The sequence below is a fragment of the Miniopterus schreibersii genome (assembly GCF_964146895.1).
Source record: "Miniopterus schreibersii genome assembly, chromosome: 12".
NCBI lineage: Eukaryota > Metazoa > Chordata > Mammalia > Chiroptera > Miniopteridae > Miniopterus > Miniopterus schreibersii.
The window spans coordinates 55,410,216-55,482,060 of NC_138112.1; the positions used below are offsets into that span (position 1 = coordinate 55,410,216).

At 47.8% G+C, this 71,845-nt stretch overlaps 1 protein-coding gene across 4 annotated transcripts; it reads right to left on the reverse strand.

The window, feature by feature from the left end:
- Nucleotides 1-11,215: 11,215 nt before the first annotated feature.
- Nucleotides 11,216-59,445, reverse strand: WT1 (WT1 transcription factor; the record flags this gene model as incomplete). 4 transcript variants are annotated; one of them, XM_081152596.1, is made up of 10 exons in its annotated part: nucleotides 11,216-12,591; nucleotides 15,044-15,127; nucleotides 15,722-15,811; nucleotides 19,166-19,316; nucleotides 22,249-22,345; nucleotides 40,531-40,581; nucleotides 41,622-41,699; nucleotides 52,159-52,261; nucleotides 52,708-52,830; nucleotides 58,619-59,060. In XM_081152596.1, 10 exons carry the CDS (start codon nucleotides 59,058-59,060, stop codon nucleotides 12,470-12,472), a joined length of 1,341 nt encoding a protein of 446 aa, XP_081008722.1. In that variant the 3' UTR covers nucleotides 11,216-12,469. The 4 variants fall into 4 exon arrangements, with proteins under 4 accessions (XP_081008722.1, XP_081008721.1, XP_081008724.1 ...); XM_081152595.1 differs by having other exon boundaries at nucleotides 15,035-15,127; XM_081152598.1 differs by lacking the exon at nucleotides 40,531-40,581 and having other exon boundaries at nucleotides 58,619-59,445.
- Between the last annotated feature and the right edge of the window lie 12,400 nt (nucleotides 59,446-71,845).

Here is a 71,845-nt window from a genome sequence, read left to right on the forward strand (position 1 = left end):
CCTCGCTACATGAGGTTAAGGCAGGGGCTGGGAGTAGTCAGGGAGGTGGTTAGAGCCCAAGGGGAGAGAAAATAAAATTAAATAATAAAGCCAGGCACTTGATATGCACGGTCTTGTTTAATCCTTAGAGCAACCCTCTGAGGTGAGCTTATTACTCCCATTACATACAGATGAAGGAAATGAGGTTCAGGGAGGTTAAGTCACTTGTACACACTCATCAGTACTGGTCAGCAGCAAAGCCACAATCTGAACATGTTTGTTTGACTCCTTCTGTCACACTGCACTGGGACAACTGTTTGTGCCCAGAGCCACCATACACACATTTATCAAAGCCAAGCCTGTGTCCACTGACAATGAAAATACTGGTCAATTCAGTGGAAAGGAAGAAAAAAATTCATTGAAAAGTGAGTCCTGATAGAAACAAGATGGGGGCGTAGGTAACAGCTGTACCCACCTCCTTCCGCAACCACATCAAAATTACAACTAAAATACAGAACCATCACTCAGAGCCTCCTGAAACCTGGCTGAACAGAAGCCCCACAACCAGGGAGCTGAAGGAGCATCGAGACCGGGAGGAGGGGCGGAGACGCGGGCGGGTCGGGGCTGAATCCCGGAGACTCGGCCTCGGGCCCACACCCGGTGCCGCGGGGTAAACCCGGGAGGGAATCTCGGCGGTGGAGGTTTCCCGGAGGAGCGAGGGGTCCCAGGCCCACAGCAGGCCCCCAGCCCAGGGCTCCAGGGCTGGGAAGGGAAGTCCCCACAACTTCAGGCTGTGAAACCAGCGGGGACTGTCCCTGAGGGTCGCGGAGGCTGCGGGAGCCCCAGCAGCTCCTCTCAAAGGGCCCGGCACGGACTCACTCGGACGCTCCCTCTGAGCCCAGCGCCGGGCAGCAGCCTGAAAGGACCCGGGACACTCGGGGAGGAACTAACCTGCCTGAAATCCGGGTGAGAGGTGGAGGGCGGCTTCCTCCCGGGCAGAAGGGCTGGCGGAGGCCATGGCTCCTGTGGCGAGTCCTCCCCGCACACAGCGGCAGGCAGGTGCCATGTTTGAATCGCCAGCACCTGACTCACGCCTTTGGCCCCGCCCCGAGATTCCTGGAGGCCCCGCCCCCCACCTGCAGCTCATCCGGGCCATTTCCAGGGGCTTTTCTATGCAAGTGGCCTCTCGAGCCCCATGCTCAGGACTTTCCTAAAATCCCTCAAACAAGCAGCAGCCGGCCCCATACGGCTTGATAAGCGGCCCCAGGCCTGGCACTAGCGGCCACATTGGCTCATAGCTTGGCCTCTCCTGGGCACCTCCAAGCCCAGCACAAGGAGCAGCCAACTACGGTTTGCTGTGTAGCTCATGCTGGGTGGCCCTGGGCAAGGCACTGGCAGAGGCTGACTTTGCACCTCCCAGGAGGCCCCAGAGACAATGCACCTGGTGGTCAGACAACCACGCTGGATTACAACCCTACCACATCCACGAGTGACACACTCAAGGAGTGCACCAAAGACCCACTGAAGTAAATCCTGCTCCATAGGGGTGTCTCCAGCACAGCAGCTCTTTGGCTGTAGTTGCAGCTGGTCCTCACAGCTGATTGGCCTGGAGGTCAATTCCTCCCAGTGACGCCAACAGCAACCAAGGCTCAACTACAACAGGACAGTGCACACAGCCCACACAGGGGAGCACCTAGAAGGCCCAGCTCAGGTGACTGGGGAGGCTGAGCCACTGGACCCTACAGGACACCTACTACACAAAGCCACTCTACAAATTCCAGGAGACATAGCAGCTCTACCTAATACATAGAAACAAACACCTGGAAGCAGCCAAAATGTGGAGGCAAAGAAATATGTCACAAAGGAAAGAACAGAAGAAATCTCTAGAAGAGGAACTAAATGAAATAGATCCAAGCAAGCTTATAGATACTGAGTTCAGAATTTTGTTTATAAGGATGTTTAACCTGACTATTAGGAAAATAACTGAGAAAATCAGTAACATAATAAAGTACCAATTTGAAATGAAGGCTACCTGAATTGAAATGAAGAATAATTTACAGGGAATCAACAGTAGAGTAGAGGACGCTTAGAATCAAATCAGCAATTTGGAACATGAGGAAACAAAAAACACCCAACTAGAAGAGCAAAAAGAAAAAAGAATCCAGAAATATGAAGATAGTATAAGGAGCCTCTGGGACAACTTCAAGAGGCCCAACATTCCTATTATTGGGGTGCCAGAAGGAGAGGAAAGAGAGCAAGAAATTAAAAACCTATTTAAAAAAATAATGACAGAAAACTTCCCCTACCTGGGGAAAGAAATAGACATACAAGTCCAGGAAGCAACAGAGGGTCCCAAACAAGAGGAACCCAAAGAGGCCCACAGCAAGACACATAATTTAAATGCCAAAGGTTAAAGACAAAGAAAGAATCTTAAAAGCAGCAAGAGAAAAGCAGTTACCTACAAGGGAGCACTCATATGACTGTCAGCTGATTTCTCAACAGAAACCTTGCAGGCCAGAAGAGAGTGGCAAGAAATATTCAAAGTGATGAAAAACATGGAACTACAACCAAGATTGCTCTACCCAGCAAAGCTATCATTTAGAATTGTAGGTCAGATAAAGAGCTTCTCAGACAAGGAAAAGCTAAAGGAGTTCATCACCACTAGACCAGGACTACAGGAAAAGTTGAAGGGTCTTCTTTAAGAAGTTAATGAACAAAAGAATCTTACGAACTAAATAGATCCAGAGATATTGACGCATGCAACAGACGATCATATTTCAGAGGAAAGAGGGAAGGGGAGTGGAAGGTGGGAAGAGATTAACCAAAGAAGTTATATGCATATATGCATAACCCATGGACACAGTTAATAACGGGATGAAGGCCTGGGGAAGGGGTGGGAGCGAAGTGGAGGGAGTTAATTGGGGGAGCGGGGGGGATGAGACACCTGAATACTCTGAACAATAAAGATAAATTAAAAAAAGAAAAGTGAGTCCTTTCTTGCCATTGGCCAAACTGAGGCCTCCTGAGTCTGAGGCCAAGTCCCTGCCCTGCAGGAGTTCTTTCCAAATAGTGATGTCCCACCCATGAGAGAGGAATCAAGGGCACCAGACTGATATCAGTGGGGACTGGCTTATACGGACCCCAAAGAGGCTTTAGAATAGGCATGTGGGAAGTCAGTCAAGAATATGGTATGATGCAGGGGAAAGTCTGCACAAACCAAGCCATCTTCAAAACAGAAGAAATTTTTTTTCTGTTTCTCTTTGAACCCTGTGTCTGATGCTTAGCCAAGCCTTCCTGGCAGGAGAGAGTAACTGACTCTGAGCACAAAGAGATGTGTTGCCCATTTCCATGTATAAACGCTCTCAATTCAAGCTATTAATGCTTTAACCACTGGCTTGCAAAATGCCTAAATATTTAACAATCGGCTCACAAGCCAGCTGTATAGACCACTGGATAGCCAGCTCTGAGGTACCCCATCCTGAGACGCAGGAGTCTTTTTGGACAATGGCTCCATGTCCTCCTTCCCCACTGTGGCTCCAGGCATAGCCAGGTATTCCCTGCCCTTCCCACCCTTAGTCTATTAGACCGCCTCCAGCCTCTCGAGGCAGAGCTCACTCTTGACCCTTTGCCCATGCCTGTATTATCTGTGTAAGTTTCTGCTTCTGCTCCTGGACTGGGAAGCCCCTGGGGAGAGAGCCATGCTTGCTTCACCTCTGAACTAGAGGCCAGAGCCACAGGAGGCTCACAATTAGATATTTGCTAAATGAAGTTACAAACATATCTCTGATTTCAAGTTAGGCAGTGAATGACATCACTCCTTGACCTAGTTTGAATGTTCATGTCTCCAGAAGGTCCAGAAAAGCAATTCTAACGGGAATAGTTGGGAAACAGTGGCTAATAGGGTGTGTCTCATGCCCCTGTGGGAAGGAGCTGACCACTGCAGGGGACAGAGCCCCTTGTGATCAATCACAGCTCTGAAGGGATGTTCTGGGAAGACCCAGAATCACTACAGTTGGCCTTAAATTTTTGGGTGACCACAAAAAAGGGTGGGGTGGATTTTTAAGACTGGAACTTGATTCTTCTCTGAAGTTCCCCTAACCTATGAGCCTTCCACAGGGATGGACTGCAGGCAGGGAGAGTGTCCTCCAGGATGTCCCCTCAGGACCTGCCATGAGAACCCAGGCATCAGAGGGAAGGGCTAGACCAACTCTCTCAAACTGGGAATTTCCAACCTGCAAGAGGGAATGAAAAGGGGGAGAGTGAGAGAGGCAGGATGGAGAACAGGAATGACTGGAGAGGGTAGTAACGTTCTCTACGTAAACAGGTGATACAGGCTGATCGTAACAAAGACAAAATTAAGAAAATAAAAACACTGCCCTGAAGATAGACCACCGAACACGGAGCTCAATTGGCAATAACTCAGGCTGATAAAGAGCAACAGAGCACCAGCCACATAAACGCCCTGGTCACCTCAATGCTTCCTTCCATGTTATGATGACACTGGTTGGTTGACACCACATGGTCCCCATGACCCCAGGCACCAGGAGTGGTGCCTGACTCACGGGGAGTGGGGTGCAGGGTTGACGCTGACGAGGAGCTTTTTCAGAAAGACACGTTACCCTTGACTGGATGCAGATGGCCCAGTGAAAAATGAAATCTGCCAGCAGAGGCTGCCTTTATCAGCCGGAGAAGTTCAGCAGGGACGAGCCTTCCCCATCCCCACCCGCCTGAGCGAGCCTCGGGTTTCAGCGCCCTATCACAGGCTGTCCTAATGAATTCTCCCGACGGCTGGAGCCTCCGCATATCTGCTTCTAGGAGTGCATCCTGGCGGCCTGGGGCATGGTACCGAACTCGCCCGGGGTTTGCGTCGGCAAGGAATGCTTGCTCAGAGCAGGAAGGGCGGCCAGGCTTGCGTGGCCTAAGCGGGGGTCGTGCTGACACCACCCTGGGCCCCCTCACTGACTTCCAGCTGGGGGGTGGGTGCCCAGGGTGGCCAAGAGGCCCCCTAGAGTATGCCAAGCCTCACACCCAGTGGGTGTCCACAGTGTCAAGGACAAAATGACAAGGACAAGCGCTGCTGCTTATTAACTAGAATTGATGGGCCAAGCACCACACCAAGTACTTTGCCTCATTTAACACATACGACTGTCCTGAGAAGTCACCTTATAGATGAGCCAACTGAGGGTTAAGGAAACCTGTCCAGGGTAATGGGGCTGGTAAGTGGCAGATACAGGGAATGACACCGAGTTTCATGTATCCGCAGAGCCTGTAATCCTAAGGACAAGTGTGGAGAAACAGGCAAAATGACATTACATAGCTGAGGATCTGGCAGTAGATGGTCAGATAAATGGGTGAACTTTTCCGTTTCATCCAGGCTTGGTAGTATCATGGGGACGACCATAACTGGAGAAATGAATTTACCAGTGTGGTTTAAAAAATAAAAACCCACATACTATAAATCCATCTCAGAACCCAGTACCAGAGTTTCTCATCATTGCTGCTTTTGGTTATTTGAGCCACCAATCGGCTCGGGTGGAGACCTTACCAAGAAATGAAGCCAGCAACTTAGGAGGCAAGGTGTCTCCCAGGCCCCGATTTGGCGTGAAAACTGAGATCCACAGACCTTCCGATACCTTGGTACTGTCCCACCTGCCGACCAACTCTGGGTGAAACAGATGTGCCCGTGGCAGCCCTCCGAGTCCTTTCCTCTCCTCTCTTTTGGGATGTTGAAGCCAGCAGGAGGCACTGTGATGGGTCCAGAGAGGACCTTCATAGGCAGACTGCCACGGCACACCTGGAGCGTTGGCCTCGCACCGGGGGGGTCCCAGCAGTGCCCCCTGACCGCAGCCTCCTGTCTAGGAGGTGGGGAAGTGACCCTGTATGCCCAGTCCCTTCAGCCTCCTGATTTGGCGGGTCAGATGAGGAAGACAGAGACAATTGCGTGACAAGAGAAGTCTGGAGTGACTGACTTTGGGCTCCTGCTGGCCTCACCGGGGCAGCCCAGCTCTTCGGTTGCTCTCCTGCAAGGCAAGCCCGTGGTTTGCTAGCGGAGGAGGCCAGGGCCAGCGGAGGCCAGGCGCCGGGGGCAGTCCTTCTTGAATGGATCTGATCTGAGAAACCTGGCTGCCTTTGACTAGCTGTGTGGGCCGAGCACCTGTGGCATCCCCTTTGGGTCCAAGACAACCCCAGGACATAAACAGCGTTGTGATCTGAGATCCTCTGAGGTTCAGCTGTTTCATGCCTCATTGGTGTGAACAGCGAAGCCTGTTCTCAGCCTCCGTATCACACTGCTGAGATGTCCCTGCCTCCAGGAGGACATGTCTCTGGGCCCTTCTAGCTGCTCCTGGCCTAGGTGAACAGGGGGACGGGCCAGGGGCTGGACCAGCAGACAGAACCACGTGTCTCACCACTCGTAGCTGGATATTTCTAGAACTTATGGGTGGGGAGGGTCTTTAACATTCCTATCTCCTCAGCTGCTTCTTCTGGGACCAGGAATCCCTGTCTAAAGACCATCGCAGCTTGTGTCTATGCGGCAGTTATCAGGGATCTTCCTCAGAACAAGCTCTGTCTTGCCCACTGGGTGAATTCAAAGGCATCTTTATCAGGCGGAGCCTACCAGGAGAGGTAAACTCTGCCCACTCAACCCGGCGCTGGACGAAGGCAGATGCTGACCCGGGCAGCCCTCTGGACTTCCACCCCTGAGATCTCCATGAGCCCTCACCAGGGAGCACCATGCCCTGCACTCCTGTAGAAGGGTTGGCTTGGGTTGGGCCTAGAAGGAAGGTGGTGCCTGCATTGAGTGGCAAAGGCCGTGGACATGGGCCGTAAAGAGTTTTAGACCTCAGAAAAATTGGGACAGGAGACATCTGTGATGGGTTCTTGGACTTCTCTGTCTGGCTGGTAAGGACTCAAGCAGAGACATCTTGGAGAAATGAAGGAACATGGCCACATGACTCGCCACCACCGCCCCCCCCCCACTGGAAACCAGCAGCTTCCTCCTCAGCCCTCTCCTTCTGACGTAGAGCTCCTTGGGAAAGCAGGATGCTGCTTTTAAAAAGTACTCATTGACCTTGAACTTTCAAATGTGTTTCTCAATTTTCCCCTTTTATCACTGTCTGGCTAACATTATGTTATGTCATTTCTTCACTTCCGGTATTTAATATAAAATATTGAATGAAAACACATTTTACAAACAGGCTCCACAACTGAACATGTCTATCCTTTCTCTGGGCACTTGACAAACATTCCTAGCATCCAAACAAGCAAGAAGGCGTTGCTGTTGCATTTCCTCAGCACTCCTGCTGCTCCGGCCCACAGGGCCAACATGCCAAGACTAGGGCGGAAAGTACAGTTCACTGTGGACTTTCAGTCAGCCTTGGGTTAGGATCTTAGCCCTGCTGTATGACCCTGTGTGAGGTACTTCTTAGGGCCTCAGTTTCTTCATCTGTAAAATGGGAACATTCTCCACGAGAGGGTGCAGGTAAAAGGGCACTGGCCTGTACATGCGGGTCCAATAAATGGTTCCTGTTATTACCGTCTTCATGCTCGCGACTGAGCATCTCCTATCCGGGACAGCCCTGGGTGTGTTCACAGAGCTGTGTGGGTTCACACGGGGGTCAGGCCCTGTCAGACAGAAGCCCCCTCTTCCTGTCAGACCTCCCTGACATCCGCACTCCATTCCTCATCCGTCTCATGTTTCTTCCCAGAGTTGTCTCCCTCTTTCCACCCTCCTTCCTCTTTCTCCTGGAGCCTCACCGCCTCCTCAGTGGCCCTCGGGATCCCTGCCATGTCAGGCAATCCTTCTCGCTCAGTGTCAACATCGCCAGTGCTCCGGGGATGCCGTGAGGGGGAGAAGCCACTTGTTCCAACCAACCCACCGTCTACATTTATCTCAGCCCCATTCCCCCGGACCATCCTTCAGTCCGCCCCTGCTCCATAAAAATATCTCGGTATCTCTTAAACTCACATTGGCTGACGTGGTCTGCCTTAGCTGCTTACATCTGAGATCTTTCTGTCTGCGGCTCCCACTGATAGCTGGCCGATCTTCAGATCATGCTGAAGGCACTGACTTTGTGGAGTCTCAGTCCTCAGGGGTGTGTTGCCAGCCTCTGAATCCCAGGTCACTCAGGAGGTCCTGACTGCGTAGGGCCATTTGCTGGACGGCCTAATGGACTTCCAGCCCGCTCGAAGGCCGCCCTTCCTATGCTGTCTAGCTCTTCCTTTCCTTCCCAAGGCCAGTCTGAAAACTAACAGAATCGTGATTTTTGCTTGAAAAATGGAGAAAAGCCCCAAGCCCTCCACTGAGGCAGCTGCTTTCTCCTTGGTGCAAGGAATCAGACCAGGTGTGGTCATCACCCTGACCATTTAGATAGATTTATTAAGCTTTGCACAGATTTCAATCCCTTGATAAATAGAGTAGAAGCAAAGACCTGGCTGAAAAGGGCCAATACTTTCATGTTCCTAAGGATTGGTTTCTAAGTGTGGTTCTTATACATTTACCTGTGAGAAATTCCCATAAGCCACTCTGCCTGCCGGGCAGCTAAAGAAAAATGCTCGCAGCTGAGAACCACTGTTCTGCACATACACACCCCCTCCCTACACACCTGCTGGCCCAGGATCAGAGGTGCAAACACCCAGCAGGGAGAACATGCCTCTAGGAGTCACTGCCTTTGCCCTTCAGTACCTGAGAGAGCTAAGCAAGTGGTTCCCAGTAGCAGCAAGACATGGGAATTCCTGCCTACTGGAATCCTCTCCAAAGCCGTGAGATTTCAGGCTGCGGGTGTCAGAGAGGCAGAGTCCTATTGTTGAAACGTGGACTGAATGAGGCACAATGACTGGATATGCAGGTGTGACCATGCACCACACCTTATCTGGATATGCAGGTGTGATATGTTATCCTACCTGGGGAGGTCTCCCCTGCTTGTGGCAAGTCACTGACAAAGAATGGGCAGACTGTGTTTGGAAACAAACCTCCTCCTGGATGAATTCACCCGGGCTAATGCGAAATTCTGACCGTATTCAGCTTGAATGTCCTGAACCACAGCCCATGGACCATCACAGCAGAGCCTGGGCTGTCCTCACTGGCCACTCTGGACAGGTTCAGTGCGGTCTACGGATTGTCAAGTACAAATCCTCCAGTCACCTTTCAGCAAGTATTTACAGGCCCACCTTTTAAGTCCTTGCTAGGTAAAGCGTGGGCCTCAGCCCAGAGGGTGGGAATCGCCTGGGAGCTTGTTAGAAATGCACAACCTCAGGCTCCGCCCCAGGACTTCCAAATCTGAGTCTGCACTTGAACCAATTCCTTGGGAATGTTTATAACTATTAAGGCTGAGAAGTCCTGATGTAACTAACTCAGGAAAGGGAGATCTGCTCCTTCCCTCTAAAGTTCACACTGTGGTTGGGAAGATCTGACTCATAGACATGGGACAATGGAGCAATGCGCAAGTCAAATCGCCAAGCACATTGCAGAAGGAAACTTGAGTGCAGTACACCAAGGCCAATCCTGCCTCAGCCACTCGCTTTCACGGAACCTCAGCTGTCTCAGCTGTAAAGCGGGGAAAATACTTGTCCTGTCTACCTAAAAGTTTGCCCTAGGTGGGAAAGTAATACACCCATATGTGATACAATTTAATGGAGGGCTACAGAGGTTCGGACATGAGATGGTTAGGGGCGACTGGAATGGTCTGGGAAGATCCTTGGGGAATGGGAAGGGGGAGCTAGAGGTAGCCTTTTAAAAATATTGAACCAGGCTCTATACAGAACTCCCACTGACCAACTTTCATCCTGACAATCTGCTAATGGTAAATAGCATGGGTCTCAGAAAAGCACTCAACGCCACTAGGTGTTTTACAAAAGACACAAAGCAAGTGGGTGCAGTCTTTGTGGGGAGGCTGGCAAGAGCCTATTGCTACAAACCTTAACTCTGGTTTGGCGCATATGGAAATGGAGTTGTTATTTTGCAGAGCTGAGCTGTGAAGATGCCTGGACACTGCAAGAGCATGCCTGGGGGAGCGGGAGGTGAAGGAAATCAGCAGGTGGATCATCAGTTTCCTAGGTAGTATTTCTTCAGCCTTTGCTGTGTACTAGATCTTTCCGTGTTTGTTTGTTTTTTCCATTTAATCCTTACTGTGACCCTATCAGGCAGGGGACTCTTTTGTCTCTATATGACAGATGAGAAAACTGGGAATTTAGGATTAGAATCCAGGTTGGTCTGCTTTCCAAAGCCCATGACCTTAACTGCAGGCTAAACTGTCGGGGTAACGTGAGAATTCCTGGTCTTCCTCCTGCAGTTGAAACAATGTGACTGACTCTGCTTTTGTTGTGAAACCTGGCTCCCTTGGACTCCCTGACGTTTGCCATGCTTGTCCTGAGCTTTTCCAGAGAAATGCTGTCTTCTGGCAGGAAAAGATAAAAAGAGCTGATACAGATGAGTCACCGCACTCGCTATAATTAACAGTGATGCAAGAGCCAGATGCAAACTAAGAGGGGCCTCAGGACCTGACTTTTAGGCGGCCAGAACTACGAGTTGCACTTCAATGCAGAAAAGAGTCTGTGGCTGAACTGCCGGCTGCTCAAGGTACATTTTAAAGGAAGAAATGAAACCCAGAATGCATGCAAGCTCCAAGATAATGGAGCTGAGAGGGCAGCACCAAGTTAATCTCCTTATTTACAACTGAAAAACCATACACCAGAACCGGAAAGAGAGTTTATGGTTTATAGATAATGGACATCTTTGCTTTCACACTTGGCCACCCTGGAAAGTCTAAGCGGCTTTCAACCTGCTGAGCTGATTTGCAGCAACTACAGCTGTAAATTCGCTTGTACTAGGTGTTCAGCTTATGCCCTCCTGAATCTAGTGTGTAATTGCGAACTTTTCAAAAAAGACATTATCATTAGCATCTCTCTATTCTCTTTTGCTGACCTGGGAAAAGAAGCGATGCAAGGACAGCCTGATTAAAATGACCCCTAAAACACAATTCCCACCGTGCTGTCCACAGGCCCATTCCACAACGGCTCCAGTGCAGTCCCTTTATGATGCGAACGGAAGACGCTGCTTCTAGGACGGATAACTGCCTCCTGAGTTTCGACGGAGAGAAATAAATAGTGGTCAGGACCTGGACAGGCTCAACTAGTGGTCATCGATGTCAGCGGTATCTTCTTACCTATTTAAAAGAGGCTCAACCGTCCTCAAGATTTGAACTCAATACGGCTGATAGAATCTTGCCACTTTCCTTTTGAATAGACTTTAATCGAGAGCAAAGTGAAAAAAGCAGGTTACATTTTCAGTGTTATCGATACGTCGTAAGATCAACACCAAGGCAGTGATGCATCTAACATTTTTACATTGCCTAACTTTAGTTGTCAAAGAGCAAATCATTATCAGATAGATATATTTACACAATTTCAAGCAACAGTAAATAATAAACTCCCTCCCTTAAAAAAACTAAAAAAAAAATCACACACACCCAATTACCTTTAAACAATGGATTTCCTCACACTAGTAAGCAATCATTTTTTGCATATATACTTGTAGACCCAAAGTTACTTAAGTTACTTAAGAACAGTCTTATCAGTGGAGACCCCGGGTCAGCCCCTATTTCTTTTAGAGTCGCTTTAATTTTTACAACTTGTAGCCACATAACCAGTGTGGCCTGTACACTCGAAGGACTCTAAGGACTCCCCAAGTGATAAAAATGAATCCCACTTCCTTTGTGTGAGGAGATATGTACATCTCTGAAGATTCATATGACTACAACTCAAAAAGTCAAAAATAAACACAAAACCAAAATCTCCGACCTTCAAGCATGGTTTCTTAAGAGCACTGTGCTAATGTTAACATTGAATCAACTGAATGGTAAGATTCTCTTGGATTTCTCTACAGAGTTGCTGGTTAGTTCTGATTCTTTTTTTCAGCTGCTTGAAACATAAGTTTTAGAAGTTGCCAGGCAGTGCGCAGCCCGCCTAACCTCCGCTCTGCACTGTCGGGCAGGACTCACCCCAGGGCCCTGCTCTCTGATTTATTTCTCGCTGTGGCTGTTAGTAAATGGAAACCATGACAAAGTTTACATTAGCAGACACATACACATGCCCTGGCCTATAAATATTCTATGATGGAAAATGGTACAATGACTCCACTCCCAGTGAAAATGAGCGTAAAAGAAGAGGGTGGGGAAACGTGTCAACAATGGCTCTTCTTACACTGGAAAATCCAGACCAAATGGCGATGGGCTCTTAAGGAACCGGACGTCGGCAGCCACCTCTCCAGGGCCTTGGGAGTCAACTACGAGCTGGCAAAGCGGAGGCCACCTTCTCTGGGCAAACCTGGTGGGATCCAGTAGTACACGCATCTTGTCTTGGAAGCTGGAGAGAGGAGACGAACTGCCATTTCCTTCTTAGAGAGGTGAGCGAGGAGGAATTTTAAAGTCAGATGTGAAAGCAGTTCCCACACTGTCCTGCCTGGGACACAGAGCTGTCCCCCGGGTGGGACCCCTCAGAGTGCCAGCTGGAGCTTGGTCATGTTTCTCTGGTGCATGTTGTGATGGCGGACTAATTCGTCTGACCGGGCAAACTTTTTCTGACAACTGGGCCACCGGCAGCTGAAGGGCTTTTCACCTGTTGACACAATTGCCAGTCAGATACTTGCAGCGGAAAAGATGGTGTAAGTTCAACTCTCAAAAGCCCAAGTTACGTCACCACTCCAGATCCCCTCTAGTTCTGTCCCTAAGCTAACACACCCGGCTCACTTCACGGGCAGCCTTGAGATGGCAGCACCTCTGACGCCTTAGGATTAAAATACGGAACAAATTTAAAAATATTACTAGTCAGAAAACTTGGGAAATGGGAGACTGGGAATGGAAATGCCTGGGTAATTCATATTTAATTAAGGGAGAGAAAACATTTGTTGGAACCTAAGGAGGGATTTGAACTTAACTGGCTGCGAGGGCCTCAAGATCGTCACCTTGGATGTTACTGATTAATCACCATCCAGCAGTAGAGTTGTAACTGTAGCTCTCCTATCTCTGTCTGTATAGATGTCCTGGACAGGCTGAGTATTTTTAAATAGGTCACTGATACCAGTGTGCATGCTATTGGCTTTTTTTCTTTAAAGTGTTACTCAGAGCAGAATTCCTGTTACACAGAAATTCTAGTTGAGGCATAGTTTTCATATTTTCAACAAGCTTGCCAAAAAGATTGAGCCTTCTCCATGTAAGGGGCCCTCAGAAGTTCTTTCCAAGGCTCATTCTGTACAGTAAAGACAATTAGCATGTATCGAGCACCTAATATATGCCAAGCCTTGTGCTGGGCATCATATATATATATATATACATATATATATATATATATATATATATATGTATATATATATGCCTTGCCTCATGTACTCCTTAGAACAGCTCTGTAAGGGAAGCGTTGTTACCCCCACTCTACAGATAAGGGTGGACATCTGGGGAGGGCAGACCCAGGGAAGACTCAAATTCCAGTCTAATTTCAAAGCCAATGCACTTTGCTGTATCCCACCTCCTGGGCCCAGCCATAATGCAAATATAACTGTGACTTAATGACAAATACAAATGCCACAGAAGCCAATCCCTTGTACCACACCTTGGGGGGATCTGCTCAGGATATCGCTGATGCCACTTTGCCTTTTCTGAGAACTACCGATCAGGACAAGCACTGAGAAATGTCCCAGGGGAGGTGCTGTCCCAGGGTCAGAACTGGGGGCCAGGCGAGCATAGCATTAAATAGTCTGCTAGTGGCACAGGTCACTTGCACATATGCAGATAAGCACAAGGTAGGGGGCTGGGTTACAAGGAATGGAAACTTTGCACCAAATTATGAGCCCAAGACTAAGACAAAGGAGCAACACCAAAGGCACCTGAGTAGGACAAGTGTGACGCCCACTGCACCAACCCTGAGGAGCAGGTGCCTTGACTCATCTGTAAGTGCAGCCTGTTGGAGTTGAGAATCTGGGACTGCACGTGACATCACGCCTGCCTTCACCTCCCATCCACGCTTCCTCTGCCTGCGTGACCTGGCTCCTGCTCCCCAGCCCCACCCCCAGCCATGCAGCCAAAGTCCTGTCTGGCCCTTTCTCTGGCTGTCTTCATTCTGTCTATTAGTGATATTCAACTCTGCTCACACTGGCTCTCTTCTTCATTCCTTTTCCTCCCTGGGCTGTGAGGGGAACCCCAATCCCCAAAACCTTTCTCCACCAAAGGTGGCAGTGGGATACTGTGGGCTGGGAGCAGCTAAAACGGGGTTTGTTACTTACTGGCTGTGGGCCTTCACACAAGTCATTTAATCACTGGGTGCCTCAGTCCCCTCATCTGTAAAATGGGGATAAAACACACCCGCTCTACTCTTCTTACAAGGATGTTGTGAAGGTAAAGTAAGATAACCGAGGCATTGGCCTTCCTTCCACAGCTGTAAAATAAACAATGAAGGTGGTGCTGTTTTCATTATGAATCACAGCAGCCTTCCGGAGAAGTGAGAGCCTTCAGCAGCCAGTGAATAAATGCCCCAGTCTCCCTCTCTAGCCTAGTACGAAGGAAATAATATCCACACGCTGGTGAGTCCAGCAGAAACCATGACAGCTCCCAGGGCATGAACTTTTAGCAGAGAAAGGATTCAGGTTTCTGAAAATAGTGCCGTGAAATGTGAACTTTCAGAACAAATGTGTAGCTTGCTAGATCTGGGCTTGCTAGAATCTGCTGTTTTTCTGTAAGGTTGATTATCCTATCAAGCCGAGCGATAAAAATGTGGTGCAACAAATTGGGAACAGGAGGGACCTAGTTTATCTCTTCATTTTTATTCTGGACACTCATGAAAGGGGTCCCTTTCACATCTCTCCTCTGCTCTGTATCCACCCCCCACCCCTTTTCAAACAATGTTATTATTTAAAGATAGCCACAGGCTGTTCTCTCTCTCATCTGAGTCTAAACCTATCTAGAACCCTTCTACACTAGACTGCTCCAATCTCTCTCATCATAAACAACTTCATTCAACAGTAGTTTAAAAAATAATGAAAAATAAATGTGAAGAAAAGTTTACGCACTTGTTTTACCTGTATGAGTCCTGGTGTGGGTCTTCAGGTGGTCGGACCGGGAGAACTTTCGCTGACAAGTTTTACACTGGAATGGTTTCACACCTAGACGGACAGAGAAGGTCTAGCCGCAGCCCTAACAACGTGGGTCATAAGGAGGCCCACGAGAGGCCCGCTTCCCGGAGGCTGGGGACACGGGGCACTTCCAGCCACGCCTGCAACATCTGCCTCACCCCAGATTTCCCCAGGCCCGGCATGAACTACCCGATTCTGCGCCTAACCCTGGAAGACCTGCTTCTGGTCTTGGAAACAGTTATTCCTTAACCGCAGACGTCCAGCTTCTGACCACGGTCTCAGCTGGGTCTGAGACTGAAAAAGAGAATCACATGCTCCAGATGGGACTCTAATCTCCAGCACCCATGGTCTTTACTGACGCTCAGTGTATCACCAGCCAGTTGAGAGTGGGAGGGATCTCACTTTTCTGTGGTCTGCACGATAAATGTGGGGTGCTTCATTTTCTTTCCTCTTTTTAACTTTTTTAAGAGAAGGAAAATTCCCGAAATTAGGAAAAAATACTAATTGGAAAAATGAAACAAATGGCTGACCCTCTCACATCCATATGTAACAACAAAGAGAATCACAACATCAACCTTAACGCGAGGGAGCACACTGCCAGCAACGAGAAGTGAACCTACAAACCTGTGTGTCTCCTTTGGTGTCTTTTGAGCTGGTCTGAACGAGAAAACCTTCGCTCACAGTCCTTGAAGTCACACTGGTATGGTTTCTCACCTTGGGGGAAGACACATACTCCATTTGAAAATGACACTGGCAGTGGGGATCTCATTAAAGGCAGCCTTTCCTCTTGGGACTGAAGGGATCCCAAAATGACTAAGGTACTTCGCTGGAGCACGTTAGGGTAGCCTTGCCAACTGCGGTGTGCGGTTAAAGGACCACCTGCACCTGGGCTCCCGGACAGTGGCTGTAGAATTGGGGGGGGGGCACTTGGTGAATGAGGGTGGTCCCTCACCTTCCCAGTTGGACATGAACGGAAACCCAGGTTCTGGAGTCTGGTACTAGGGTCACATCCAGCTCTGGCACTTTAAGTGCTGGGTGAGATGCAATTTTCCTTATTGTGACATGGGGCCAATGATCTGACAGCTTCCAAGGATTTATAAACTGATTAAACCAGACCATCCACATAAAGGGCTTAGCCCAGTACCTTGCACAGAAGCGGTGCTCAAAAATCACTGGCAGAGAACATTGAGACAAATAATAAACTAAAGAAGTCTTAACTCCTAGACGGAGTCTGAGGCAGAATTCTGGGATGGATGTGCCTTGGAGCCGGCCCCATGAAATAAGTGTTTTATATTTTATGGCCTGAAGATTTGGTGTTCTCTGCTACTGACTTCTCATTCCGGAGTCAAGCATAAACAGTTCCATGGTTGTGAGGCGCTCAAGTTAAACCAGAAGCCAACACATTCAGAAAGTTTCTGCTATCCCTTTATCAGAGAGAAGTCGGTAGTGGGATTACACAACCTCCTGTCTCAGCATGGAGGAGCCCCACCCTGTCCTCGCTTGAGAAAGTTCAGCCAAATACTGGGAACTGAGCCCCACAAGTGCACTAAGCGACCTCGGGCCTTTCCACCTTCCTATGAGAACTCTGAGTCACTGGCGTTCTGGGACGGAGGGCAAAGCCATCCCAGGCTCAGCCGGGTCTTTCCATGGCAGGACAGTCCCTCGTTACCTTTCCAGCCCCATAACCTCGTCTATTCCCCCGAGGAATCTGTATTCCTGCCATACCAGAGCTCACCATTCCCGAAATCTGCCTCGCCCTCTGCTCACAATAAATGCCCATGTTCTTTATCTCAACATTCCTACCCAGCAAAAAGTCTGCTGTGTGTTCCTCACAAGTGCCTGTTCCTCTGGGCTGCCTTCCTAGAATCTTCAAGTGCAGACTGAAAGCCCTTCCTTCCCTCAGTACAGAATTCATTACTGAACATCTAATGTGGTGGGCCGTGTCCAGGTCTACCTTCTTCCAAGGCTGGAAAATCCAAGGGCAGGAGCCTGTCCTTAACTGGCTACTTGTACCCAGCCCAGGGACTTCTACAACCTGGAGAGGACAACACCCCTACTCGGTCTCATTTCTTTTCCCTGCCTTTTTGCTTCTACTCCCGTCTTCCTTCCTCGGCCTGACCTTACCAACCCTGATGGTTAGCCCAAGCCCTTCCTCCACCAAGAATCCTTCCTGACCCTATCTCAAATGGATACTCCCTGAACAATTCCTCCCAACTCCTCCAGCCTCCGGCTTAGTACATTATTGTTTACGCTCTTAGTCTCTTTTCATCTGTGTGTATTCTCGCTCTGAAACAGACCATACGCTCTTAGAGCAGGGGGCTTGTGACTTGGGAATTAAAAGGCCTGAGTTTGAGTCCTGCTTCCGCTGTACCCTACTCTCCTGACAATTGATTTAGGTGTGAGGATTAAATGAAATAATGCATGTAGAAAGCCTGGCACATAGAAAGCATTTAATATAAAATTACTTAATATTATAGTCTGCACTACTAGTGTAAATAAAGCTTTTTAAATTGCACTCTTTCAAGAAGGGGGCCACGGGGTTGTTATATACCAGCCTGCCCCCTCCATCTTCTGCAAGAAAGTCTCCTTAGATGCTGCGGCGCGTCTGGTAGTCTTGGCGATCTTGTCTACTGTCTTCCCTTCACACCGACATCTCACCTTCACTGTTTTCTAAGTGTCTCTTTTCCATTAAAACTTTCTACAACTACGTTGTCTTCAGTGTATTCCCCTGCATTTTTCCAGACAGAATTTTACTTCACCGTTTTCCTTCTAACCTTAACATTTACTTTCCAAGTGATCCCACTTAGGGAACTACGTAAAAATAGAACATGCCACTGGTTCTCTCATCTTTAGCCTCAGAGCAAGTGGCCCACTGAGTACAAAGTCAGGTTTACGCAGGAACTGCATCCTGCAGACGCAACGACTTAGCGAAGTCCAATGGTCTAGAGAGAAATCCAAACGCAGATCATTTTCTCCTCCAGCTTCTCAATGCAAAGACAGCAGTGGCAATAAAATAATAATGGTGAGCATCACAAAGAAGCTGTCCTTCAGTTGTGGAAAGAATGTCCTGGCTGGTGTGGCTCAACGGGCTGAAGCACTGAACTGGTTGCGGGTTCGATCCTTGGCCCGGTTCGAGTGCCTGGGGGAGGCAACCGATTGATGTTTCTCTCTCCCTTCCTCTCTTTAAAATAAATAAAATAAAATAAAATAAAATTTAATTTAAAAAATAAAATATAAAATAAAATAATAAAGTAAGTATGGCACCAGCTGCCCCTGTGGGAAAGCCTGCACTTCCCAGTTTCCCTGTAGGGGAAACCTGACCTCGTGCCCATCCAGCACCCACAGGCCCTGTAAAAAAATCAAGTTTCCTTTGACACGTCATCAAAAATCACCATCTTTTTTTTTTTTAAAGATTAAAAACAATCTCATCTGGCTGATTATTATTAACCCAAGCAGTTAAGTTTTACTTTGGACCATCTCTTCCTAATCTTAGGATAGCCTTGCCCATCAAGTTCCCAAAATCGTCTGATTTCCAAACTCCTAGGCCAGCTCCTCTCTCTTTAGAGACGCTAATTACTACTCTAATAGTAACCCTACCATTTATTCAGAGCTTTGACACAGGGTACTGCACTGTGTGCTTCACTCCTCTAACTCCTTTAATTCAATTTAATATTAAAATTTAACCTGATCTCAACAATTGCATAAGCCAGGCATGATTATCTCCATTTTTCATGTGAAGCAAATGAAGTTCAAAGACAGGTTAAGTAACTTCCTCTAGGTCTCGCCATTTGGTAATGGAGCCAGAATTCAAAGACCAGGCTCTTTAATTCTGCGTGGGTCTCTTTCCACAACTCTGTTCTGCCCGTCCTGAAGACAGTTCACTGACTTCCTTACTAAAGGATGGATAATCAGGATGCAAAATGGTCTTGCAGCCTTTCAAAGTAGTGCCTTCTTTCCATCCCAGGAATCACCTGTGTCCTTAGCGGTGTGCGAACCAGGAGCAGGAGCTCCGGAACCATCCCTGCCCAAAGGTCCCCGGAGCCAAGGCTGGACGGTGGACACACTTACCAGTGTGCTTCCGGCTGTGCATCTGTAAGTGGGACAGCTTAAAATATCTCTTATTGCAGCCCGGGTAAGCACACATGAAGGGGCGCTTCTCGCTCGTCTCCGATGCCGACCGGACAAGAGCCGGGGCTACTCCGGGCACACGCCGCACATCCTGCAAGCAGAGCGTAAGAAACGGAGGCTTTAAACCACATGTGAACACACGTGTGGGTCCCAGGGCAAAGCGACCATTGGAATATACCCAAGGAAGGGATGGCAGATACTTGGCCTAAAACCGCTCCCCTCTGCCCACAGCAGACATCGCTAATGGATGACAGATCAGCACATTCTGCAATTCGGTGCTCTAACGACATTGCTACTGATCAGCCAGAACCAGTGCTTGAAGTCTATTTGGGGTCGCTGATCCAGAGTATCTGAAATAAAAATCCTGTCTCTCAGCTTCTCCACTAGACGTGGTGAGGTTTGGAAGCCCAAAGCCCCAGATTCTGTTTCCTTCCCTCCCACTCAGACACGTGGCCACATGACTGGGGCCCCATCTGCAAAGGGTAGGGGATGTCTGTATTAGGGAGACATGAGGGATATGAGATGAGCTCCAAAGTAGCCAGACCTTCCACGTGTGAGTAAGTGACAAGGAAGATCTGAGATCTGGGGGTTTCTGTCTGTGAAGGGGAGCTGAACACACCAGCAGCAACATGTAGCCAGTGTAATCCCTTAATAGTGACATAAGAAAACACTGGGTCTGCCTTCCACCATGCACCATACGTGTCCTTTGCAGGGCATGTTGTTGATCCCCTTTATCTTGTGAGTGTAACTACGGGTACAGTCAGTCCTTCATGAGAAAGAGCTAGAGGGAAACGGCTGAGGCAAGCTCCCCTTCCTGCTCTCAGGATCAGTGAGTCAGAGAGGAGCAGTGCCAGTGCTTGAGGGGCAGCTGAATCCTCCACATCCTCTTACAGATGCACAAGTCAAGGCTTTCAAAGAGCACATCCATGTTTTATGTTAAGATCTGGAACCACTTCTGAGCTTAACCCATTCTCTGCCCTGTGCATTTTCCACACCACCCCTGTGCTTATGTTATACTTTTTATTTCACACTATCCTGCACTGTGAGATCTTCTGTTTTGAAAAAAAAAGTACTGTGGTGACATGGGACTTTGCTGTTGATAGGCCATAGCGTCTTAAGGCAAACGGTGACATAGATTTAAATGGTGAGCCGGCTGTGTTGACTGGTGCACTCCAGGAGAAACTGAGTGGGTGGTGAAACCAGGCTGGAGTCCATCAGAGGCCACAACAGTGAGTCTGACAAACTGGGCCTGGTGGAAAGGAGGCAAAAGGAGCCATTTTCATATCCTGTGCTCATTCTGGGAGCAACGTACACAGCAGCAAGGCAGAAGATAGAGGCGTCAGCGTCAGCCAGGGTCCTGATGGAGGAGTCTGATGGTATTTGTTGGAGGAGAGACTGGATGACTCCGTACTTCCATCAGATTTCCGTATTTCTATAACTCTTGCCTTTACTCCCCCCACTGGACGGTCTGGGATGAGGGAACACACTGTCCCATCACCAGGATGCTCCTGGCAATACGAAGCAGGACATCTCAGAGCTACTCACCCCACACATCACATGGGGACCTGACCCACACACGACTGATTTCTAAGGAACTGACTAGCCTGGGGAAAGTATCACACTTGTACTCATGGTGCAGCCACTGAGTCACATGCAAATCCTTGGTAACTGCGCATGGTTCTGATCGCCCACAAGAGGCTCTGCGGAGGTGGCTTTCACCAAGCTTCCCAATTCTGTGAAAGGTTTACCTTTTTACTTTACTTTCTTTGCTCTCCTTGGAGACTCCCTCCTCCCCCAAACTGTTCACAGCCTCCCTATGAGATGGTTAAAAACAGGGTTTGTGGAATCAGACAAGACGAGTTGGAAGTCTCTGCTCCACCTCTTACCAGCTACGCAGTTTTGGACAAGTCACTCATCTTCTCCAGACTTCAGTTTCCTTATCTATAAAATGGAGCTAATAACAGTACCTCCTTCATAAAGGCATGCCAGGGATTAAATGGGGGGAGGGGGGCAATGTATAGACAAGGAAGGAGCTTAAATGCATATTACTAAGTGAAAGGAGCTGCTCTGAAAAGGCTACATAGTGTGCGATTCCAACTCGGCAACACTCTGGAAAAAGGCAAAATCATAGAGACAGCAGAAAGGTCAGTGGTTGTGGGGCAGGGGAAGGGGATGGGGGGAGGGAGGGAGCAACAGGAAGAGCCTAGGGCATTTTCAGGCAGTGAGGCTGTTCTGTATGATATTGTAATGGCAGACACATGGCATTATGCATTTAACAAAATCCAAAGAACCGCACAACACAAAAAGTGACCGCTAATGTAAACTATGGACTTTGGTTAACAATAATGTGTCACTATTGGCTCATCCATTGTAACAAATGCACCAGACTGAAGCAAGATGTTCATAATCCGAGAGGCTGTGTTGGGGGAGAAGGGGGCAGAGGGAAGATATGGGCACTCTCTGTACTTCCTGCACAGTTTTTCCTTGAACCTAACAGTGCTGGAAAAAAACTGTCAAATTTTCAAATAGTCCATATATAAAACCTAGCACAATGCCTGGCATACAGAAAGTGTCCAGCCATAGAGATGCTCTTACTGATGTCATTGTTGTCATTTGCAACACTTGGCAAGACAGAGTCTAGCTTTGGGCACTTTACAATGCAGGCCAAGTCTTCTCAGAAGTCAAAGGCAGGTTATTAATTCAAGCCCATTTAGCCCCAAATATAAGAGCTTTGCAGCCCACCATGGAGAAGGCGAATCAAACCGTGGAAAGGGAAAGGATGGGATTCTGCAGGAAGCATCTTGGCCTGAGCCAGGGAGGCAGCCCCCTTCTGGAGAGGAGGCGGCTGCCTTATCTGCCCCGGAGGAAGAGGAGGGGTCCCTGCTGTCACAGGAGCATACAGTTAGGAACAGACTTGCTAGGGTCAAATGGCCATGAGCAAGGAAGTGAGAGGGCATTGAGAAGGGAAAGAGGCTGTGAACCCCACTTCCAGCCAGGGCCCTGAATACTCAACACTCACTCACCTGAATGCCCCTGAAGACGCCGTGGGTGTGTATTCTGTACTGGGCGCCACAGAGGATGGGCGTGGTGTGGTTATCGCTCTCATACCCGGTGCCGTGGCTGCAAACACAAGGAGAGAACAAAGCTCAGGTGGGTCCCCAGGCGCCATCTGGAAATGTGCATTTGCAGCAGAAGGAATGGTTTTAAAAGCTCACAGGACAACAGCTGGTTTCTGCCTCCCTCCACTGGGGCTAGTTTGGAAGCAGGGTTTTGTGAAGGGCGGGGCTGCTCAATCCTGGTGTCACCACCACGCAGCTCTGCCTTATGCTCAGATCCTCCCAGACACAGTGCACCGTCTGGGTCTCTGCCTCTCTCAGACAAGCCGGGAAAGTCACAGTGGCGGGAGTTCATCCCCAGCAAGTTGTTGACCCTCTAGATGGCAGGGCTGACAGCCGCAAATATCTCAGGAATGAGCAGACGCCTCAAGTTCATGTCAAGTGCAAGTGTTTGTCGGCACTTCATGACTCAAGTTTTTACCAGATAGCACCAAGAAAGTGATGACACAAGAAGAGATGTCACATCCTCAGAACTGAGGGTTACACGTCTGTGGACCTGCTCCACTTAACCTACAGATCAGTTTTCCAGATCAACTTAACTCTTTGCAGCCAGCCCGTGCCAAAGGTGGACACCGGATAATCTTCCTCCGGCGTTAGGCTGACTAGTGCCCTAGTCGACGTTCAGGTTAGCCTTGGACTAGTGAGAGCTGAGGGACATGAAATGTTGAAAAGAAGCACTTGGAAGGGTGGATAAAAGTATTCTCTCCTTTAGGAAAAGGCAGAGTAAGGGTTCTTATCCACACAGATGGCACACTGTAATCACATCTCGAATCATCATGGACAGCTTTTATGAAATACCTCTGGCAAATGGTGCAGCAGCCTTGGGAAATGCCTGGCAGGTCCTCAAAAGGTTAGACATAGCCTGGCTGGCATGGCTCAGTGGTTGAGCATTGACCTATGATCCAGGAGATTGCAGTTCAATTCCCGGTCAGGGCACATGCCCGGGGTGCAGGCTCGATCCCCAGTGGAGGGCGTGCAGGAAGCAGCTGATCAATGACGACTCTCATCATTGATGTTTCTCTCTCTCTCTCCCTGTTCCTTCCTCTCTCTGAAATCAATAAAGACTTTTTTTTTAAAAAAAAAAAAGGTTAGACATAAAAGCACCCAACAATTCCATGTCTAGGTGTTTTCCCAGGAGAAATGAATCATATGTCTACACAAAACCCTGTGCATACTGTTTATGAGCAGCATTTATTCATCCTGGCCAAAAACTGGAATCAACCCAAATGTCCATGACCTGATGGGTGGGTTCACAAAATGTAGTATGTTCATAAAATGGAATATTATTTGGCAATAAAAAAGGAATGAAATATTGATCTAGGATAATGTACACAACCTTGAAAACATACTAAGTGAAAGGGGTCATTCACAAAGGACCACTATTGTGTGATTCCATTTATACGAAGTGAACAGAATAGAAAAAACTATGGACACTGGAAGTAGATTGGCCATGAGCTGCCTAGGGCTGGGAAAGGGGGAGAGAACTGGAGACCGACTGCTAAAATGTCCTAAAACTGTGGTAATAGTCATACAACTCTGAATATACTAGAACTATTGAACTGTGCAGTCTAAATAAGTGAACGGTATGCTATAAAGCTGCTTATAAAAAATTTACTTCTGTGGAGTAAGGTCCATGCATCAGTATTTTTTTAAGCCTCCAGGTGCAATGTAACTGGCTGTCAGGGCTGAGAACCTCCACCCTCTGACTTACTCTGGAGATGTCAGGGGTCCCGGGGTGGGAGGCAGGTAGCTTGGCTGATGAGCCCACCCCATCTAAAGGTGCTGGCTCAACTCTCTCACCCAGGGAAAAGAATTCCTGGAAGGGAAGAGGGTCTGCCAGGACAACTGACATGTCCACACAGCCTGCGGCCACAGCAGCTGTGGGCTTTCACGTGTCGTTCTGGCAGAGAGCTCTTGAGAAAGGATTGCCTGTCTCCTTTGCACAGAGCAATGACAGCCATCTGGGGAGGTGGGTGGCAGTGTGCACCCCCTAACCTACCACATACACCTTGTTTCTACATCTTTCAGGTGGTTTTTGACATATCTGGAGAGAAATGTCCCAAAGAGCTAAACTGGGTTCAAACACGTAAAAATTGGAAAGACATGCCAAATCCAGATCGTATCTGCCTTTCTGAACCTTAGAATGTGCCTGCCAAGAAAAAGAGGCCGTGTCTGCGTTCCTTACAACTACGCAGACAGCTGGGAAGTGAGAGCTGATGACGATGGTGACGGGGTAGCAGAGAGAGGACAGGACAAGAAGCCTGCTGCCAGAACATTCTGCCTCAAAGGCTGTGAAGAGATGCTGTCTCTGCCGGTTTAGCCTTCTGCCTGCAGCCAAAACGTGACTTGCACGTTTTCTAGGGCTGAGGGATCTCTAGGGACACAGCAATAGAAATATAAATTATTTTAAAATTCTGCCATCAAAGGGGAAGAATTGGGAATCTCCTGTCTTGGCAGCTGATCCTTGGATGTTTCTGGGTTCCTGGAGGGTGGAGCACCCAGGGACTAGACAGTGCTCAAGGTACCTGTCCCAGGAAATGAAGTGCTGTGCCACTCAGGGGGAATGACATGATCTTCACAGCCAGACGCAAGCCCGCAGACAAAAGCAGCAGCCAGCCACAAGACTGTACCTGCCAAATACGCCACTAGGTTCTTCTACCAGGTCCATGAATTAGGAAGAAATCTGGGCCCTGCCTATTGGCTCTTGTGTCTACAGCAGACACACACACAGTGCAATTCCACACTGTAGAAACTCTGCAACCCAACGCTCTCCCCAGTGTGGTCTGCCCAGGACACCGAGTACAACCCGTGGGCTCAGTGAAAACTCTCTAGATAGGTAAAGGAGAGCAAGTCAGTGGTCTGGGAACCATATACTAGTAGATGGAGAAAAAGTCATCTACTCCAACCCCCATTCAAAGCTCCTCTAGCTCATCCTCAACAGTTGAACAATAGGACTAGTGACAAGTTTTCAAGACAGCCCATTCCATTTGGGGAAAGTTTTTATTGTGAGGAAAAGCCTTTATACACCAAGCTGAAATCGGCCTCCTTGTTTCTGTCTTTTGAAGAACCCACAGAGTGAGTGAGTCTTACTATTTTACAGCCATCTCTGTGTATCTCCTCTGCTCTATGGTAAACTCGGCCTTGAGGACAACTGGCTCGTCTCTGGATCCTCTCAACTTAGTGACTGAAGTAAGGCATGTGGTCCACAAATGTCCCACAAGATGGACTGAAACTCCTTTTCCACATGAAGGTTCTGCAGGATTTGAAGACAGCTCTGTGGGCTACAGATCCGTCACTCTATCAACTATTGCAACATGAACTGGTATCTAATTTCTTTACTACTTGGATCCCTCTCTTCCTGATCCCCTTCAATTTGCTAAGTGTCTCTCAGAGTGTGGGCTTAGGATGGATCCCTGTGCCCCAGAAGAGGACTTCCATAAAGGAGTGGGGAGAAAGAAACATCCACACACACAAGTCTTTAGAAACAGGGAAGGAACATCAGTGCCTCAGACTGGAGAGTACATGCCTCACCCAAAGGGGTTCCATTCCAAATTTTTCAGAATCAATATGCTAGTCAAACACAACACAATGCATTAGGCCCATAGGCTGCCAGGGCTCAATTCCTAGGCAAAGGGCCCAACCTGATCAGAGCAGCGCTATTTACACACCTGAGAGCACATCACTTCTGAGCACTCAGGTCACAGCGGTCTTCCTCAGTCAAGTACAATCTCCAACCACAGCCCCCACCTAGTATGAACCGCAAGTAAGGCAGGTATCTCCAACCTTGAGCCTGAAGATACGATTTTTTTTTTAAGCTGCAATTCAGGACTACAATGATATCCTTCAAATTCCTTTCCATTTCTTTTAGTGAGTCATTCATTCCCAACTGTTGAAATCTTTTGGACTCTCGATTTGGCTTCCAAACATCTGCTTTCATTCCTGTTTCATCTTACCTCTACATATGAAAAGCAGCTTTTCTGTGTTTTCATGAGAGGAAAGGATCTTCCCCACTGTTGGTGGGAACTATTGTGTTTAGAATAGGTATACCTGTTCTCTGGTATTCAGGAAGCTAGAGGATTCTAGAAGGTTTCTCCAGGGGCAACTGGAGGGAAGACATCATAGAGAACCTAGTCATTTGTATGGGGTCCAGTCCAACAGAGCATAAGTCATCAGCAGGAGTTAACCTGAGTCAGGCTCAGGAGGGTGGTGGCTGCCACTGGAACAAGAGCCACTGCTAGAACCAGCTGTTTGCTTCGATGGCCAAGTGAAGCTGAGCTTTACCTCAAGAGAGACCAACCTTGAAAACTTCCAGCTACTATCCTGTGGATGAAGCAATAAGGGTGGGATTTCTAGAGGTCTGGAGCCATAAGGCCTCCCAAAAAGGGTGAGGAGCTACCAGCCTAATGAAGAGAGTTCTGGAGCCAAACATGTACTTTCTAAATTAAGGAATCACAGAACCCTGACAGCTGTGGGGTAAAAATGCATCTTGACCCAGAGACAAGGGAGTTGTCATTCATGGAGCTGATACCAGAAAGAAGGTTCTAGAGCACAGTGTGAATCCCACTGGCCAAGCAACTGAGAGACCCAAGTCTCCCTTAGGGTAGAAATGCACGTAGTGGGCTTGACCCACCTTTACATCCAGACAATGAGAAGCAAAGTGAAGGAACTCTGGCGCTAAGCACAAGGCACGCAACCCAAGCCTGAGTAAGGCGGGACTTTCTTAGGAGAAGAAATTGGTGCTTTATAAAGTGTTTTCCTGGTTTTCTGTTTTGTTGCCTAATAAGCTTCTCTTTGACAGGTAAGATACTTGACCAGCTGAATGAGAGGGAAAAGGGATTTGGTGACCCCTTGGCCAAGATCATCAGGGAGATCACAGGGATTTACAGTGAGGTGGAATGAGGGCGGCTGTGGTTCAGAGAAGAGCCGGTGGGTCAGGTGAGGTCTGGCGCAGAAGGAGGTTCCAAGTACTGTGACCGCTTCTCCCTTCCTGCCACAGAGCACTGTACTAGGAATCACTTCCCAGCTTGATAAATATGCTTAAGACAGCCCCTTTGGTTTTGTTGTTCAGTTAGGCACAAATCATTCATTCAAGTATTTAGCCCATAATTCCTATCTTGCCCACAAGGACATCAAAAGTAACTCTCAAATGTCTTTTTGCAGTAAAGACCCATTTTACTAGTGGCCTTCCACTGTGAGACGAGTAATTCTACCACAAAACAGACCTGAGCATCGCCTTGTACGTGGTTAACATACTTCAGTTCCTAATGATCGTTTTCTTTCCTACATGCTCCCAAAGATCTGGCTTAATAACTTTCCCAAGAATTCAAGCTAACCTCTCTGCTCAATTCACTGTTGTTGCTTTTTCCTACTTGAAAACTAAGACATTTAACTGCCTGAACTCTGTCACCTCTTTTAATCTCCATGAATTTCCAGATTATTAGCCAAGGGGCATAATCATTTTATGTTTTTGTTAAACTAATTAGAATATGAATTTGGCTCTTTTTTCTTTAAAGCAGAGCCACAAACTCAATGAGCCTACAAGGACCAAGTAAGTGAGGAAAATAAATGAGGAAGGTCTTGGAGGGCAAGATGGCACTGCACCGACAGGGAAGGCCACCCTGGCGACCCCACTTCCAATCCAATGGAAATAACAAGGACTCCACTCTCCCAGCCCAGTACTGTCAATAATTATGAACCCCGCATTTTCAGATCTTTCCATTCTCCAAGAAAAGTCAGAAATCTGGATTTTTATATGCAATCGCCTGAGTTTTAAATTCCGGCAAATAATTGAAAATTTATAGAATCATTGTCAGGTCATATAAAATATCCTTTCGCCTAAGGACCACCAGTTTGCAACCTCTGCTTTAAAGGTTGAGCAGTGAAGTTTAAGCTGCATACTGGAAAATTCCATCTTGATTCTGCTGTCTCCTCCCACATGGCAACAAAGTAGAGGTGTGGGTGCCCCTGACTCTTTGAAAACTGACTATTCGAACCTTCCCACCCCTAGAAAGCTTGAAAGGATGCTATACTTGTGCAGGAGGAATGGCCTATTAGAGCAAAATCCAGAAGTTACCATCTATAGGTGTCAGTGGCTTACCTTTAAGTTTCTTTGGCCCACTTAGGTTTAAGCATTGAAGTTACAGACAGAGAAGCCTATTTCGCTACGCAGCTAATTCAAGTGTGGTAGTTTCCTTCAGCTACTGTAACAAATTACTGCAAATTTGGTGGCTTAAAACAGCACAAATGTATTCTCTTACAGTTCTGGAGATGAGAAGTCTAAAATCAGCCTCACATGTTAAAGTCAAGGTGTTGGCAGGCCTGCAGTCTTCTGGAGTCTGAGGGGAGAATCTCTTTCTTTGCTTTCTTCAGCTTCTAGAACTCACCTACATTCCTTGGCCCCTTGTCTGCGTCATTCTGACCTCTGGCTTCCTTCATCATATCTCCTACTACTCTTCTGTGATCGTATCTCCCCCTGCCTTCCTCTTATAAAGACACATTACATTTAGGGCCCTCCAGGATGATCTCCCCGTCTCAAGATCCTTAACTCAATCACACATGCAAAGTCCCTTTTGCCATATAAGGCAAGATTCACAGGTTCTAGGGATTAGGCCCTGGATGTCGTTATTCGACCCACCATACTAAGGGAACTGGATTTATTCTTACAGACACATTTGAAAGAGCTAAATTAACCTGGATCCTTTATCTCCAGACTAATGTGAAAGACTATTCCAAGAGAACATGGGTTCCTCGCCCGAAGGCCCGTGTTCCCGGCCCACTTCCATTTGCTCTGTGGTCACGGGTGAAATCATCTACACCTCTCATCATCTGGAAAATGAAGCTAATAACCTATTTCATAGATCTCCTTGAAAATCAAAGACAGAAGCTATATGGGGAAGTAAAAGTTTAATATCTCTCAGCAATCTTATCCCAACAAAATGTTTAGGTCAATGATTATATGTAATAGGTGACCAACAATCACAAAATTATTTCTTGTATGCTTCTCAAATGCCTGATGATTGAGATCTATAAAACTTATAGTTTTTAATCCTCAGCATAACCCTAGGAGCCATTAAGGTATATCACCTGAGGCAAATGACTTAACTACCCCTGGCTTCAGCTTCATGTGAAATTAGAAAACGGCCTCTCCCACCCATCCCCATCAGACTCTTACAGGATCAAATGAAATGAGGTAAGTAAAGCACGATGCTCGGTACCTGGCATGCCCTCAATGAATGTTAACCACTACTTATTAGTATTATCCCCATTTTACAGCAAAGAATACTGAGGTTTAAAGAGAGACTGAGCTATTTGCCCAAAGTCACACACATGGCAAGTGGCAGAGAAGGGGTTTGAGTGCAGGTCAGCTCAGTTCTTCTTCCTTCAAAACTGGGGAGCAATTCTGGTGATGTAACCCATCCTGGGCTCATGTCTACCATCATGACATAGGAATGTTTCCCAGCTCTTTTCTCCAGGTGTGAATGAAAATAAGATCACTGAAGTTCTTAAAAATGTAGTGGAAATGGAATAAGAGTGGGAGCAATGAGGAAGGGCAAGTTCAAAATTTTCACTTTTCAGTATACTTCATCTTCTGTTCTGAAGCACAATATTTATCTGGTATAAAGCAAGTGCGAGGCACACTGATGGAAATGTGTGACAGAGCAGTCAAAACTGAGCACAGCCTTGGCTGGGTAGCTCAGCTGGTTAGAGCGCTATCCCGATATACCAAGGTTGTGAGTTCAATCCCCAGCCAGGGTACATATAAGAAGCAACCAATGACTGCACCATTAAGTGAAACAACAAATTGATGTTTTTTCTCTTTCTCTCTCTAAAAGCAATAAATAAAGAAAATTTTTAAAACTGAGCACAATTTTTATTAAAAGGAATCTTTCCGCTTAACTGGGACAATAGGCTAAGCAGAAGCATACCCTTTGTGACTCCATTTCTGGCGGTAGGTGTGGACTGTACATTTTCCTAAACAGCTTTAAAATGCATAAAAATGTATCCTGAGAAAGTGTGCTTTTCCTAGACAGCTTTAAAATACATAACCACTTGTCCTTAGAAAGTCTGCAAAAAGAGAAAAATGTTCCTCATATAACACAAATTATGAGCTTTCTTCATGCTAAAAATTTGTACATTGAAGTTTGGCCCAGAAAAAACTTAACATTTGAAGAGTAGCTTCTTTAGAAATGATTAATTTTGATATTCCACAGGCACAAGAAGATTAATAAAAAGGAATTGAGGTTTTACAGATGAGGAAAACCAGAGCTGCCCTGAAATCCCTTATCAACAGAAGGGGGAGGAGGGGAAAAAAGCATTTTGAAGAAAATTAGCATTTGATATGAATATTCAAAAAGGGAAAACCCTGGCCTGGGATTTCTCTCTTCACCCCTTGTCACTGGCCAGGTGGGCAACCCCCCCATCGTCACCTCTGTCTTCTCACCTCTGCAGAGTTTATCAGACTGAAGGAAAGCACCTGGGAGAACTTCAAGCTCTTGTGACTCAAAAAAATGGAATTTACCCATCAACCCCTCTTCTCTCTCTGTTCTTGATACTGAGGCTTATAGATGAGACTGATTCCTTTTGGTGTGGAAAAGACACTTTGCTGCAAGCCTGGAGAACTGTCACACCTGTCTCATGTGCTGCTTTTGAGGGACATGAGCAAACAAAAATAGTAAGAAAGTGTGCTTCAAGATGAGGCCAAACACACCACCACTCCTCAATTGTACTTGCCCCTCCCCGAAAAAGGAACCCAAATCTAATCAAGCCTCCAAATCTAAATACCCATATATAGGAAACACAAGAGATAGGTGGAGGCCCAACATCAAAAGACTGTAAGAGGAAGCAACCTGCCAAATCTAGACTCTGGGATATTCTACTGGCCAACTGACCTGCTATCTCCAACAAATCAAGAGATGACAGCACAGAGGGGTTGAGGGTGGGGCCCAAAGAGCCAGGAACTTCCTCTAGGAAGCCTCGGTGGTCACCCCAGAATGCTTAGGTTTAAAGCTTTAGTGAGTGAAAATATAATTTCCCTTTGGCCAGAGCAATTTCAAAACTCACTTTCATATTCATTTGTAAGATCCAGCTTGGAGAAAGGAATAGGTAATGGAGTGTCCTTTCCCACATACTCAGGGCCTGTGGCCACCTAGCACAGCTACCTCTAGAGTTCAACATGAACGTTATTCTTCGCCTGAGTGGGATAGGCTAAGGGCAATATTCGAATAAAATTCACAATTCTGCACAAATTACCAGCAAGGCCATCTACCAACTGACCTTTCTTCTTTTATTTCACACTCAGAGCAGAGCTAAGAGATATTTTAAACCCAGTCATTCTCTTTTCTTTTTCTTTGTCCATGTAATTTGATCTTTTAAATTGGGATTCTTTTATAGTGGAAATATAATAAATCAATGATATATTAAAAACCAAAAGATTATTCTGCCTCTGAGAATATAAAGGGAAAGGGCAAAAGATGAAGTTTCTCTCCCTAATCTAACACAGAAAGTAGAGCCTAAAAATAAAACTACCATCTTAAATTTGGGTAGGTTTAAAAAAAACCCATAAGAAATGCCTACAATTTTGATAATGTATAGATATAAAAGTTCCCCAGAAGTGCAATCTACAGAAAAAACTCCTATATTTTTTCTTACTTAAAAAATTTACCTTTCTCCTGCCCTCAGGTGTTTTATTTCATTCAGACCTCAAAAAAACTGTGCATTTTTTACTTTGATGAAAACGATACATTCTGTTTCAATCTTAATTTAAAATTGCATGATGGTGATTATCCTATTGTACGAACACTTTTCCCAAGGGCATTGGAAAGAAGGCTTTCCCCTCACTCCATCCTTCATTTGTTTTCCATGCAGGTCTCACACATCTCTGTGGCATTCACCTCCACATCGTATCTGGAGGAAAAGAAGACTCGCCCCACGTTCACTAACTGACTTGTTAAATTATTGAGTATCTCTTGCTTTGACCACTCCACATCCATCCCACTTCCTCTGATAATACAACCCTCTTTTCCTTTCAGGGAACCACTGCTCTCCAATTCCACCCTCAGGCTCCAGGACTGAGTATATGCCTAGGGCCTGGCCAATCAGATCGCTGCATGCTCTAGCCACATGACCCAACCCAGGCCAATCAGAGCCTTCCCTGGGTCTTTTGCTGGAGAAGAACCACCAGAAAAGCATTTTCCTTGAGCTATTTTTGCAGCAAAAGAGACAGCCTGCCTGAGAGGACAGCCAGCACAGAGAAGAGCAGAGACAGGAGACTATGAAAGTGTTCTAATGACACTGTCCGAACCCTCGAATTCAGACATGGGGTTTTTAAATACAATATGCTGCTAAATTCCTCTTTTAACCCATGCCAGTTACAACTGGGGCTCTGCCAACTTTTATAGCAAAAGTCCTGATTAATATGTAATCTAACAGTTATCTAAAGGTAACTGGGTTTATTTTTTTCAGCAAATATATCAAAACATGATACCTGTAAATGAGTACTGGTCCCTTCAAGGTACTGCCTTTTCGAAGATGCCCACTTGTTCCAACCATGCTATTATTACTAAAACCTTGTTTGTGTTCCTCTTCTGAAAGTTTTTTTTTATAGTCACAGCTCATATGTCTCCACGTCCCATGCATCTTAGTCACTGGCCACTATTTAATAGGGGACACATGTTGAATGGTTAATGGTTTGACAAAAATGCTTGTATAAATCAGTCCTTATGAACCCTCAAGATTTCCTCACCATTCAAATGGTACATAAACGTCCTCCAAATGACCTTTTTCCTCTTATTTCACACTCAGAAATATTTTAAATCCTCACAACAGTTTGGGGAAATCACAATCCAAAAAAAATCCACAATGTCTACTGGCCCCTACTATTCGGGAGAATATTTTTAGGCATGACTTTCCTTCCTACTTCAACACATGCACACGTAGGAATTCACATTCTCACAGACCACCTCATCAGACCATATAAGAAATAACTGGATCTCCGCTTACACATGGTCTGACATTGAGGTGCTAGTTCTTCAAAATTCCAATGTTGCCTACCTCAGTGCTTTGCTCTATGGCCAGAGATGGCTGCTAAGCTCCACCCTCAAAATGAGTGTTCCAAATACACATGATAGATGAACCCCGCATTTCACACAGCAAAGATGGAACAGGATCTTTTCATCCTGGGTTCCCAAAGGCTCCCACCCAGCCTGATCGCACATTCTTGAATCAGAAAAATGTACTCAACTGTGCTCAATTATATTAAAAAGTGTCCTTCCTAAAACCCCAGCGTCAAGCACAGAGCTCTTAAGACTAAGAGCTCTTCTGCTTCTCCAGTTGAAATGGAGGGTTAATAGGTATGAAGGCTGTGTGCATAATCATCTTTCTGCAGGCCCCTCTCCTCCAAACTGACGTTAGTAACACAATAAAGTAATTCAAGGTGAAGAAACAAAGAAAAACCCATAGTATATCCAAAGGAATCACACTCTCAAAGAGACTTGGAGGCGTGAGGCATTACTGTTAAAAGGGACATCTGACATAGAACAAAACTTGAAAAAAATGTTGAGCCATAACATGTTCTTGAAGGATTAAAATTTTTTTCAAAAGTCAATGTTCTCCAAAATTAATTTTTAAACCTGATGTAATTCATTCAAAATTCTAATTAACACTTTAAAAATAAACTTGTTATTTCAGAATGATTTTAGATTTAAAGAAAATTTTCTAAGATAATACAGATGGTTCCCATATACCCCACACCCAGTTTCCTCTATCATTAACATCTCACATTACTATGGTGCTTTTGTCACAATTAATAAATCAATATTGACAAAGGTTTTCTTTGAAATTAACAAAATAAACCTAAAGTTCACTTTAGAATAAACAAGAGATAATAGCAAGAAATAGTCTGAAAAAAATAAAGTGTAATGCTAGGGAACTATCAGATATTTAAACAGACTACAAAATTATTCCAGAAAAAACAGTCTGATACTTGGCAACAAGAGCCAGACTGATCAAAAGACGAAAAGAGAGTCAAGAAATGGATCCAAGGAATTTGATGGGATCCAAGTATTGATAGAGATCAATGAGAAAAATTTATTCAAAATAGTTTGAGGATATTTGATAGTCATCTAGAGACAAATCAAGTTAAAATACAACTGTCAAATAAATACAGGATGAATTAAATATTTAAATGTAAAAAACAAATTAAAAATATACCAATTAATAAGTAAATTTTTTTTTAATCTTGGGATGGGAAAAATCTTTCTAGGCATGATATAAAAGCCAAAAACTTGAAACTATAAAACATAAACTCTACTCAGCCATTATTGCTCAAAAGCAACTATAGAAAATACATAATACAATTACCTATTTGTGTGTGTGTGTGTGTGGTGTGTATGTACGTGTGGTGAGAACACTTAAGCTTTACTCTTTACTCTCTTAGCAACTTTCAGGTATATAATACACTATTGTTAACTACAGTCACCATTCTGTGCATTAAATGAAGTGACAGAGGTATTAACTAGCCACTATTGTGGCAATCATTTTACAAACCACTACTGTCATAATCATTTTGCAACATATGTGTTATGTGTGTTTCAAATAATCACACTACATCTTAAACTCACCTAATGTTATATGTCAGCTGAATCTCAATAAAGGTGAAAATATGCATAACAAAGAAACACATGAACTGATAATATTTACTACATAAATAAAAATTTCTGACAGAAAAAAAACATTAACAGAGTCAAAACACAAAACCAGAGAAAAGACTTGCAATAAATATAAGCAGCAAGGGGTTACTATCCTTTTAAACAAAGAACTCTTGTAAATCAATATTGTTACTAGATGAACTATCCCAGTTCCTAGCCAACTAGGAACCCGCACTTGCTCACAGAGCCTCTCCTCTCTCAAGGACATTGTTCCATCAATTCTATCCCCTCCATCGTCATTGTTTTTTGTTTTGTTTTTGTCTTTTTTTAACCTCTTCCTGATCATTCTCATCAAAAAACAAATGTGGGTACTCCTTTCTAAATATTAATTAATTAATTAAAGCAAAACCACCTTCTCCTGACCCTCTATCCCCACTGAACTAGAACCCCATTTCTTTGCTCCCTTTTGCAGCAAAACTCCATGAAAGTGTTGTCCAGTTTATCTGCTGTTAAGATCTCTTTTACCCAGTTCTATCAGGCTTTTTCTCTCTAATCTCGCCAGAGGCAACTACAGTTAATAGATTTGGTAAATATTTCCAGAATTTTTTCTCTGCAGATAAAAACATACTCCAATTTGTTTTAAAATGTTATCTCTGGGTGGTGAGATAACAGATTCTTTTCTCCTTTATAATGTTTTGGTACTGTCTGAATTTTTGAAATATAATACGCCTGTGTTACTTTAATAATCAAAAGGAAAAAGTAGTTTTCATTTTCAATAAAGTCACCATCTTACTCTTAAAAACACTACATCTGTGACTTTGCCTTTAAAATGAAGAGTTATGAATAAATAAAGCCAGAATAAATGAACTTGTTGCTTTTAAAAAGGAAACAAAACCTACTAAAATATACAGTAGCCCTTGCTTCAGAGAAACATTTATTTCAATGACTTTTTATGAGTGTAGCTTCTATATCAATGTTTTTCTAGCTAGAAGTGATGGTATTTTTCTTGGGTAGATGACAGAGAGAAAGATAAATGGTGAATAGAAGGTCTCAGAAGGGACTGGGTTGGGATCACAGACATGAGAGGTTCAAAAACTCCTTTAGTTCATGCAAGATACCCTCCACTCATCTGCTGTACCCTCTCCCCCTCCAACGCCTCTCCCCCCCCACACACACACCTTCTATCGACAGGCTGGAGTCCTCATCAACCCTGCCTCCCCTCCCTGAGCCCAGTCCTCTATGCTCCTCATTTCCAGGGGGGCCCCTTCCTCACCACCTTCCCCTTCTATCTTTCCTTCTTAGCTTCCCTCTTCTCCTAATCTGAACAAACCTGTCATTTTTCCTCACCTTTACAAGAACAAAATAATTCCTTGCTTTAAAATAAAAGTGAAGAACCTAGAGTGGAGCCAGTAAGTCTATAAAGCCTAAAATATTTTCTAAGTGAAGTATCATTTAAGAGGTGAGGTTGACAATATTTTCGAAAAGTCGATGCTCTCATGAAGGTCAGGGGAGAATGCAGCAGTAGGCAAGTGAGAAGCGAAGGCAAAGAAGCCACTGAACTGGTCCACTCTGAGAGCGACAGGGGACTCGGCTCTAAGTCAGTCTCCATCTCCCTCCTGCAAGCCCCGGAGTCCCACGCTCTGTTCTGTTCTATGGCTGACAGACCCTAGCCAGGGCCAATGCAAGGCACAGAACTGTCGGCTTCCGAGGCATCAGTGTAACCATTTATTTAATAGGAGAGCTTTGGGGTGGAGGGGAAGGAGTGCACTCGAGAATGCTGACACTGCCCTGGTCAGTGTGGCTCGGTTGGTTGGTTGGGTGTCATCCCGTCTACTGAAAGGTTGCAGGTTCAATTCTCAGTCAGGACACATGCCCAAGTTTTGGGTTGTGGGCTTGATCCCCAATAGGGGGATTGCATGAGGCAAAAAAAATAAAAAATAAAAAATGCTGATATTCACAGAGCTGTTACTCTCCACCTTTGCTTTTGCATCTCAAGCTCCGGGAGTCACTTAAAAGCAAGCTATGTATTTTCCAGAAGTAAATCTCTTAGACGAGTACCTTATGTTCACGAGCTGGAGAGGGAAGGTGCCGGGCTGTGTATTGGAACTCCCAGCCAGAGAGACAGCTATCTCTTTTGGCACCGGTTCTCAGGGATGAGACCACGTCTAGCGGGGATTTTCTCCAGATTCGACAGCCTTGGCCCTACCAGGCCGCGCAGCTTTGTTTGCACCATACATCACTCGTCATGAGTCTTTCGTTTCTCTTTTCAAGCATCCACAGGTCAAATACTGTGTGTTCCCAACAGTCTGTGAACTTCTTGGACCAGCAAAGGGACATTCATTTTGCTCAGCACTCCTTTAACATTTCTATTGTGTTCGATTTCCCACTCCCCCTACCCATGTCCCCAGGGAAGAACTTCTTCCTTGTTTTAAAAACTTGGACCACAGTCAAGGTTGATGTGTTTCTCCATTTTGCAGGATATTTTTTTCAGGAGAGACAAAACAGAGGCTAACAGAGTAGCCAAGGCTTGTGAGCAGCCTTAAAAAAATCAGCAGCCATTAAGAACACACAGAAAGTCTTTTTCAAGAACTAAAATGCAGACAGCACAAGGCACCATAAGCAGAATTATTCCCGAAGGCGGACTGAGACTTAGAAAGGGTCCCTGACAATGTTTTCTCTTAGGGACCTGCCTTAAAAATGTAATTTCATGCGTTTGTGGGTGAGGTCAAGGGTCAGAATTAAAAGAGTGGTTTCATGAAGTATCTTCTCTTTGACTTAAAATCAAAATACAATATTCTCCCGTTTGAGGTCATAAAACTAATTCTGGTCCCCATGGGCATGTGGAGACTGGAAAATGAGAAAGGGAGGAGACAAGAGTAAATCAGTGGCAAGAGCACCCTCCCCTCCCCATTCTATCGAGTTGTCACCCTGTCTTCTCCATGCTCTCCCTCAAATCCCAGCCCCGCCCACTAGACTATCACCCCCTCCCCACATCTAATGAAGGATGTCTCCGTGGACCTGTTAGGAAATGAGGAAACAAGCCTATTCTTTTTTGTATAAAAGTAACATTTTCAAGGCAAGAAGACATGAACAAATATTTAGTGGGGGTTAGTCTGAAGTACATGATCTTTTAATAAAAAATTGATAATGCCTCATTTTTATGAACAACATGGGAATCCTATCTTTCGTCTCCAAAACATAAGTCAAACCTCCAGTCTTCCTGCTATATATCTACCTTGTCACCATGGTTTTTCTTACCACTGATTTCAAATAGTGTCAAGACACTAGTGACGGATTAAAGAAAAAGTTATTTCTCTTTACTTTTCTTTATGAAATACCCTTTCTCAAATATATTTTCTGTATTAACGATGGTTTCATATGATGGCAAAAGAAAGTCAATCTGGTATCACAGAGCAAAATGACACCCCCCCGGGTTATGTTCCCCGCTGGGGAAAAGCCAAGCTTTCTACTGGAATCACAGATTCTGCTGAGTCCAGTTCTCGGCTGTTCATGGCTTGGAGGAAAGAGCTAAGGAGTCATTCTCTTTAAGAGCTATACGAAGGGCAACCTGTGGGCCATGACACGTCAGTGGTTTGTAAAATTAATCTACACGTCACTACCAGCATTTTAAAAAATGATAAGGAATAGAGTAGAAAATATCAGTATGCATAGCACAGAGTAAGGGTAAGTATTATTTTGTGAAAAGTTGTATCGTATGTGAACACATGGGGGTATATTGGATCTCAATGTAAAAGGTATTTCTACTGTGGCCACAATCTAAAAAACTTAAACTTTAATCTAGGGCCCAGAATCTGCAGTCAGACAGAAGGGGGTTCCAGCATGGCTCTGCCGTTTACTCCCTACGTGAACTTGGGTAGGTGGCTTAATCCTTTCAGACTCCTCATCTGAAAGATGGACCTGACCATAAACCTAGGATTGTCATGAGATCAAAAGAGGAAACATGTAAAGGGCCCAAAATGTTAACATCCATCCTTAGACCCAAGTTCAGTTCACAGATGGAAGCAGACACGAGCCGACTTACACTATGTTCCAGAAGAACAAATCCAGTGGGAGAGAAGACATTAGTCCATTAGCCAACTGCACACCTTTCTGCTCTCCGAAGAGTTGCTCTTCCGTAGAACTATCTATTGGAGCCATTCGATCTTTTTGATACAGCTTTCTGAAGGAATATTAGTATTCTAAGAATATATTTCGATTTCAGAAATCCTTTTTCAAAATGTAAGCACCAGACCAATAAAAAAACTCTTCCAGCTTTTTTTTCTTATGCGGACTTGAGTAAAACAAATTACTCACACTTTGTGCTTCATCCTCACAATATACCTTCTGACTCTCCGGCAAGTGACTAATATCACGTGTCTAAAGACCTTAAAAGATATCAAAATTACCTCAACTATGGAAAGACCCAGATTCAAAAAGATGCCAAGATTCCTTATCTATATTTTTGTAATTAAGCAAAAAAACCCAAAAACCCACAAAACCACAAATAAACCCTGTACCCCAACATAAAGATATTTTTAAAACTGCAACATACACACTTCACAATCAAGTTCTTCCTAATCTTGGCATTTAGTTGGAGGAGAGTTACTGAAGTCTGAGTGGAGAAGGGAGAAGAAAAGGGAAAGATCCAGCAAGAAAGAGTGGGACCAAGACATTCAGAAATACAAGACAAGTTGAGAGTCGGTAGAAAGCTGGACTGCTGAAACTGTCAGCAGCCCCTTGGATGGAAGCGGGGAAAGAAAAATTCCAATCAATAGGAGGTTTCCTATTCTGGGGTCTAGAGAAAGGAAGTGGAGATTTGGATAAAAAAGAAAAATTGGGGGTGAGGGTAGAGAGAACCATCTAACGGTTGACGAAAAATGACTCTGCTGATTACTGAAGGGTGATCCGAAAATCAGGACAATGAAAAACAACTCTGCTGATGATTGAAGGGTGATCCGAAAATCAGGACTGAGCCAACGAGAGAGAGGAGAGAAGAGGGAGGCTGGTCCTGGTGCTGAAGCAGAGAAAATGAAATCAAAAGAAATAGTCACAGAATTGTCCCAGGGTGCAGGCTGCAGGGCTGGGGAAGGCACAGATGTTTGGGAATGAAAAATTCTTTGCAGAAAGCCTGGCCATAGACCTGGGGTAAAAATTAACTTCTCCCTTAGAGACTTAAAAGTAAATGGAGAAAATACAAGTGAAGTATGACTGAAAGATTTGGTTGATCTAACAGGACTATGTGTAATGCCACGAATATAGTATTTTACGGAACAGTCACAAGGAAATGAGCAAGGTTCCTAGGGCATCATTCTAAAAATGGTTTTCCAGGAGCGTGTTGATGAGAAATGTCACCACCTCCATTTTTCGTCCACAGCATGTTCTCAATAAATAAGAAGAGGCAGGAAGTGAGAGATGGATCGATTTTTCCCATCCCAGTGCACGGCCAGCTGCCCTGGTTACCCATTGTCAGTCCTAATTCCTGCATCGCCCCCAGGCACCATCAACGAGACCTACGTCATTTGCCATCATTGCATTTTCCACTCACTTGCTCTGCCCTTCTGTCCATTTCACTGAGCTGGAGCTCCCAGCAGCAACTCTAGAAGAGAAGAAGAGGTGGGGGGTGGGGAACGGAGCACGGGTGGCTCTAAAAGGCCCCCGGAACCCAGAATCCAATGAGAAACCACTAAGTACAAAGAGATGTGAAGCTAGCTGTCTAGTCAAGAGTGCTGAACTACGTCCCCGGTCCCACTGGAGCCGATGGTGGGGTGAAAGGCCCCACAGGGAGGCTGGAAAGGGCCTGGGCTTTTGGAATCAGACTTGGGTTTGGAGTCTGAGCTCTACCACTTCATACAATGTGAACTTGGGAACTTACTTAACTCTGAGCTTGATTTACTTCTTTGGAAAACAGGGTAACTGTACCTAGGCCTCATGATGTTGCTAGGAAGTTTAGATGAGGTGACCTAAAGGACCACCTGATACATCACGGGAGCTTCATGAGTGTCATCTCCGACTGCCTATCATCGCAGACTTGCTAGAAAACTGAAAACAAGTTCTTTGACTGTTGAAAGCAAGTCCTACCTGCTTTCTTTTGTTCATTTTCAGGTGCCCTACTTATGTTTAATAACTGTGTTCACCCCGCTGTGGTTGTCTATCAAGTGTGAAGAAACCTGTCGGTGCAACCAGGTTTGAGAACATTTGAGTCTGGACTGTCCAAATCATCAACTCTCAAATATAGGTTTAGATCCTGAACTTTGTCAACGCAAAGCATTTCTTGACAAGATAATATAATAGTTAACATCTGTGACATCACTAGCAAAACATCAACATTAAACGAGGTTGAATGGACATAACTTTGAAGAACTCTAAAAAACTCAGTAAGTAAAGGCCATAGTAAGTTTCCCCAATACTCTCAACTCCCTTGTTCCATTAAAAAAAAATCCCCTATTTATATGCCTGAAAATTTAGTACTTGAACACAAACCACCAACTGGGGGTGGGAGGAAAACATCTTGGTTCTACAAAGAGCCTTGCCTATTCTTCTAAAACTGTACTCTTGTCATAAGTTACAAGCACCTTTAAAATGGTTCAAACAGGTGTAAGTTACCGTTTAAGGGCAATGGAATAGAGATGGCCTTACCCCTTTAATGTGGCTCCTAAGTTCATCTGATTCCAGGTCATGCATTCAAGCTGGGAGGTCATCTGGTATAAATTGTCACTGTTAGAAAAACAGCCAGAGTTAGAAACACATAACTACAAAAAAATAAATGTGCAACTGTCTCTTCAAAAAGCAGCGGATTTTTAACTTTCCTTTACGGCGAAAGCCTCCACGTTTCCCGGAATGACAGAACACGCATCTGAAATAATTTTCACTTCCTCCCCCGATCTCTGCACAGTTATTCCTTTCACACACAGCAGAAAAGACAGGAGAGTAACTTGGGGGCCTTTAAAAATCCTTAGTACAGCAAACACTGGAGTTCCTAAGGAGGTATTGAACCTTTGAAGGAAACAGGCTAAAGGGAGTGAAACTTTGAAAGGCAACACAGGCTGGATAACTCAACATTAAAGTTAAAAGCCTAGAGCTGAAAGTAAAAAGACAGCAGATTAATTATTCGTGAAAAGGCCATTAAGTTGTTTTAATCAAAAGGATAAGTGTCATGTGGATTATGAGGGCCTGAAAAGTCAGAGTGATGGGTGATGGATGGTCTAACACTCGAGGATGTGACAAGCAAAAGAGAGTAAGTTCTATGCACAATGCAAGGAATCATTTTCTATACATTTTATAATCCTGGCACAGGTCAAATGGAGCTTTTTCCTGAGAGCCCCCAACCCAGTTCTATAAAAGCTGGAGGAGGGAAAACAACGGCCGACCGTTTAGATTAAGACCCCAGAGGAGAAATACACTAAGAGGCAAACCAGTCAAAGGTTGTTTTCTCCTGTTTACTTTGCACGTCCGACTCTTACAAACATCTCTATTACATGTGTTTTTAAATATTACTCTAAATGCATTATAGAAGAGCTGTCACACCCGTGCCCTGAAACGGCACCCCTCTCAAACCATCCCACGTGTGCGATCTCTGAAACACCTTTACTATGTTTCTTAATTTTTATTAATTCATTCATTTCCTATTTATCTCATTCCTAGAAAACTAGCACATAAATCAATCCTCAGAGTCCAAATGGCCGAGCTCTGTTCGTCAGGAATGAATCTAGTCCTGAACTGAAATGGTTAATTATGAAATGTGAAACCCAAGAGATGAATGGTTTGTTTGGGAACCCTCGGTCTAAACATATTACCGAAGGTTTTCACTCCACCTTCGTGGCAGACGTGAACAAAGGGTAAGACGCTTTCACTATCTGACGTGCGATACCAGATTGCAGATTCTGGACAATCTCCGTCTCGTCATGACACTCCGTTGGGCTGCTTCATCCATCGGGCCGAGGCAACACCAACGTTTAATTAAGAGAAGGTAACTGGGAAATTACAGCAACTCGGAATAAATGGATACTGCGCTCCCCCTTGGCAGAGCCTGATAAATCAAGGTAGGGCCCATCTGCCTCTCATATAATCATTCTGAAAATTATTTGGAACTCTTCGGTGGCAGGCACGGAGGATAAAAAGAAATCAGATTCCAGAAGTGAATTTTACATATGAAATGAGAAGTGACTTCAATCTCAAAGTATGTGTAGTTTCATTAGTCAGTGTATATCTGGACCCCATCACTCATCCCCATGTCTGACCGGCTATTATGCTACTACAATATCTTACATATCAATGGGAAAAAATTATTAGTTTCTCCTGCAGCTTCCCGCTTTGCAGCAGCGGCCGGTGCTGGTCTGTGCCACTACGTTTCTCAATTCCAGAAATTCTTGCTGTAAGGCCAGTGTAATTAATTCCTGAAGGACCCCAATTTTTATTAGAAGTGCCAGCCTGTTGCATTTAACACAGGAGAGTTTCTTGAACTTTCTTTGGGTTGACAGTTCATTAATAAGCAGCCTCCTCCACAATCTCTACTGGTTTTTGTTCTCCTGCGCCTTTTCATCAAGCAATCCATTTATTAATCTTGCCATTAATCTCAGCCAACAGGCATTGTATTCCCCAGGCAGCTCTATATTTTTGTCACTAATTTTTTAAAAATTGTTCACCAGCTAAAATCACTCAGCTCCGGCTGACAATTTTCCTAGGCCCTATGGGATGTGGGATCTTTCTGAAATTATTTCATCCTTGCATAAGACTAAGAAAATCCTAATTTCTGAGAGGGCTGAGAAACAACATGAGTGACAAAAGTTTACACATATGGGTTAATGAGTCCTAAATATGATTTAGGAGTTTTCTCACAGATTTAAAGAACAGTTCAATAGATTCCTAACGGTCTCTATAAGGAAGTACTCCCAAGAGAAAATACTTTAAGGACATTTTCTTGGCCCCCAATACCTCAAATACAAGATACAAGATGTCTTGCATATAGGTATCTTCCTAGTAAGTGCTTAATAAGTCCTCTATACGGCCCTGTCCAATAACGTAGCCACTAGTCACATGTGGCTATTGAGCACCTGAAACATTGCAAGTGCCACATGTTGAAATAAAATGTTACTACATTAGGTTACATAGAATACCCCAAAATTAATTTCACTGTTTCTTTTTTCTATGTGGTTACTAGCAAATTCCAAATTATGTACATGGCTTACATTATGTTTCTGCTGGACAGTGCTATTTTGTAAGCTTTACGATCTTGAGCAAATTGAGCAAATCAACTCAGCTCTCTGCACCTCAGTTTTCTCACCTGCCAAATGGGAATGTTAATCTCAATCAGTCTAACTTTACAGAGATGCTTTAAAGCTCTAATAATGGCCCTCTGAGGACTGTACACATATTTTATTTTTTCTGATCTATCAAATCTGGCACAGCACTTTCACACATCTCCATAGTCTTCACAACAACTTTGTGAGGCTGGTATCGTTATGATCCCCACTTATCGGAGGAAGACCTGGTCTCTGAGAGGTGCCCAGTGCTGACTTGACCGATGCCCCTACCCCCACCCCTCCCTGCCCCTTTGAAGGCTACAGGTATCCTTTGGCCTCCGAACATCCTCCTCTCACTACCATTTAAATAACAGTAATAATAATATAATAATAATACAGACAAGAGCCTGGAAGTGAAAGAACATACAAAAGGAAGTATCATAACCTACTTTGTCTCCAGAAAGTTACAAGATGCAGGATGCCCAGCACACCCTCTTGAGCTAACTAAGGACGGTGCGCTAAGATCCCAGTAGGAGCCCCACTTCTTGATTTCAGCGGTCTTGATAGCTCAGCTTGTAAATCCTCAGAAGGGGAGAAAAGGTGGGATGGGAAGAAGGACTTTCAGAAAATCCCCAAGCTACTAATAGGTTTCCTGACGCCAGTGATAGGATCAGAGCACAATTTTGACCACATCCTGCCTTCTGTTGGCTGGGAGTCTTCAGCCACTCAGTCGGCTTGGCTGGCACAATCTTTCGCCTGGAAGTCAATGACAGCAATGACAATAACTGCTGCTGGGGAGAGAACCAAATGTGAGCTCGAGCTAAAAATACTGGGCCCGAGCATGCTCAGGCTCTGATCTCTCTGGGCAATCATTCAACACCCAGCTCTCGTCATGAAAACACATGGAAAGAGGCAGCACTGGTCAAAGAATATATGGCCTCTGACAAATAAAGCGTCTAATTATTAAATAACCACCGTAGGTGTAAACCACCTCATTCCCGGAGGAGATCAGATAAGCAGGTGGTTTGGCTCAGAGTGACCACAGTGGTCACGTAGGCATTTCAGCTCCCCGTCTAACTCTGTCTGTTCGGAAGTGATCTCTGAAACTGCAGGCTGCCAAAATATATTCTGAAAGTCCTGGTGTCCTTTATATTTTTGTAAGTAGGTCTTTAAAAAAAAGATGTTTGAAGTTGCAGGCAAGAGAGGAAAGAAACTTCTATAACTGGGATTAATGCAAGCTGGAGTAAAATAAAAGGAAGTCAGTCCTAGCAAAAAGGGGAACTTAAAAGGAAATCAGTAGTAGATCATATAGAGTTTGTTTTGGCCTGGGCTGCAGAATTACTGAGTTCTCGACCTCCACACAAAAAGAAAGGAAGAAGAAACCCTTGGCTATTATCTGGACAAGAACTCCTCCACTCCTCAAATGCATGCGTAACTCAAGGACATTTTTATCTTTAAGTGTGTTTACTACATTCAGCAGAACAAGGTAGAAAAGTTCGTATCACCCCTGGAATGGAACCATTGGGTTGAGATTGGAGTTACTTCTGCCAGATGGTTGCTAGTTGGCAAAGAAACTTTTTCCCCCCCAATTCCAGTTTACATTCAATGTTCTTCTATATTAGTTTCAGGTACAAAGTGGTCCCTCTGATATTTCCAGTGCCCACCTGGCACCACGCACAGTTATTACAGTATTGCTGACTATATTCCCCGTGCTGTGCTTCACATTCCTGTGACTGTCCCGTAACTATACCAATTTGTCAATTTGAACTTCTTAAGCCCTTCACCGTTTTGACGCAGCCCCTTAATCTCCCCATAAAGAAACATCTTGGTAGAAGAAAAGAGTTTCCCCGTGGGATGATTTTTTAAAAAGCCAAACAAGAAAAAGGCAACTATAACTGGCACCGGTGATCAGAATCCACGATGGTTCCAGCGTCTGCTGTGGTAGCTCTGCCCACGCTAACCAAGCGGCCTCTGTGGGTTCACCTGTACCTGGCAACCAAGGCTCGTGGACTACGGTGGCTGCAGCCGGACTTCCCCGCCGCCCTTTTCCTGCGTTCTCCCCTCTGAGGCGCCTTGGAGGCTGCTTGTTGAGAAATTTCTGCCCAGCAGGCCATGGTGAATAATTATTTTACAGTCAATCTCTTGGTATTGTCATTTCTCTCAAGCTCACCAGCTAACCAAAGAAAAACCCACTGGGGATTCAATTTCTATTAATAAACACTTGGTCAGCACAAAAGTTAAAGGAATATTTGAAACTAGATTTTTCCCCCCTCCCTGGAGACAAGTCCCATGCAAGCCTTTGGCTTTGGTAACACTGCCGACCGACCACCCTGGAAACCAGACTCTCCGCCTTCACGCCTACCTGTGTGGGAAACATATACCAGTGTTGTCTTCGGTGAAATTTGGACACTGCGTAGCGTGTACTTGGATACACAAGTGAAAAGAGGCAGCATTGATTATGGTTTTATTTCTTTGGGCACAATCTGTCCTCTGATTTATATCTAAGTCAAAAACTAACCTCAATGGTGGACTGTGAACTTCCCACGGGCCTGAATTCCCCAGAAAACTCTATGGCGGCTAAGAAAGTTTCTCTCCCATGAAAGACAATCTACTGGTAAAGGCTCCACCGTCCACTTCACCACTTGTGAATCATCAACATTCAACTAAAAATGGTCAAACCAGCAATGACTGCTTTCTGAATTGCTAAGGGGCAAAAGGAAACATTCTCATCTATATTAGTAGCACAGTTGCCAAAGAAGGCTATGCAAACCACATAAAAGTAAAATGAAAGAGAAACAACTAGAATGTCTTTAAAAAATCGTGTGCATGGGAATATTTTTTCAAACACAGTACCCAGGACTTTTCAAAGTTGAGAATCAAGCTGGGCAGTGGGCACAGTCAGGGGCTGGGGGCCGCAAGGGGGTCAGCAACCAGAGGAGGCAGGGGGGGCTTGCAGAACAGGACTCAGGGACGTGAGCGAGGAAAGTCCAGCTAGCTGCCTGCTCTAGGCAGAAATCACGGGGAACATTATAGCATAGTTAACAAGGGTGTACTTTACTACTCTCTCCCCTCAGGAGAGCGTGGGGTCCAGCATTCCCGGGGACCTTGCCTCTGAGCAAGTAGAAAGCTGGGTGGCCCTGGGAGCAGACATTCCTCCTGAGCCGATGGGAGGGGAGAAAGTTCTCTGCCCGGGGTTTCTTTAGGTGCCTGGAACTGAACTTCGCCAATAGTTCAAGTCCAGTGGTAAAGGCAAAGCTAGAGGAGTCTGCGGTTTGAAAGACATGACTGTTTTGTTAGTTAGGACTTGAGGAGAGAGTTCAAGTTGGCTCCAACAGTACTCACCAGGGGAAAATACTGCGCCCAATCCACTAAGCGCTTACTACTGAAAGGTATGGGTAAAACTAATGGATAACGGGTTTCTTTCACAACCGTGGGAAACAGAGACCTTTCTCCAGCGAGACCCAGGGCAGATGCTACCTTTGGAGAGAGGGTGGCGTTCCCGTATCAGGAGAGGCAGCAGGGAGGGTGCAGTGGGTAGGAGCATGGATTCCGAAACCTCACTGCCTGAATCTGAACACCAGCTCTGTCCCTTACTGTGTCACACTGGGCAGATTCGCCTCCCAGGGCCTCAGTTTCCTCCTCTATGAAGTGGGCGTGATAACCGCAAAGGAATGATACCCTCAAAGAGCTGTCATGTGATTAGGTAAGTCAGTCATTGCAAAGTGCTTAGAATGGTGTCTGGGAGAAGTAAATCTATGTAAGCATTTGCTATGACTACTTATTAGCAGAAGCATGGACTGTCCAAGGGGAATATTCCAGGTGGAATGGCCTGGTATTCCTCGGTGATTCAGAGCACAGGTGGGCTTTGAAGTCAGAGATACTGAGAATCAAATCCTGGTTCTGATTCTCACTCACTGCGTGACCCTGGGCAAGTTACTTCGAGTCTCTAAACCCATTTCCTTCTCAGTAGAGTGGAGTGTAGAGAACCTACCTCAGAGTAATCAGAAGAATTGAGTGAATGAGTGAAGCACTTAGCACAATGCCCAGCAGTACATAGTCAGCATGAAATAATAAATCCTAGTTACTGTGTTACAGGGACTCATGCTTTCCCCCAGCTGTAATCACTGGCCTCTAGTTTCATAAGCCTTAGTGACCTTTGAAAAAACTTTACCCATCTTCAATGGTGGGGGACAGGGAAGATAGAGAAACCATCTTCTATCACGTCCCCTAAGTTGGTTGGGGGCATTTTCTACTCACTACTGCTTACACCTACACACAAATGTGTAGAGTTCTAACTCCTCAGATCTGTTACCTGGGACAGAGGAGAGAACTTACAATGTTTCTTTTGTTGTAAAGTTTTCTCCTAACAAGTAGATAATTCTGAGAATTTCCTCAAAGCAAATTCATATTGTGTGCTGCTTATTTAATGTCCTTTTATGTACCATTACCTTTACTTCATGCCGGGAAGGGAGACAACCCAAGATTGGGGAGGCAGAGCTTTGGGAAGAGGGTGGGGAAGGAGCTGGGCAGGCTGCCTGAAGGGTCAAGTGCAATGAGGCAAACAAAACCCAAGCCAGCCTTTCCCAGGAGGTCCCAATTTTTGACAGAAAAGCACCACTGAATATCAAAAATCCAAAAGTTAAGTTATTAAGTGATTGAAGTTTAATCCTATTTTCTATGCTTTTTTCAAACACTGTTGTTCCCAAAAGCATTTAAATACCCTTTCAAACTTGCTTTAGGAGTAGGAAAGAAGAAAATTACATAACTGCAGAAACGTCCACACACAGACCCAGTTTTAAAATATCCTTACACCTGTCCATTCATTATTACTTCAGGGGAAGTACCTGATTTTTTTTTTTTAATTAAGCAAAACTAATCCAATTTATTTTGTCCGTTTAAGTTTATAAAAACGCTGATAGAAATTTCTCCATAATTAGTCTTGAGACACCATTGTTACTCCAATCTTTTAAAAAAGCAATTTGTTTAAATGACATGTCAGATGCCTATAGAGCGCTCTTCCCAAGCGATCCATCCCAGAGAATTGGGGAAAAGGCAGGGAACGCTTCACATGAAGCACCCATCAGAGTGTTTCTGTGAAAAGGGCCCACTAAGCAAACACAGTGACGGCCCAAGGAGAAAGACTTCACCTCTTTCTAGAAGAACGGCCAAAAGAAACCCAACTCTTAGGGAGAAGATACAGCCTTGGTTGTAGTACCAATAAACCTTCTAATAAAAACAACACCAATAACTAACATTTATTAAGCACGCACTATATATCAGGCAATACTAAACCTTGAAGGCTTCTTTTCCTGATGCCTAATTATCAACTAAATTTCTGACTTATTACTTCAGTACCTGGAGAGTCCCTTGATCAATGACTGTTTTAAGAGGTGGATGGAAATGAGTTACTGAGAACACGTGGAACACCTGTTTATACAGCTGTTTAAACAGTGCACATGATCACCTGTCCTTCGGCTCCAAGTACCTGATCTTTGAAAAGTGATTCGAAATGTGACTTTGGGGTGGGTGGAGCTTCAGAGACTCAGTAAAAACTTCAAGGGAACAAGCCCTTTTCCTTCTGGGGTCACAAATTCTTTTTTAGGAGATGTTACTGCTTAGGACATTTTCTGTAACAGGAGAAAATGGTATTTTTATGACATTCATATAAAAATGAGAAGCAAAAAGTTGTAACTATGTAGAGAGAGAAAAAAAGAGATAAGTGGATACTTCCCAAAGATAAACCTGACAAAACTGCTTTATACAGTGGCCAATTAGAAACTGGGTTTTTAAAATGTGAAAATTTTATGTATAAAATGCAATTCAAGCGACTTCCGTAATAACCACAAATTTAGCCCTAAGTCAAAACCCATCCCAGGGACTCGGTTTGGAGAATTGTTATTAAACCAGTGGTTGTGATCACTTTATATCTGACTCCTTTTCTTTGTGGGTGGTTCAGTCCCTCTGATGGACCCTAGTGTCCCATAAGGTGGGTTTGTACTTAAGAGAAAGGAGAGTAGGAAGTGTCTGTAAGGCCCTGGCCGGGGAGCTCCAGGGATGGTTGGAGAGTCATCCTGATGAGCCGAGGTGGTGAGGTGGGGCGTTCAATCCCTGGTCAGCGCACATGCAAGAATCAACCAGTAAAAGCATAAATCAGTGGAACAAAAAACTGATGTCTCTCTCTCTCTCAAATCAATAAATAAAAATTTAAAATGGAAGAAAGAAATGTGTGTAAGCTGGGTGTCACTACCCGGTGGAATCCTGGCCCATCTAAACAGCACCCACTCAGGAATCAGGGTCTTCCTCTCCACCTGGGGTGAGGCACTAAGCAGGGGGCAAGGAGAGAGGCGCAGGCCAAGGCCATCCCATAGGGAACCATTCCAACTGCACCCCAGATGCGTACTAGACTAATAGCAATAGGCGCTCTGGCCATGGGCAAGAGCAGCTCCCCGTGAAGGGGGGGAATGGCACCCCCCCCCCGGTTTTGCTAAGAGAAGAGGGTCCAACAGAGAACGGCTGAGGGTTCTGCATCCACGCCGGCGACCTGACCCACGGCGGGGAGGCGCGGAGACGGCGCTTGGGGCCTGCGGTGCTGAAGCGCGCAGCTGGGCTGAGTTCAGGAGAAAAGCGGGGCGAGGAGTTGTGACCTTTCCACCTTTATCTGTGCAACCCGCGTGCATTTCTTTGCTCCCTCTCTCAAAAAAGAGAGAAGTAAAAATTTTAAAAGTGATCTGAAATCCAAGATCTGATTAGATACGCCGCATTTTCCGCTTAGAAGGTTCCCCAAGGCGGCGCACGGACGCGGGAGGGCTCGTCCCCGGGCAGCGCACCGAGGCCGGCACCAGGCCCCGGCTGAGAAGCGCGCCTGGGCTTCGGGAGGAGCCACGGCCGCTCGGGAGCGAAGGCTCCGTCCCCTCCTCCGCCTGTGGGGCTGGGGGCCCCCGGCGCGCGGCCGCCCCCCACCCAGTCCCCCGGGGCGGCCGCTTTCCTTCCTTCATTACCTCACTACCTCCTTCCCTTGACGTCAGCCGCGGGTCCTGCAGCGGAGGTGGGGGCGGGCGGAGATGAGCCGGGGGCGGTCGGTGTCAGGCGCGCGGGCGCGGGGGCGGGGGTAGGGGTGCCGTGTGAGGTCGCGCGCGCCCAATCCCCGGGCAGCCGCCGCCCTCCCCCCGCCGCACCTCCCCGCCTGGTGCGCGCCGGTGTGAGCGCCAGTTACTAGGCAACCCTATCGGAGACGCGGGATGCCGGCCAAGTTCACCCAAAGTTGAAGAATAAATTTGGGGGAGAGTAGGTGGAGGGTGGAGCGAGAGCCGAAGGAAGGCGCGAGGGACCGGAAAACGCTTCGAAGGGAGAGAGGCTGCCTCCCGCCGCCCGAGAGCAGGAAGGCGGGCGGGCGGGCGGGCGCGCGACGCCGCCGCGACCCGTCCACGGTCCCCCACAGTCCCGGGCCCCGCCCCAGCGCGTGGCCCGACGCCGCCAACACCCACGAGGCGCAGCCGCCTTGCAGGCCTGGGGGGGGGGAGCTGTTGCCTGGGGTACGCGCCCTCGAACAGCCCCAGAGCAGGCGGGCCGAACAGAGGCTTCAGGAGAGCCGCGTGGCGTGGACTTCGTGTGTAATCTTTGGTCCTGAGGATGCTAAAGCCCTCCCGGCGAAGAGCCCTTAAAAAAATAACTTTCCAAAGCGCCTCTCTCTCTTTTCCAGTTCCACGCTGGACCCGCTCTCGTTTATATTCAGAATAGAACTCGGAAACGAGGAAAACTACTCCTCTGATCGGAGCCTGGAGATCTGCTTTAACTCGCTCTTAAGTGGGTGGGAGGGATTAAAGGAGTCGTTCTCGCCCGCACCCTGCACGCCCAGAGGCCCCGCGGCCCCGCCTCGGCCGTTCCCGCGCCCTCCGGCTCCGGGGACCCAGGCGCGGTGCCACGCGCCTTCCTACCTGCTGTAGGGCGTCCTCAGCAGCAGGGCCTGGCTGCCGGTGCAGCTGTCGGTGGGGGTGTGGCAGCCATAGACGGGGGGCGGCACCGAGTACTGCTGCTCGCCTGCGGAGAGCCGGGGAGAGCGGAGTGAGCGCGCCCCGAGGGATCCGGGGGTGCGGGACCGCGGGCAGGGGCAGGGGAAGTGAGCGTCGTGAGCGGGGCTTCCAGGCTAAGCTGGGGGCGTGCAGAGAGGGGGCGTCCGGACGGAAGGAGCTAAGCTCCCCACTTTACACTCTCTTCGAAGTCACTGCCTCGTACACCTCAAAGACCCTCGGGCCATCCTTGGACTTGGCTGAGTGGAGTGAACCCAACATACTTACGGGGTCGGAATCGATCTATTTCTTTTACTTTGAGTGAGACTGGGCTAATTATTTCTAAAAATCCCTTTTGGAAGTCCTCTCCTCCCTCCCCAATGTGCTGTGGGATGGAAATTCATTGGGAGGGAGGGGACGGGGAGGGGGCGCGTGGAATTAGGCGGAAAGGACCCCGCGTCGCTCCCGCCTGCTTACCCAGCGCGCCCTGCTGGCCCATGGGGTCCTCGTGCTTGAAGGAGTGGTTGGGGAACTGCGCCGCGTGGTGCGAGGGCGTGTGGCCGTAGTTGGGCGTTCCGTCGAAGGTGACCGTGCTGTACCCTGCGGGCGCGGCGGAGAGAAGCACAGCGTCAACCTGGGGACCCGGGGGCGGCTCTGAACCGGGCCCCCGCGGAGGAGCGCGGGCGCGACATCGGGATCCCCAGCCGGAGGGTTACGCGGACCCGCCCGGGACTTCCAGCGGGAAGAGAGGCCCAAGCCCCGAGGTGGGATCTGGGGGCCCGCTCTGCGCCTTGTCCCAAGTAAAATTCGGATCGCCCCGCAGCTTCGCAATTTATTTACGCCCTTGCCTTTCCACCGTGTCTGCCGCTTCTGGGCCGAACCACCCCGCAAAGAAGTATGAAAACCGCCAGCCACTCGGTGGAGAAACTTGCTCCCCCCCCAAAACCAGACGCCGCGGCCCTCGCGCAGGGGCTGCGCGGGCGAGCGAAATGAATCTGCTCCGCTGACCCCGCGCGGACTCGGAGCCGTAAATCAGGGGCCCGCGCACCAACTTTCATTAATTACTCGGAGCCAGTTAAACGGCACGGGCTTTAAATGCGGAGAGTAATTACCGAGTAATGTTATCTGTCTGAGGCTGAGCGACCCGACCCCGTGACACCTAAGGCCCTCGGGGAAGACTAGTGAGGGGGAAAAGTAGGGTCCTTCCAGCTGGGCCCGCGGGCCTTGACCCCGCGGCCCTCCTTCCCCTCTGCAGGGACCCCCTTGTGCTCGGTGGGTCCGACTCTGACCACCACCGCGGGGACCAGCTCCCTCGTGCCCCGGGCCAGGAAGCCTGTTTCTTTTAAGAGGGACCCGGCACTGTACCTCAACTTCAAGGCAGTGCACGGGTCCTCTGCCTCAGTTTCTCTGCCAAGAAATGGAAGGTAATACCGCCCCGTGTTCTTGCCCAACTCTCCCAAGGTGAGAATTAAAATAATGTGGTGTCTCAGTTGAAAAATGTAGCCTCCTGCTATGATTATTGTTATTAAATTGCCTTAAACATATGCCCCCACCAACTTCTGGAAAAACTGTTGCCTCTCTGGGGAAAAAGTATCCTATAGCTAAAAAAAAGAACCAGTCCTGGGGCTCTGAACCCAATGGTAGGGTCCCCTCCTATGTCGGCTGGGAGTCTCTGGCCTGAGGTCCAGACCAAGTGACCAATGAGATTGGCCCAGACACTCACATCGGTTCCCTGTAGGTCCACCACTGGTCCCAGCCGCCCCCCCCCCCCAACCCCAGACAAGTGCTGGGTCTCCAAACCCCACTCAAAGCTTGGGAGTGAGGTGAGTCAAACGGTCCCCATTACCCCACTCTTGTCCCGGGCATGATCTCTCTGCAACAAGTGTCCCAGAAGACAAGTTGGACAGCGAAAGGAGACCATTACCCCCATCTTTGAAACACAGTCCCCCAAACGAGCTCCCACGGGCCCACTCCGGGGAACGCGGTGGAAGGGCGGGGTGGGGCAGGTCTTAATCACCGGATTGCACGGGGCAGGCCAGATCTCCCGGACCAATGGGCTCCACGGGTCTACAATTTAAGAAGCCACCAGATTCTATAATTTACATGACCCCAGAGGCCTCCATTTCTCGCCTGCTAAGTGGGCAAAGATAACCCCCGCCCGCCGGCTGTCAGGCGCGGCGAGCACGCCCGGGCTCCCAGGGCCCTTCCTTCTGCGAGCGGAGGCCAGGCCCTGCTAGAGGCCTGCAGATCAGCTTACAAACGAAATTTGGCTCTGAGCACCCACTTTTGCAGAGGGAACGCCGAACTTTGGAAGGAAATTTTTTTTTTTTTTTTTAAAGTAAAGGAGAAACAGAATTGGCAAAGCAATTGCCTCTGGACGAACCCTTCTCCATTCCTGAGCCGAAGAGTAAGCAGCGGCCCCGGGCACCGTGCTGTCCTCGGAGTCGGGCTCCGCGACCGTCGAGCGGCGAGGGCCGAGGGCCGCGGGCGGCAGCGTCGCCTCCACGCCCCGCGAGACTCCGCAGAGCCCCTCCCAGGCAGGACGCGCACACCCTGGTGGACGGGGGCGGCCTCCAACCCCTTCCTTTAGATCCCCGGGGAGAGGCAGTGGTGAAAGCTCGGGCCGAGGGGAGGGCGGGCCCTTTCAGTTACAATAGGAGCTTATCGCACCGGGGCTGATTAGAGCGCGCTGTCCCGCAGCCCCGCGCGGGCCGGGGCGCAGAGCGCGGGGGCGGGGGCCGCGGGAGGGACAGCTGCGGGCGGAAAGGGGCAGCGTGTTCAAAGGCTCCTTGTACAGCTCAGACAGGCCTTAGGGGAAAGGATTCCAGATCCCAAGGTAGCGCCTTTCCCACGGTTAGCGTCGGCCCGGAAGAGCGCAACCTTGACCGCGCCGAGAGGCTGGACGCCTCTGCGCCTCCCACAGCCGCCGACGGCAGCGGCCGAGGGCGGGAAACCACCTGGCCCGGGAGCGCCCCCTCCCCCCAAAGTTGAGGGCTGCGGTGGTCAGCTCGCAGTCAGGAAGGTGGTCCCGGGGCTGCTACTGAGGGCTCCGCAGCTGCTGCAGGAAACGGGAAAATCTGTCCCACAACGAAATACCCTTTCCAACACGACCCAAAGAGGGAGCCCTTGGCCCTTGGGCAAGCTGGTCTCCCCAGTGACCCCTGGGTGGCTGGTGATGCCAAGGCCGCCTCCTGCGCTATAGTTCGGTGCTCCAGTGGGGCTTGGGGAATCGGCTGACTGATAAGCAGGCTTTTTTTCCTCTCCCCCAAAACCCCTGCCCTTAATCTGGGGCTACCCAAATCCTCACCCCACTTCTGCCCTGGCAACCCCCCAACCCTCACACACACTGACTACAGTGGATTCCATGCCTATCCAGCAGGACAGAGGAAACTCATGTGGATCAAGATCCCTGAAAAAAAGAGGTAGACAATAGCCTAGAATGGTCTGGGTTTGAGTCCCAGCTCTGCCACAAACTGAGAGACCTCTTGCACATCTAATCACTTAGAACCCAAATTTCCTTACTCAAAAATAAGGGGCTCCTCCAATGTCAGGCTTTCAGTTTCTGGGAAAGGTTGAGGCACATGGTTTTAATACACAATTTCCAGTGCCTGACACTGAGTAGGTGCTCAATGTTTGCTGAATTGTTTAGAAGTAAGGTTAAGATGTCAGCTACAAATGTTTTTAAGAAATAGGAAAAACGTATTTAAGAAATAGAAGAAAAGCCCAGCCAGTGTTGCTCAGTGGTTGAGTGTTGGCCCAGGAACCAGGAGGTCAGGGGTTCGATTACAGTCAGGGCACATGCCAGGGTTTCGGGGCCTGCAGGAGACAGCCAATCAATGACTCTCTCAACATTGATGTTTCTCTCTCTCCCTCTCCCTTCCTCTCTCTGAAATCAATAAAAACATATTTTTAAAGGAAGAAAGAAAGAAATAGGAGGAAAAAAACAAGGTTTGATGCCTGAGGTGGGGAGCAGTTGAGAGGGTGCCAGCAATTAATTGTCCTCTCTTGTGGACCATGGTTAGGCTGCCCTGTTGGGGGACAGGGATCCAGACCTTTACTCCTCTCCGCTGGAGTTTGTCCTGGGCTTGCTGATAGCCATTCCTACGCTTTGTGGAAGGAACCCATGCCCTTGCTTCCCTCAGCCCAAGCCTCCCACCAAGCCTTACGTTTCTGGGAGAGCCACAGAAACCCCAGAAGTCAAGAAAATAAATCTGGAATCTCCAGGCCTCAGGGCCCATCCAGGGCCAACATCAGGGCTGAAGCAGAAACAGCTTCTGATATCCCACCCCAGCTCCCAGCTGCCAAATGAGTCCCAAGAGCTGAGCCAGTGGCCCATTTACATTTTCACTGCAAGAGAAAACCTAAGCCCAAGGACAGAACCAGACTTACAGGCTGTGGCCTGGGTCTGAGGTCAACTCTCCACTGGGCTTTTCCTCAGGGTGGGAAGGGGGAACTCCTTTGGCAGCCGGCCTACCTACTAGAATAGTGCCCACTGGATAGTAGTGCCCAAAGTTGGCCTCCCCACCCATGCTGAGTTGATGACATCTCCGGCAACAGACCTGCCCTGCAGAATGCTGGACACAGGGACCCAACAAGTGGCAGAGCCCAGATTCCAAAAATCCTCACAGTACCTAGATGGATTCAAATAATGGCGCAATAGTATTTTGCCCGTGGGAGACTTAAATCAATGGCTTCTCAGGCCTCTCCACACAGCACACATTTACACAGAAACTCACATCACACACCTGCCTGCCAGTCTTGGCCAGAAGGGACCAGTCAAGTTTAGATGGGCTGCTCTACCTTCTGTATTGAGAACCCGAAGCCCAGGGAAAGTGGGGCTTCTGCATCGATATCAGGCCAGACCCAATACCTAAGTTGTCCATCTCAACTCCCTTCTTACATATTGGGAAACTGAGACCTGGAGATTTCCCAAAGGTAACACAAGCCTGCTAATTAGAGGTGGCACTGTCAGGGGATAGGAGCCTCTAAGAAGGACACTGAGCTGTTCCAACACCCCCTGAGCCTGAAACACTCATTTCATTTCCGAAATATCTAGAGTGGAGGGACCCCCAAGAAACACGGACCCCAGATTCCCTGGAAGAGAGAAGGGCAGTTTCGCTTTTGCCAGGGCTTCTTGTGGGCCAGGTGCCCCTGGCTGGGCTACGTGGGGACAGACCACCTGGAGATACGGTATAGAAAGTGACCGCTACCGGGAGAAGAACAGAGCCCTTCTTCTGCACCTTGGGAGCCCCAGCACCTCCTGCAAACAGTACACACTCTGCTTCTACCACCCCACTCGGTCCAGAAACATCCCAGTCTCTAGGCCCGCGAGAAATTTTGCTGCAGTAAAAGCATTGGGCGTTGCGTTCTAAAAGTATTTTGTAAAATATGGAATCAGCCCGAATCGGTTTTGGTTCTCAACAGTGGGGGGCGGGGGGCCAAGTTTAAAATAAATTTAGAAACCAAACTACAGGGGCCCGGCCCGATTGGTTCCGTGCTGGTCCAGGAGAAAGACTTGTGCGGGACGAGACAACTACCGTCTGTGCCCCTCGATGCACAGTGACTGGAAATCGTTCCAACCCTCAAGTCCTGCAAAAACCTCCCCAGCTGAGCCCCGCGCTCGGTGACGAGGCGGCGCCTGAAGCTCGGGCCTCACTTCATCGCCTGCGGTAGGCCCGGGTCCCGCACAGCTTGGAATCGGACCAGCGGGCCCTCTTCCTGCCCTGGAGCCGTGGCCGCCGCCTGAGCTGGGACGGAGGAGATCCGCTTCCACACTGGCAGGCGCGGGCGCCACGCGCGGACACGGACTTTGTCCCAGGGAAGCCACTGATTAGTCGCTAGCTCTTTCCCCTCCTCATCTTCAAGCCCGTGCTCCATGATACCCACGGTGCGCCCAATGTGCCAACACCGTGCTGAGGCCTAGAGCAGCTCCTGGGCATCTCGGTGAGGCGGAGACAAGCACGGGCCGCTCATCCTGTGCTGGTCCCATTCCGGATCCAGCCCAAATGCGTGAAAATGCCAGGTGACAGTCTGGTGGTGCCTTGAGCAACAAAACCTCTCCCGTGGCACAGCCAGACACTGCACCCCCTTCCCGCTGCCAAGGGGGCTCGCGGCCCCGGAATCTCCAGGGATCCGAGGGGCCCCATACGACCTCCCCGGTCATGCGAACAGCCCGGTTCCCGAGGACGTCCGTCAGGAGCCCAAGCCGCGCGTCCTCCCTCTCCTGGGCCTCCGCTTCCCCGGCTGCCGCTTCCGCTACCCTCACAGTCCTTGGGGAGGCAGCTGCTGAGAGCTGTGGTCAGGGAAGGTTTGGACGGAGGAGCACCCCGCGCGCGACGGCCGCCCGCGCCCCCGCCCCGGCGTAGGGGGCGCGCCCCGGCCTGCTTACCCTGGTTGCGAATAGCGGGCTGGCTCTCGAGGCAGCTGGGCAGGTAGGGAGCGTTGGGGAACATCCTGGCCTGGCCGGAGGACGCCTGGCTGGGCGGAGGAGGGCCGAAGGGTCCGTAGCGACAGGCTCCAGCCGTGCCGGTGAACTGGCCGGAGAAGTGCACGGTGAAGGCGCTCAGGCACTGCTCCTCGTGCGGCTCCGCGCCGCCCCAGCTGGGCTCCTGCTTGATGAAGGAGTGAGGCGGCGGCGGCGGCGGGGGCGGCGGCGCGGGCGGCGGGGCAGGGCCGCCCAGCGAGCTGTACGCCGAGGCGCCCGGCGGCGCGAAGTCCAGCACCGGCGCCCACTGCGCGGCGCCGCTCACGGGCAGGGCGCAGCCGCCGCCGCCGCCCAGCGAGGGCACCGCGGGCAGCAGGGCGTTCAGGTCCCGCAAGTCGGAGCCCATCTGCTGCAGCTCTGCGCCGGGCGCCCCGCGGCTCCTGCGGTCCTGCAGACGTTCGGAGCCGGGCTCGGCCACGCCTAACTTGGCCCAGAGGCCACCCGGGCCCCGGGTCCCCGACTGCTCAGGCTGCTGCAGACACCCCGGCCCGGAGCGGAGCGCGTGCGAAGGCGCCGGCTCCGGGACACACGTGGAAGCCGGCTCCGGTGGCAGGAGGAAGTCCAGGGTCGCGGCGAGGGGGCGGCGGGGCCCTGGTGTGTGGGCTGCAGCCCCGGCTCCGGGCGGGCGGGTGCGAGGGCGGGCGGGAAGGGGGGCGCGGGCGGGCGGTCGGGTTTCGGAGGACCCCCGGGTGTGGGCGCTGCCTTGAACTCCTTATCCAAGCTGCCTGGCTGCCCCCGGCTTCCCAAAGCTCAAATAAGAGGGGCCGGCGGCGCGGGAGGGGGAGGAGCCAAGAATCCGCCGCTCCATTCACTCCGCGGTCCGAGCCCGTCCAGGGCGAGCGGCGGCTCCTGCGCGGCGCCCCAGCCTTGAGGGCGGGGGCGGGCCCGAGGGAGCGCCCCTCTCGGAGACACCCTCCTCTCCTACCGCCGAGCTCTCCCAGCCGGCCCGCGGACGCGGCCCTCCCCCACACACCGCCCCGTCTCGGCCTCCGCGAGTGTGGGCGCCTCGGGGCGCTGGGCGCATCCAGGTGAGCGGTGAACGTCCCCTCTGGGCTACGCGCGACGGGGTAGGGAGGTGGGGGTGTTAATCTAGGAGGGCGGGTGGAGGGAGGGGCGGGGGGCTCCGCGAGGGCGGGAACTTCAGGAAAGCGCAGGGAACTTTCCCGGACTCCAAAGAGGCGGGTTCTCCCGCTCCGCGCGCGAGGGTCGGGCTCTCGCTGTTAGAGCCGTGGGGCTGGAGTGGGGGCCATACTCTCGGGGGCACCGGGGAGGAGAGGGGCCCCTTGGGGGTTCCGGAGGTCAGACTCAAGGCAAACGTGGGTGACCTGGAGGGGCTGCTTCCGTCGTGATAAACGGAGCGTATTTCGGTCGTCTGGTAATTGGTTCCGTGGTGAGGCTGCCGTCTGCCTAAAGTCGGCGTCGGCGGCGTTTAACTCCCTCTTCCAGTCAGGAGTATCCAACTCTTCTACGGCGAAGCCGGGAAAACAACGGCATTGGGGGAAGGAAGAAAACTCTTAGGGAAACGTCCAGAACCTGCATATATTCCAACCGGACAACCCCGGCGCCCAATTTGGAGACGGGGGTGGGGAATGGGCAGGGTTCGAGTGCGAAGCCCTCGGGGGCGGTTGGTCTCCGGAGCCGCTCCCGCCCCGCTAGGCTGCCACCCGCCGTCCGGGTACCATTCCGGATTCGCAGTAACTGACCTGGGAGCGCAAGCCAGTTAGGCGGACCGAGGAGGGGAACCTCCGGAGACCCCACGGTCCAAGGCCGCGTTCAGACCGCGCGGGGCTCCGAGAGCCTCGTAGCATCGCCAGACCAGACTCCCCCCTCCACCTAGTCACTGTTTGGGAGACCCGTGCCTCAGAGCAGGTGTTAGAGGTTTTGTATTGTTTTGTTTGCAAAACCAGTCAGCATCCATCGGGGAACTGATGCTAGGCAAGGAGATGCGCCGGGAACCCCGGTTGGAGTGGGTTTCAGGGGCGCCTGGAAACGCCCAGGAGAGCCAGGAGGCGGCGGGGCGGCGCGCGGCTCCGCGCGGGAAGCGGTCGGCCGCCGCCAGGCCGCCTTACACCCGGCTGGTCGGGGATGGGGCCCGCAGCTTTCCAGCCGATCCCACGTGAAGCAACAGTCAGGGCAGTGGGAGTTTTACAAAGCAACCGAGCATTTTAAAAGCCTCGACTTCCTCTCCATGTCTGACACTTCGGTTTCAGTTCATTTGCGCTGAGCAAACGAAGCAGCCGCGGGGTCCGGCTCGGGACCTACCCGCCAAGTGCAGTTTCCTCCTCTTGGGGTCGCTGGTCCCGGAGGCGCGGAGACCGTAAGGGCAAAGGTCAGGAACACGCGCTGCCCGTTGCTCCCCCGGCCACCACCGCGGGCGTGGACACCTCTCCGCAGCACTTCAGCGCGTGGCTTTGGCTCCGTAGGCCGGCTCCTTCGCCCCCCTGCGCTCCGTAAGCCCCCAGCTCCTCTCCCGCACCCCGTCTCTCAGCCTGCGGCGGGGATGGAGGGCTGGCCAGAGGGCAAGCGCGTTTGGTCTTTTTTGGTGGAGAAAGGCCCGGCGAGACCAAAGTTATGAAACCAAGTTGCCCCTAGAACGCCCCAGACCCCTTTCTCACCCCCATCCCCCCTTCTACTTCCAGGTCGTTTTTCCTAAGTAGGGCTCACTCAAGCGCTGCAAGGAAGGGACGGCGGACCCTTTAAGAAAAGCCAGGGATTTCGATTTCCCAACGAAAAGGGCAGATTGTTTCTCTTTTATTATCCTTTGCAAATTCGGGGGCAGTGTTTTGAAGGGGATAGCCCGAGTGTGAGCTTTTGTGTTTCTGAATCACAGCTAGGGCAAAGGCACTTCACTCTCTGCCTTTACATTAAAAAACAAAATTTTGTGCAGAGGAACCGGGGTGGGGTGGGGTGGGGTGGGGCGAGAGGAAAGGGGAGTTGATCCAACTGTGGTGTGATTCCATTTCAACCTTGGGGTGCCCCCTCGCCCCGACCTCATAGTCCGAAGTGGTGGGGCTGAAAAGTGCTGCGCGTCGGGAGTCGGAGCGCCCCACGCGAGAGGAAGCCTCTGAGTGCCGCATCCCATCCCCATGCTCGGGAGCCCAGGCGCCCCAGGGCCAACGCAGGGGAACCCGCAAACTACTGCTGTTGCAGGGCGCCCACGCTCCCCTCTTCTGCCACCCCTGGGTAACGTTCTCTGCGGGAGCCCTGCGCCCACCAAGCTGCCCACGACGCCCTGAGCTGGGCGAAAGGGCAGGTAGTATGGCCGGGAGGAAGGTCCGCCCTCCGCCAGCCCCGCAGGTAGGCGCCGGGCCGCACCTCCTGCGGCTCGAGGCCTGTCCAGGTCCCGGGAAATGAAACCCTGCGGAGACCTGGTCCCTCCCTTCTGTCACCCCCCTTTCCACCCCCGCCAGCGCCGAGACCTGTAGCGCAGAGAATCTTGTTTGCGTCGCCGATTGGCACAGAAGGAAACTCCTCATTTCGCAGAGAAGGAAACTGAGGCCCAGACGGAAGGAGGAAAGGCAGCTATAGAGAGCGATGCTTCAGAGCAAGGGGTTGGTAGCCAGAGACTGGAATCAGCTCTGCCAGGTAACCGACAGCTGTGTAACCCTAAACGATTTTCTTAGCGTCTCTGAGCCTCAGTTTCCTAATCGGCCAAAGGGATGATGTGATGCTCGCGCCTGCCTCGTGGGGTCGTGAGGAGCAGGCGGGATGGTGTTGGCCTTTGTACACAGTAAACGTTACAATTTTTGTAACAATTGTTCGAGGACACGTAGCAAGTCAGCGGTAAAGCCAAGCTGAAACCCAGGTCTCTGGACCTCCAGCTCTGGGCTTTGCGCACAGGCACACACACACACACACACACACACGCACACACACACACTGCCGCCATCCCCTCTGCCTTTCTAGAGCTAATGGTCTGGGGAATAAAAAAAAGGAACGAGAAGAGAGAGAGAAGCTGGAAGCCCATGTGGCTTTGGACAATTGGTAAAGCACACCTGGGCCTGAAAGGTGCTTAATTATTGCAAGATCAAAAAATTGTGCCTCAGTGGGAGGGGCGGTGAGGACCTAGCAACCCTCCTCTTTGCCCCTGGCGCTGTCAACTGCAGCAGACCAAGCCCTGAGCCCGGCCCTGCCTGCAGCCGAGGCTCCAGAGACCCGCGCGTACTCCGGGGCTGCGCTCCGGGCGTCACCCCGCGGCTGCGGACAACTGAATTAACACCCCGAAGCACTGCGATCTGTCCGGGGCTGGGGTCGCCTGCCCGCGCCGAAGGAACAAGGGCTCTGTGGCCGCGGTGCGGAGGGGCCAGCACCCCGACTTCCACGCGCAGCGTCGGCAGCGTGACCGCTGATGGTCTCCGCCCCGCCGACTCCAGCTCTTAGGAATCTGCCTGCCCCGGGCCGCGGGGCAGGCTTTTAGGCTGCTTTCCAACCCCATGCATGCGGTAGAAATCACACTTCGTTAAATTGAAAACAATAATAATAAACTAAGGGAGGGACTTTTGTTACAGTCCACCCCCAGCTCCCCACCCCGCACGCCCTCTGTTAATTTGAAAATTAACTCGATTTTTTTTCATCAACTCCCCCATCGACATTTAAAATTCAGTTCTCAGACCCGGTTTGGGGGCACTGGATCTGCACACACTGCTGGGTGCGCAGTGCACAATTTCCTCCCCACCCCGGCTCGCGGTGTTACCCGCCTGTTCTGATGCCACCGCGAGATGGTCGGACCCTGAGCTCCCCGAGAGTCCCCAGTGAAAAGATTCAGCAGCGCTGCCTCTATTCTTATACCGTAAATCTTTTTAAATTCTGGAACTAATTATATAGAGGATATGTCTCAATTTGTTCTGCATTAATGCCACAGTGGGGATGGAGGCCCGGCCGTGGCCAGAGCAGATACGTAGGCCCATGAAATTGATGAACTGAGAGCTGCTTCCAGTCCTGAGCGCACCATCTGGAATTCCAGTCTGAGGTTACAATTAGAACTCCTGACCCCAGATTCAACTTTGCAAACAACAGGGGAAAAAATAGGAAAAAGAAAACCAAGAGGAAAAAAAATAAACTACCCAGCTTATTCTGCACCTGTAAAAAAAAAAAAAAATCCCCACACAATCTTCAAATCTTTTCATCTTAGGAAACTCTTTCCAAGTATGTCTTTTGTGTTTTTAACCTATAAAAGATAATGGAACATATTTTATAGGCTGGGTTTTATCTTATCCCCTTTCTCTCTCCCAACCGCACTCAGTTTAATAGTTGTCAGTTTCTCCTCCGTGTTGGATTTAATTATACAGATCCAAACTATTCCTCAGTAAGGTAGCTTGCTGAATATTGTCACTTTTGTGATTCTGCCTTTGAGAAACGGCTTAATTACAGAAATATATCTGGATCTAGGAATTTCTTTGACGGTTGCTCGGTAATCAGATATTTGTGTCGCCGTTTTTTTTTGCGTTTTTAAATTGGTTGGGCCAATTTCTTCTTTCTTTAGTAACACGCTGCTTTATTTTCCTCTCACTTTGATCCCCTGAAGAAAACGAAGGACCCGGCAGTACCGGGGAATCTGTTAAATTTATTAGCATAAATACTTAGACAAAACGGGATATAAATCATTCAGATGTATGAAAGCCATAAAGTATCCCAACGAAGTCAGTCCCTCTGCAGGTCCAAGTGCATAAAGGTCCATATAAAACAAGATATCAGTATTATCTTTCAAACTGGATATATGTTGTGAAAATATCCAAATGTTGAGTTAGGAAATGGGGGCAGTAGCAGGGCAGGAAGAGTATATTCCTTAGAGCAGCCTGTTAGAATTGTGATGCTTCAAAAAGTGTGACAGAAAGGAAAGACTCAGCCCAGCCGTCTGCATTTCGAATACAGTATTCAGTAGACAACTTTTTAAGAGAAAGATATATGGGATCTATTTGATGGGAGGCAAAGGAATAAGAAGAGATGAATTGAGAGCAAAAGGCACTGCGTTCTGTAGAATGCTTTTTTTTTTTCCTCTTTTTTTTCCAAAGGTCAATTTAGCTTCAAAAAAAAAAAAAAAATATCCTCCGAAAAGGCACTGACTCTTCATACAGATAACGGATGAGCCATTAGTGAAGAGCCACCTGGGCCTGCGTCTGCAAACCCGGATATGCAGCTGGTCTGCAGAAGGACGTGTATTCACTAGGGGTAGGTGGGGAGAAGAGGGGCGGGGGAGTGAGGAAGGAGAGTTGCCAGAAATCCTAGCAGAGGTTTACCAAGACAAAACGTTGAAGGAGCAAGGACTCGAAAAGATCATAATCACATCTCTCTCTGTAAATCATGGCAAATCAGACATTCTTTGCCTTTTGGAAATGATTGTTCTGAAGCTTTTTTTAAAAAAAAAAAAAAAAATCAAGGTGTCTGCCCCAGAAGGGAAATAGGCTCCCCTTCTCTCCATATCCGTTAGGTGCCATCCATTCGTTCAGCACCAAGCCACTCTGTGCCCTGCGTTGTGGCAGGGACTGGGAATGTAGCAACAACGGGACAGGTTCTGCCCTGCTCTCAGAGCTTACATTTCAGTAGGAATGACAAATTACAAGCAAACCAGTCAGATACTTTCAGATAGTGATAACTGCTATTAAGGACTGAGATCTGCTAGACTAGAGACTGAAGGTGAGATGGGAATGGAAGCAACACATTGCGCTCACTTTTTACGGTCCTCTGTCCACACTGCCACATTTTATTTTTATTTTTATTTTTTTAGTCTTCACCCGAGGATATTTTTTCCATTGCTTTACGGGGGGGGGGGGGGGGAGAGAAACATCCATGTGCCTCTCTCACATCCATCAGTTGCCACCTGTACGCAGGCCCCCTGACCAGGGCCAAGGATAGAGCCTGCAACCAAGGTATGTGCCCTTGACGAACTGAACCCTTGACCCTCCAGTCCGAGGGCCGATGTTCTAACCACTGAGCAAGACCAGTGAGGGCAACACACTGTCACAGTTTAATGAGTTTACTAAGTATCCCACCCTACTGTCCAGACTCTGGAAGGGTCTGAAGGATTTGGAATGCCTGGGCTGGGTAAATCTCTGCCTACAAGGTGGCTGGACTTTATGGAATCAGGAGGGCAGCTGTTTAGATAGAGCTGGGCCAAAATCACCACCACCAGCTGAGTGACTGTGAAAGTTACTTAACCTCTGAAAAACTCGGTTTTCTCCTCAAGATAAGAATAACAACAGCACCTATTCAAGTCATGAGAACTAGGTGAGGTAAGGCATGTCATTCCTTAGCCGGTCGGAGGAAGCACTCAATAAGTGGTGGCTGTTATCTATATTGACATAGATTCTGTTTTTCTTTGCTTCTCATTAACTGATGACTTCTAGACTTAGTATCAATATTGGTGTGAGTTAAGAAAAGGTAGCAATCTTTGTTCTTGTGGGATCAGGAAGAAGGGCAGGAAGAGAAATCCTTTGCCAAGAAGTCTGACCTTAAGCAAGATTGTTTGCCACCTTGAACTAAATGGAAATCATTTTGTCCTAGGCCCTGAAACAGGAAACATGTGCCTTTGCTTCAAAATCAAACTTAGATTCTTTTTAGTGTAGAAAGCTATATAGGTTAACTTCAGCTTGAAAAGTTTAGGATTGCATTGTTCCTCACAGTCACATTTCAGGTGTGCAGCCTGGTCTAAAATAAAGACTCCTGCGCTAGGTATAAAAACACCTGGGCTTGCCCTGGCCAGGTGGCTCAGTTGGTTGGAGCGTCATCCCATACACCAATAGGTTGCAGGTTCCATCCCAGGTTGGGGCACATACGTGAGACAACTGATCGATGTTTCTCTTTCACACAGATGCTTCTCTCTCCCCTCTTCCTTCCTCTCTCTCTAAAATCAATAAAAACATATCCTCAGGTGGGAGGATTAAAAAACCCACCTGGGCTCACTCAAATTCTGTCTCTGCCAGTGATTGTGGCTTTGGGGAAATAACTTAAGCTCTCAATTTTTCATTTCCCTTCATCTGTAAAATGAAGATGATAGTAAAAACGAAATAAAGCATACAGAAATTTGAAAACTGTAAAAGGCTAGATAATGCAGAGAACCATCGGAAGACCTGTTACATGGGAATTAACCATCGGAAGGAATACTACTGAGAGTGCTGGGGTACATTGTTTGCTCTCGGGTGTCTTCATTTGTAAAGTAGACATGGCACCTTTCTCACAGGGCTGTTGTGAGACTTAAATGAGATACATGTAATGTTTTGGAACAGTACCTACCATATAGTGTTTGCTGCCTGGGTGTTACTGTTACTGTTTCCCTACTCTGGCTGTCTTCCTGGGCTGAGCCTGTGTTTCACACTGGTAGTTGTTGACTCTGGAAGTACAGAACGGTACAAAGAACAGAGCTTAGGGATCAGATGGCTGGGATTTAAGTTCTCCTCTGCCGCTTATTTTCTGTTTGACTTTGGGTGAATTTTGTATTTTCATAACTGTAAAATGGAGCTAGTGATACCCTCAACTCAATGAGTTATTTTAAGAACAAATGAACACAACACATGTAAAGTGCCTACATGGTGCCTGGATGTAGTCAGAAATCAACAAATGGTAGTTACTAAAGTTTCAATTTGTCTGTTTAGAGGCTATTAACTGACTTCCAAAAAACCATATCAGCCATCAAGAACTTGAGTGTGAAAATGCACAAAAGCAAATTCCCATCGTCTTTTAAACTCATGGGTACCACTTTCACATATGAAAAACTTTGCCATCAAGGCATTGACCATGGTTTCCTTTTCAACTATGAGCCCTTTAGATTAAAAGTTAGAATCCTGTTTATTTCCACTGACTTTCTTTGCAAAAATATCCAGCATGTATCAAGGACTTTGGTCATCCCATGTTTTTCAAAATAAGCAGGAAACTGTTTTCAGTCAATGGAGAGAAAAAACAGTTTGACTCTCTTCCTGGAGTTGCCACATAGCATTTATTAATAGCTTTGTAAACAGGCTTGAACATAGTATCAGCTAGCTGCTCAAGATATTACAAACGTTTATGAGAAGTTGCTTAGGAAAAACAAGATAGAGTCATTAGAAATCTGATACTGGTCAATAGTGCATTTATTCCAAGTCTCCATAAATCACAAACAAATGAAACTTCTATTGTGATCACTGTTCCACATCTAAAGGATCCCCCCTCCCCTTGGGTAGAAATTAAATACATTTAAGAAAACCCAATTTTTTTTTCCTATGGATACAGAGGCTAATTACAAAATTTCCCAAGAGATAATATGCATTAAACTTTAATCAACAGATGTGACCCATGATGAATGAGAAACACATAACTTTGGTTCTCTAGTTAGGGCACATGTTTATCTTTAATTATCCCCAACCTGGGAATGGAATGACTGTTGTTGTCTGTTATATTTATTATTTATTTCTAGAGTGACACCACATTTTGATTTTGCCCACGACAGTCTTGGTTTAAGCTGTTGCCCCAGCTTAATTATTAATTGCTCTCCTTTTACTCCCCAAAGTGTCCCGGTACTTCTGATAGTAAATAATAAGGAGTCCACTTGCTTAAAATTTTATTTTTTTAAAAAGACAGATTTAAGAAAGCTGTTAGAGCAAAGGTAAAAGACAAGAGTTAAGTGAAACTAGTGAGATGAGGGAAAGATTCGGCTAATATTAGAAATTAAAAGATGAGGATAGTTACTGTAATTAAGCATAAAACTTAGTTCTGAGCTTCCTGACAGCCATGTCAAAAACGGAAATGAAACTAGTTCAATATCTCTAATTATGCAATAGAAGGAAAACAACATTTTCGCAAGAGACACACTTTTTTAGTGCTAAACTTAAGCAGAACCTCTCTCACTGGTCTTTTGATAAGGGTCATTACGCGACAATAATATTTCAAAAGATGCAGAGATGTTCTCTGATTGATGGTTTCTCATTTCAGCCTAACGGTATAGTATTAAAATTACAGTTCTGTACAGTTTCTTCTAAGAGGAGAGAGGCAATAATCTAATCCTTTTTCATAGTTTTCTGGGGATCCAACCTGATTCAAATTAACCTAATGTGTTAATTCCAAACTGAAAATGTTGGAAACATCTTTTATTTATTAAATCCTTCGATAACTTTGAACATGTACCAGAACACTGCTAAGAACCTGACCTTTGTTACCCAGAACCTGTGATCCGATTTGGGGAGAGCCCTAGGGCAGTGGATCTTAACTGAGGTGATTTGCCTGCCCCCCCCCCCACCCAAAGGGGGACACCTGGAAATGTCTAGTGACATCTGTGATTGTCACAACTCGGTGGGGGTAGAAAAGTGGATGCTACTGACTTCTAGTGGGTAGAGACCAGGGATGATGCTAAACATTTTTAATGCACAGGGCAGTCTCCCCGCAACAAAGAATTATCCAGTCTAAAAGGTGAACTGTGCAAAGGCCGAGAAACCCTGCTCCAGGGTTTTACCGCCAGTAGAAGAAAAGAGCGTGACTAGTTGGAGTAAAAAGAAGAAGGCTTCATGGAGCAGGAGGCTTTGTGCTAGATTCCCCAACCCCACCCAGTGGAGCTGGAGGATGCGTCTTCCCCAGGCTCAAAAAGTGGATGGTGGGGCCCTGGCTGGGTGGCTCAGTTGGTCGGAGTGTCACCTCGTACACCAAAATGCTGCGGGTTTGATTCCCGCTCAGGGCACATACCTAGGCTGTGGGCCGATCCCGGGCGGGGTGCATACCGGAGCTGACTGATCGATGTTTCTCTCTCTCTCTGTCTGTTTCTCTCTCTCTCTGTCTCCCTTTCCTCTCTCTCTAAAAATCAATAAACATGTCTTCAGGTGCGGATTAAAAAAAAAAAAAAGATAGGAACAGAAATAAGCAGGTGAGAAGAGAGGCAAGGCATCAGTTGTAAGGAATGCAGTCCAGAAAGGGAATTGTGGATAAAGTAACTTACCTAGAAAAGAGGGAGAGTCCATGTGGAGCAGTAAGAGAAAAAAAACCAGAGAGGACATGCAAATTTAGGGCAAACAGTTTCTGCTCTGATGTTACGCTCCAAGATCCTTAAATATTGCTAGTGTGTGGGGTTTTTTTCAAACCACACAAATCAAAGGCAGCATAAACTTTTATGTCCACAGAGATCATCTCCTGAATACCGGCTTGTGGGGTATAGATGGATAGGCACATATTTTGCTTCCTCTCCCCCACATCATCTTTTACCACTTACATAGTAGAGATTCCTTGGAACTCAGTTTTATATCACATTAAATTTAAAAAATGTGTGCGTACGTAAAAATACAACCTATCAAGGCACAGAAAATCCTGAACCACTGCTGTAATTAATAGGACATTGTAGGAATCGCCATTAAGAAATATTATTCTGACCTAGTTCACCGTGTCATGCTGCAGATTGTCCTTTTCGTGAATCATGGAACGCCTTGTGGGAAAGGGCTACAAGGCTGGTCCCTCGACATCAGCCACCTCACCCCTCCGAGTTCAGCCAGGAGTGGGACAAAACCCTTCTCCCCACGTTGACACGTTTGCTTCTGGCGCAGGGACCCGCTGCTGCTGCCCAGTTCGGCTTTCCGTCCATCCGCAGTCCACTCTGCTGCCTGGAGACGTGTATTTTATCCTTTCCTTTGATGATTCACAAATAAATTAGCACTATCCACTAAGGTCTGCCAACATAGATGTGTTACCGGAGAAATCGGAGAGGTTGAGAAATGATGGTAATTTATTGTATCCCGATACTTTCTTAAGGACCAAATAAACAGCATCAGCTAGTTTTTGTGCCTGACATATTTATTGCAGCGTTCCCGCCGAGCACTTCCCATTGTCGTGTGTTCTCACACGTCGTTTTCACAAATTGTGTTTTGAAAGGAATTCATGCCAGAGAAACAAGATGTTATCTTTTGGAAAGGATGAGACCACTCTAATGGAAGAGAATAATCTATTCAGAGGTTTGGAAAGCCAATGTGCTCCGGTGGGTGTGATAAATCCACAGGATCTGAATCCAGGATTTTGCACTGGGACCTTGAAGTTAGTAGGAACGATTTAGTTGTGTTCCAAATAAACACAATGTATCATTATTATTGGATAAGCACGAACATCTGTTAGGTCAATTCTGCTCTATTTCCTTAAGGCGACTGGACTCACCGAGCACAGTTCTAATTATGTCTGTCACGAACGAATCTAAGATGGGTGGGTAATGCTGAAGCTGCTCCTTGATCATCTCTGTGTTTGAAAACCAGATTTAAAAAAGAAAAAAAAAAATCCACCTGCTCATCTCATATGGGTCTCATGCATGGAGAGCCCCAGGGAGGCTGCAGTTCCCTTCTGAATTACATCAACAGAACCATTTTCAGAAGATGAGAATATTTGCAACAGCTGGCCTTCTTCATTTTTAAAGAAATGTTGTGCATGCTCTCAGTAATTATTTGGGGCAAGAGGAATCTAAATATTACCAAGAAGTTCCTCATCACTGCCTCTTCCTAACGCCACATGGTGCCTGCCCAGGTATCATTCAGTTCACACGGGATCCATAGGATAATTTCTCTCCAGGTTGCATCAGTGTTTTGCAGCAAGTTACAGCTGCAAGGGACGTTAAAGAGCATCCAGTCTACATGGGTGCCTGCGGGAGGCAACCACTCAATGTGTCTCGAATCCATCTCTCTCTCTCCGCCCTCCCTTCCACTCTCTCTGAGAAGCAATGGAAAAAATATCCTCTAGTGAGGATTAACAAAACAAACAAACAAAAAAGTATCTTTGTAACAACCCTCACTTACACCAGGTCCAAGAATTCACTTCGGCTCCTCTCAGGGGCAGTCGGGAGCACTAAAGGCATTCAGTTTCACAGAGAAGGTCCCCGGTGGGTTTATAATTAGCGAATCACAATGTGGGTAAAATTAGGAAAGCATCATTGTCTGTTACAAGGCCCCGGCGTGGAAAGACACCCAGCACGCTGACGGCGTCTTTTTGCTGGAATTAGTCAGGGATTTCTCGGCAGAGGTTTATCAACGAGGAGACCCCAAGGGGGAGCTCTTCTGGTTTGGAACTGAAGTGACTGGCTGATCAAACCCAAAAGCACAAGCTTTGAGAGCTGTGTTTAGTAGTATCATCAAAGGAAAGGTAACCAGAAAGCCACAAAGAAACCGTTGATCCCTCCACCCTGTGTTTTTGTTGCCTACTTAATGC